At 42.0% G+C, this 72,089-nt stretch overlaps 2 protein-coding genes across 5 annotated transcripts in view; one reads left to right on the forward strand and one right to left on the reverse strand.

Annotated features, from left to right (window-relative positions):
* Positions 1-1,519: 1,519 nt before the first annotated feature.
* LOC105809044 (chromosome unknown open reading frame, human CXorf36) lies at positions 1,520-44,489 on the forward strand. The gene is made up of 5 exons (XM_012642803.1): positions 1,520-1,833; positions 9,637-9,901; positions 39,412-39,585; positions 42,608-42,896; positions 44,014-44,489. Exons 1-5 carry the CDS (start codon positions 1,637-1,639, stop codon positions 44,352-44,354), a joined length of 1,266 nt encoding a protein of 421 aa, XP_012498257.1. The 5' UTR covers positions 1,520-1,636; the 3' UTR covers positions 44,355-44,489.
* Positions 44,490-67,762: 23,273 nt separating this feature from the next.
* KDM6A (lysine (K)-specific demethylase 6A) overlaps positions 67,763-72,089 on the reverse strand; it is a 195,830-nt gene continuing 191,503 nt past the window's right edge. For all 4 annotated transcript variants that reach the window (XM_012642815.1, XM_012642813.1, XM_012642814.1 and 1 more), the window contains 2 exons: positions 70,138-70,308; positions 67,763-68,993 (listed from right to left, as the gene is read on the reverse strand). In XM_012642815.1, coding sequence (XP_012498269.1) covers positions 68,964-68,993; positions 70,138-70,308 — 201 coding nt within the window. In that variant the 3' untranslated portion in view covers positions 67,763-68,963. The remainder of the gene's footprint in view (positions 68,994-70,137; positions 70,309-72,089) is intronic.

A 72,089-nucleotide genomic window follows, 5' to 3' on the forward strand; every position in this document is an offset into this window, starting at 1 on the left:
TTGTTTTCTTTGTCTTGTTTCTGCAAACACTTTATAAAATGTTCCTCACTTGCCCCTCTTGTCCTCGTCCTCAGAGTGTTAGCCACTTGGGGTCTGGTGCTGCCCCTATTCATGAATCACTGAATATGCAAAGAAACTCTTTAAAATTTAAATGTGCCTAAGTTTTTCTTTTATCATACTTGACACCAAAAGCATGATCCACAAAAGGAAAAATTGACAAACTGGACTTCATCAAAATTTAAAACTTTTGCTCTGTGAAAGATTCTATTAAGAAGATAAAAGACAAGTTACCACCTGGGAGAAAATATTTGCAAAACACATATTCAACAAAGGACTAGGATTGAGATTATATAAAGAAATGTCAAAACTCAACAACAACAAAAAAACACAAACATGACCAGACATTTCCCCAAGGAAGATATACAGATGGCTACTAAGCACATGCTTAATCATCAGAGAACTGCCTTTACCTTGCTCTTCCCACCAGTTTAGCAAAATTCACCAATTCTCCTGAGGCCATCTCCATTCCCTTTCATGTCCCTTTTTCCCTCTCCCAGCCCCATTTTCCTGTGCACTCTCCTATAGTCTCAAACTGCCCCATTCCCCACATGCACTCCCTTGCAGGAAGTCAGGGAACCTGCCTTCCCCGATGTGGCCCTCAGAAACTCTCTCTAGTCCCAAATTAGCACTCCCATCTACTCCATGCTGTGGACCTTATTTTGGTATCTGAAGGAAGGCAAGAGGGCAGTTAAATACTACCGAGTCAGGCCAGCCACTGAGTAATGAGGCAGGGTGGTAAAGGCTAGAGGGACTTTCAGGCCTGTGAGAGGCAGATGGACACAGCTGGACGTAGGCTGAAGGCTCTTCCTGGTGCTCTGGCCATCATGCCACAAAAGCCACCAGGTGCTTTTCCCTCTCTTGTTCTCAGTTCAGCAAGAGAAGACAGACTAACCTGAGGTTTTCTATTCTCCAAGCAGCAAAAAGCCTTGGCCCTTCAAATCAGTGTTAAATGTGCTATTTAATGGCCAGCAAACTAACCTCTAGTTATTTCATAGCCATATATGGTAAGAATAGAGGACGTAGGGCTGGTTAAGGGGCAGGACAAACTACCCAGTGCAGAGGTGAAAAAAATTGATGTGTGTGTGTGTGTGTGTGTGTGTGTGTGTAATCCATAGGGACAGATACACTCAGATTTGAAACAGTGCAGGGTGGAGGCCTTCAGGATCCTTTGAAACTCCCAGGTGGAACCCAGGTCGGACACACATCCTGCATGGACCTTTCCTGCCCAGCCGGGATATCCTGTGTTTGTCAAAAGGACCACGTAGGGAAGCCCTGACCATTGTCCTTCCCAAAATCTGCCAGTGAGCCCCTCCCCAGGTTGAGGCAGCCGCCCCAGGCAGAGGAAGAGTAACTCTGGAAACAGCGTTATCAGCATCCTCCATAGACTTCCTCACCTCCTCCCCAGCCTCATTAGCCCCAAGCTCCTCAGCATCCTCAAACAGAAAGCTTGGGGGGCTGGGGTGGGGTCAGCACCCAGAAGCCAGCCCCCTCTGACAGCTTCCTCTTTGGCCAAGCCCTGCCTCTGTGCAGCCCTGAGTGGGCAGCCGAAGGCTGCAGCCGCAGCCCAGAGCCCGAGATGGAGCCCTGGCTGGCCCTGCTGCTGTGGGTCTCAGCCCTGAGCTCTTCTTTCTCCTTGCCAGCTTCTCCCCGTCCTTCTCTGGTGCCCCAAGTCAGAACCAGCTACAATTTTGGAAGGACTTTCCTCGGCCTTGATAAATGCAATGCCTGCATCGGGACATCTATTTGCAAGAAGTTCTTTAAAGAAGAAATAAGGTCAGAATCTCAATCAAATAACTCTGAGGGGCAAAATTTTGTTCCCTTCATGTGAAGATGTCCAGGAGTTTGTTGAAAAGGAATCAGGATATAATGTATGGGTGGGAGCTGAAACAATGCCATTTAATCAGAGTGGTAATGGTTCGAAGCTGGGGTGGGTAGGAGGGCAAGGTGTGAAGCCAAATCCCAGCCCTAAATGCTAAATCCAAGGCTTCCTTTTGAAGTGAAAGCTTGAAGTTTTCTTTCCTATGAATGGAGTAGCCTGGGACTGTTGAGTTTACCAAGTTCATTTCTCATAAGGGGAGGGAAATAAAATTTATAGAAAGCCTACTATATGACATACATTTTAAACCATCCTTGGAGTTAGTGATTTGCACCAATTATTCAAATAGCGAACAGAGACATAGCAAGATTAAGTGACTCTGGGGCGGGGAGGAATAGAGTAACTATGTGAGAAGTTTGTTCCACTATAGTAACCATTTGTTCCACTATATTTGTTCCACTATAGTAACCATTTCACTATACATTTATATATGTATCTTATAACATCATGTTGTATACTGTAAATATGCACAATAAAATTTATTTAAAAAGAAAAAGATTAAGTGACTTGACCAAGGTCGCCACCTAATAAGTGGCAGATCTGGGATTCAAATCAGCACAGTTTGCTCCAAAGTTTCTGAGCCAGTTTTCTGTTGTGAGATGTTGCCTTGATCAGAGGAAAACCACAGTTTTAGTGAATTGCAAGCACGTGGCTCTGAAAGAATGGTATCACACTCTGGAATTCAAGCCTATCAACACATTGTAAATGAGCCTTTATCTTGGCCAAGATCCAGGAGGTGTTGTGGTGACAGCTACTATAACTCTGATCATTACCTTCCAGGGGGTCAGGAGGAGGGGGTCTTGTTACAAATAATAGTAATAAGGCTGGGTCTGATGCAGGCCAGTGTAAAGGACCTCCAGAAACTCCAAGGAGGGAACATTAATTCCAAATGGGGACTGGGGAAGGGCTTCTCCAGGGAGAGGTATTCTGAGCAAGGCCTTAAAGAATGAGCTGAAATTTAGTAGGAGGGAAAGGCTTAAGGAAGAAGCAGCAGCTTAAGCAAAGGCCCAGAGGTGTGGGAAGAGGTGAGAGGTGCTTAGTGGCTGGAGCATGGGGTGTACATGGAGGCGTGGCAAAGGAGGTTGGAAGGATATACAGGGCAGGGAGCCTTGAATGGCATGCCAATGAATTGGGACCTTAATGTGTGGACCAGTGGTTCCCAGGCTTTCCAGTACCAAAAACCCATTATCATTTGCCCCTTCTCCTCCATCCTGCCTGAAGGACCTACCTCATGCTTGTAAGATTTGGTGACCAAACAAAAGGCATTAATTAACAGTGATTTTATTTCCAATCTGTAGTAACCAAAGACATATTTGATTATTAAACTAAATTCCTGAACAGAAATAATAAATAGAATATACCAATCAAGGCCAGGCATGGGGGCTCAGGCCTGTAATCCCTCCCACTTTGGGAGGCCAAGGCAGGAGGATTGCTTAAGGACAGGAGTTCAAGACCAGCTTGGGCAACATAGCAAGACTCCATCTCTGCAAAAAGTTTTTAAAAAATTAAGAAATTAGCCAGGCGTGGTGGTGTGCGCCTATAGTCCCAGCTACTCAGAAGGCTGAGGCAGGAGGAAAACTTGAATTCAAGGCTGCAGTGAGCTATGATCATACCACTGCACTCTGGCCTGGGCAACAGAGTGAGACCCTGTCTTAAAAACAAATTAAAAAAAAAAAAGAAAATACTAATCAAAAATGTTAAACTTCTTTTGTGAGGCCATAGATATTTTATGCAGTCCGTGGTGGACTTCTCCTTTTAACCCTTTTTAAAGGCATTTTTTAATGTTGAAAAGTTGAAAGAACACAAATTGAGGAAGCTCTATTGCAGGCAATGGTGAGGGTGCTAAGCTGGTGAGAGGCAGAAGACCTGTGTTTTTGGAAGGTCTCATGGAAAACAGTGTACAGGATGGACTGGTGGTGTTGACAGGAGCTGTGAGAACAGTGGTCATAGCCCAGGAGAGAGGTTGTAGGGAACAAATTAGGGCAGGAAGGACACAAGTCAGTTCAACTGTAGAGTCATTTTGTTGACCAACTCCATGCTAGAGGAAATAAAGATGGAGACGTTGAATGTGAACTCAAGGTTTTCCCCCTAAGAAATGGGACAAAGAGGACCGAGAACACAGGTGAAGTGGTGCTGATTCCTCAGAGAGAGGAGGCAATGAGAATACAGACATATTTTAAGGTATTTTAAAATAGGAGGGAGAAAAATGAAGGGATTCAACTGAGGAAGACCTCCAGGTTCACAACCTCTTTATTCACCAAGGGGCAATAAATGAAGTTTTTCTCACCACCCAGGTATTAGCCAAATTCAGAAAGCATTTCCCTAAATAGGTTTGCATTCCATTAGAGTTCAGGATATTACTTCATCTCCCTTAGAATTCATTTTCCATGTGTCCCTGAAAGGGAAGTATGCAGATACAAGCAGGAAAACACCAGGCAGGGCATGTTCAGGTTTACAGCTCTCTGTTGAGAATGTTCATTCTCAGTACAAGAAGCAGAGAGAGGCAATGAGTGGGTCTGGGGATGTGGACTTGTTTAGAGTCCTTTTCTCTATATTATAAATAACTTCTTTCTTTTTAGAAAAGTAGTACCTCTTTATTTTAGAATTTTCAGAAAATATTGATTAAGGGAAGCACAACATAAAAATCATATATAATTCCTCCACCTTTAGTGGATCATCCCTTAGTGGACATTTTGTTGTATATCCTTGCCGCCCCTTTTCTATGTATGGATTAAGAAAGTTTTTCAACAAAAATGTGATCATCTATGTATATTCTTTTGGAAACTTTTATTTAATAATATATCAGGAACATCTTTCCACATTATTAAATGATATTCCCCACAATTTGATTTTTAATGGCTTCATGGCACTCAATTGCATCAATCAACCACAATTTATTTAACTGATCCACCATAGTGAGACTAGGAGTTTTTATTTCACTTTTCAGTATTACAAACAGTGCTGTTAAACATCCCTGCGGCCATATTTTGTGCAGATCAGTGATTAATTCCTTATGACAGACTCCTAAAAGTGAAATTTCTGGGTCAAAAAAATTACAAATATTTAGAATATATGTGTGTGTGTGTGTGTGTGTGTGTGTGTGTGTGTGTGTATCTCCAAATGGTGACTTCTACTTATAGAGCTCTCTTCTTGAACACTCACAAATATTTAATATTATTATTTTTTTAATTTGTATTTCTTCTGAGTCGAGCCTTGTTTTATTGACCATTTGTATTTCTTCCTTGCTAAATTGTCTTTAAATTCACATCCTTTGCCTCTCTTTCTAATGGTGTGTTTGCTCATCATGTTCTTATTGATTCTCAAACATTTCTCCACTTTTAAAAATGATTACCATGACACCTTATGAGAAAGCCCATCCAAAACTCTCAGACTTTTGGCTGAAAAGCTATAGCCAGGTTTTGGTCCTTACTAAGGATTAGACAATGCTTATATCTGTTCAGCAACAAACAACAGATGGGTTTCCCAGGCCGGCTGAGTATGCTGAAGACACATGATCAGTAGATGAACGTCACCTTTCCTTCTTCCCCTTATCTTTTCTTTGGCAAGAATGCTAGGGATGAGTCAGATACTTCCTATATTCAATCTTTGCAAATTTTCCCATGCATTCCATGTTGACTTTCAAATCCTGAATGAAAAAGTTAAAGGAAGCTAGGAAAATGAGTAAGCCTGATTGACATGTTTTTCCTACTGAAAATATGCCTATATGTGAAATCCTGAGTGGCCACACCAATTGACAAGATCTACCAGGATCTGTTTGGTCAGTATTGTACATGTGTTGGGGGAGAGGGGTACATAGTGGCAGTATCTCTGATCAGAATTATTCCTAGGGGTTCCTGGGCTTTTACAGGGCAGATGCTTTACCTTACCTTCCTTACTGTACACACTTGGCCTGACATGCCCACTCCCACTCACAAAGTCTTAAAAATACTTAAACCCTTCCAACTGAGCATTGAAGGGCTCACGGTGAAATAAGTAAATCATTAGCCTTGATTTTGCCTTCCCTTCTCCCTTGCCTCTTGTCTGTCTCCTTCCCCTCAGAAAATGATAATTATTGCCTTAACTCACTTCCTCACATCAACTCAGAGGCTTTGGGAACTGCAAGGCCCAGGAGCTTATGGCAAAAGTCTACACATTCAGTCATCCATACATGTGCCAATTCGTCCACCATCCATCAACCCACTTATCCAGGCATCCTTCCATGCATTCTTCCACCCAATAGCCACTCTGTGCATCCCACCATCCAGCCTTCCATGTATCTCTCTACTCATTTATCTACCTCTACATCCAAATACCCATCCATCCATCCATCTATACATCCAACTGTAAGGTATTGAACACTTAGTTCCAAGTACTTGGTACCGAGCACTCTGCCAGGCATTGAGTTACAACATTAAAAGAGGCCCAATCCTTGCCCTGAAGTTTACTTTCTACTGGGAAGACAGAGAAAGAAGTAAATCAATGATTTACTTATACAGAGTATAAGGACTATTTTTAAAATGTCCTGCACAGGGTGTCCCACAGGAGCATGTGGGAAGGTCCCAACCGGGTGATGAAGGAGTGAAGATCAGAAGAGGTGGTACCCATCTGGGTTTTAAAGGGTTGGATAGAGATTTTCCAGACAAGAAAGAGGAAGAAAGTATCTCAGACAAAGAGATCAGCACATGACAGGTGAGCGGAGGCTCAGCAGCCTGAAAGAATGTGGCTTATCCAAGGATAGCCAGTGGTTTGTTAAGACCAAAGCAAGCTTGTAAGGACAGCAGTAGGTGATGCAGCAGGTGTTGCAGTGGGCAAAGAGAGTCGTGAACCAAGCTGTAAGCACTAAGAAGCATTAATTCTATTCTGAGAGTTTTGGGAAGACGCCGGGTGGTTAATGGTTGGGTGTAGAGCTAGGGGATGGAGAAGAGGGAAGAGAGAAAGAAATCTTTAACAAGGTATGTCTACAGACTTAATGTTTGACTAGATGCAGCATGAAAATTATTCACGGGAAGAGGGCATTTCATTCTAACTCCAAAGCTGTTCCTCTCCCCCACACTCTCCCCCTGCTCTCCATGTTGAGGGACTTAAGGGGATTGGACCACGTGGCCTTTATGCTTCCTTTCAGCTCTGAAATACTACCTGTGATCCTGTTTGTCCATCTTTCAACACAGTGAGGAACTTGGCCAACCTCACTTCAGTCATGCCAGTGATCTCAATTTACAAGGAAGATTAGAAAGCTGCCTCTATTTTGTGGTTTTCCAAATGCAAGGGTATTAACATTTTAGTGAATAAAAAGTGGGCCCATTTTCTCACTGACATTCTTCTATTCAATAAAGTAGGTAATCAATCTTGCAAGAATATACTTTTCCCATTTAATGAAATAAATGTATTACCATTTTGAATTGGGGAGAGAGAAGTGAGGCCTGTAAACTTATTTGTCTCAGTCCACATGGAAAGCCTCGAGCCATCACTGAACCTGCACAGGCATTTATTACGGGTCACCTGCCAAGGCAGTGCTGTCATCTCAGTAGTGCCTCCTCAGGAGGTGAAGACAGAAAAAAAGGACAGTGAGCTTTTCTTGCCAGGTAGGAAGTCTCTCCCCATGCTACCCCCACCAGTTGGGAAAACAGAAGCCCTGAGATCTGCCCTCCCCCACCACCAATTGTCTGCAATTCTTCAGACAAGTCACATATATGTTCTGCCTTCAGTTTCTCATCCTCAAAATAAGATGAGAAGGGGGAAGGGACAAAATAATCTTTAAGGATCCTGCCATCTATAACCCCTAATGATGTTATCAATCTGTTTCCATGAGCCAATTCATAAAATGAATAATAGAGGAATAAGCAACTGCAAAGTGGTAAAAATTGCAAGCTTTGGAGCCTTGAATGCCACTTTCTCCAATTCCTGGTCATGTGACCTTGGGCAAATGACACAACCACTCTGTGCCTCGGTTTCCTCATCTGTATGGTTAATTAACCTCATGGGTTTATTGAAAAGACTAAGTGAATCAATACATATAAAGTGTTTAGCAAGGTGACTGGCACACTTAAGGGTTTCACAAATGTGTGTTTCTATTATCATTATCTAAAAGAGCCACCTAGTTGTAAATCCTTAGTTCCAGGCCCTTTGGGAGGAGGAATGGTTGAATCTCCATGAGCAAGAGCTGCTGCAGGAAATAGGCAAATGGGCTTGCTTCTGGGCCCTGGGCCCTTCCTTATCCTCTCAGAGAGGATGATCATTTCCCATAGTTGTCCTGAAACTTCCAGCAAAATGGATTCATTTTAAGTTTACAGTTTTTGATCTTTCTAAATATATTTGTGGCAATGTCCTTGAACATAATTCTTTGTGCCTACTTATATTGCAATTTGCATGGCAGAAGTTGCTTACTGACAGTTTCTGTTGGAGCACCTTCCCAAACGTGAAAGGCCCAGAGCTCTAGGGCGTTCCTCAGGGATTCGAAGGCCTGGCCTCTCTAGCTCCCTGGACAAGTCCCATGACCTCTTTAACCCTGTAAGTTTTTGCGTTGCTTTCTTTCTTATCAAAACGGTAGAAAAAGCTTGCAGACTCATAGGGTAAAGCTATATCATAGAAGTGAGAAAACAAAACAATCTAGGGTTTGGGGCTAATCAAAATGCTAATTCTTCCAAAATGCATTATCCCAAACTCCTTATCATGGAGTTGTCCAATAATGCCCAATAATATGAACTTAAAGATTCTTATTTAAATTAAATATATAACATATCTTATACAGACTCATTTTCATTTGCAGTATGACCCTCAATTACTTAACAATAATGAAGGTAAACTTTTTCTGAGTAATTTCATACATAAATCAAAAGGAGATTTATCATTCTTCCCTGATGGAAATGTCAGCGCACAGCTGGAGCAATGAGTATGAAGAAAAGGGTAAATGTGGGGCCTAGGAAATTGGCAGATCATAATAAGCCAGTGCCTCTCCCCTGAGGAGGATTAAGGACCAAAGAGGCCATTATATAGAATTACACACCTCCTGGAGCCCAGATAGCTTCAAATTTGGTGACCACTTAGCAGCTGCTATTGTCTGAGACTTGGTTGGTACTGATAAATCTTTAGACTGAAAAAAAAATTAATGGGGCTCCTTAGGGTTGGATATGGAGGTCCAGTGGTCTCCCCAGTGCAGGCTCAAGAGCTTCTCCAAGAACTGTGATTCCAAGACCCAGCCACTGGTCAGAAGGTAGACAGTTTTGGGAACTGGTATAGGGAAAGGGAAAGATGGTGGGGTTTGCTGGCAGACGGCCTGGGCCTTGCACTTCTCCTTGGCAATGTGTTGTCTGACCTTGGGCAAGGTACTTCAGCTCTATAGCCTCAGTTTCTACCCCTGGAAGGTTGGGATGGGATATTAGGAGAATCAACAATGTCAGCATGTGTAAAGCTGCTATCTTTACACAGAGTAGAAGTTCAGAGAGCCGTGGCTAGTCCTTCTGTGCCAGTTGTGTGAATAGGATAAAGTTTGTGTCTGAGCCACACACCTCCTTCACTTTTTGTGACATCACCTCCCTACCTTGGAGGAGACAAAAATTGTCCTCTCACAAAAAGAATTCTGAGCGCCCCAGCCTAAGGAGGAGAAATGGATCAGATGGGCTGTTGTCCTCTGTCTCTCTGCCCCTGGGCTCTGCGGGCTTCCAGCTAATAGGCCAATCATAAAAGGGCTATTCTCCCAACAGGTTTGACAAGCGGCTGGCTCCCCACCTCGGACTGCCTCCTGACTACTTGCTTTCATACCCTGCAAATTACTCAGATGATTCCAAAACCTGGCGCCCTGTGGAGATCTTTCGGCTGCTCAGCAAATACCAAAATGAGATCTCAGACAGGAGAATTTGTGCCTCTGTGTCAGCCCCAAAGACCTGCAGCATTGAATATGTCCTGCGGAAAACAGGGAGGTTCCAGAAATGGCTGCAGGCCAAGCGCCTCACACCAGACCTGGTGCAGGTGAGTGTGCAGTCCTGGCAAGTCCAAAGCAACCTGCCAGGTCCATCTTGTGTCACCTACCTTGATGGGTATAGACACTGGGGCATAGGGAAAAGATCCCTGGGGTCTGGAAACTGTGGTTGAGTCCTAGATCTAGACCACTAAAAGCTGTGGCAGAATGGGGAGAAGGAGCGGAGACCCAGGAAGAACAGAGAGCTTCTGGTTCCTGTTCATCCATCCATTCAAGTTTTTTTTTTCTTTTTTGTTCTTTGGTTTTTTTTATTTATTATTCCAGGGTTTTGTGAGGGTACAAACATTATAGTTACACTTTATGTCTTTGCCTCACCCAAATGCGGGTTAAAGGCATGCCCTTCCCTCCCTTTAGTGCTCCCCGTGTCCTTTAGTTGTAGATTTGCCCCCCCATCCCCCTAATCGCTAGAGAGTATTTCTGCCATGTGATCAACCTAGTGTTGATCAGTTAGTACCAATTTGATGGCGAGTACAAATGGATCCCGTTCTTCTGCTCTTGCGGTGCCCCACTTTGGATAATGGGCTTAAGTTTAATCCAGGAAAGTATAAGAGGTGCTAGATCACTGCCGTTTCTTATGATTAATTTTCCATTGTAAACATATACCAAATTTTGATAATCCACTCATGGATTGACAGGCACTTGGGTTGTTTCCACATTCTTGCAATAGTGAATTGTGCTGCCATAAACATTCGGGTGCAGATGTTTTTATCGTAGAATGTTTTGTGCTCTTTTGGGTAGATGCCTAATAGTGCTATTGCTGGATCGAATGGTATTTCTATTTTTAGCTCTCTGAGGTATCTCCAAATTCTTTTCCACAGAGGTTGCATGAATTTGCAGTCCCACCAGCAGTGTAAAAGTGTTCCTGTCTCTCCACATCCTCACCAACATTTGTTGTTTTGTGTTTTTTTGATAGAGGCCAATCTCACCGGGGTTAGGTGATACCTCATTGTGGTTTTGATTTGCATTTCTCTAATGATTAGAGATGTTGAGCATTTTTTTATATGTTTGCTGGCCATTATTCTGTCTTCTTTTGAAAAGTTTCTGTTCATTTCCCTTGCCCATTTGTTGCTCAAGGAGCAAAACAAAACAACAGGATTTCACCCATTCAACAAGTTTTAACTGTGCTACATCCTAGAGATTCAAAGATGAATCACACACAAGTTCCATCCCCAGGAGCATATGGCTCAGTGGTGGGGACATGCAGAGCACAAATCATCACAAAGCAATATAGTTGATGTTATGATAACATTTTATATCAGGACAAGGGACAGGCTACTGACTTGGGTCCTTCACTCACTCACTGACCAGTTGACCTTGGATGTAAGCCCAAAACTTCCCCCACTCTGCTCTGACATTCTTCCTCCAAAAATGGGTTCAGAGAAGGACATCTGGATGATCTCAAACACCCTCCCAGCTCTGACATTCTTTGACTTGATATGACTCTGCTTCATTTATTTAACAAATACCAAGTGAGCACCTTCTAACACCAGGTGCCCTGCTGGGTGTCTTGATTCTCTTGTTTCTTAAATGGCAGTAAATGGTACCTGCTCTGCCTGATTCATTCACCCTAATGAGCTTATAGAGATGAAGATGCTTAGAAAAAGTCCATTGCTATAGAAATGCACAGCAGCATTCCTGTAATAAGTGGGCCCCTTTCTTCAATTTGTTGTGCTAAAACCTGTTCTGCCAATTTTATCATCCTGTGTTATAAGCAGTTAAACAAGCTTTTCTTCTTTCTGCCAAAACAGCATCCATTAACAACATCCTGGTAAGACATGGCCAAAACCATAACCATTTTCACTTTACTTTGGCCCTTCCCTAACCTATCTTTTCATTCCCACCAGAGATTTTTCCCCTCCTTATAAAAAACAGAAAAATATCAGCAGCCATTTCATAAATTCTGGATAAACCTCATTCTTCTTCAATCCGCCAAGTTCAAGGTCATTGCTGTCCTATTTTGGTACCACCTTCTTCTTCTACTGCCCTCCTTTCCAGACACCCTTTGCCCTTGGGATTCCACAGCAGGCCCAAGGCACTCTGCCACACTCTTTCCTACTCCCAGGTCTCATCCAGGTGGCACCCAAACTCCTGCTCTTTTCTTTCTAGCAAAACTCACCTATCAGACAGTGTCAAATGGATCTGTCTTCCCCAAAGGTGGCAAAAAACAAAAACCTCACCTATTTACCCAAGAGAATTGAAAACAAGTGTTCAAACAAAAACTTGAATATAGTGGTTATAACAGCATTATTCACAATATCCAAAAGGTAGAAACAACCCAAACGTCCATCAATTGATGAATGGATAAACAAAATGCATTATATCCATACAATAGAATATTATTTGACCATGAAAAGGAATGAGGTACTGATACATGCTACAACACAGATGAACCTTGAAAACATTATGCTCAGTGAAAGAAGCCAGACACGAAAGACCACATATTGTACTATTCCACTTATAGGAAATGTCCAGAATAGGCAAACCCATAGAGACAGAAAGCAGATCAGTGGCTGCCAAGGGCTGAGAGGACGGAAGAATTGGGAGTGACTGCTTAATGGGTGCAGGGTTTCTTTTCGGAGTGATAAAAAGGTTCTGGAATTAGACAGTGGTGATGGTTGCACAACCTCGTGGATGTACTATAAGCCCTGAATTGTACACTTTAAAATGGTCTAAATGGTCAATTTCATGTTATGTGAATTTTACCTGTTAACCTGTTAACATCCTGGCATACATTAAATTATTAGATCAGCTGCCCATCCCAAGGCTCTAAGAGAATGAAGTCACAGAATAGGTGAGGTTGTTTTTATGGCTTATTATTCCTTTTTAGAATTGAGGTAAAACTCACATAACATGAAACTCACCATTTAGACCATTTTAAAGTGTACAATTCAGGGCTTATAGTACATCCACGAGGTTGTGCAACCATCACCACTGTCTAATTCCAGAACCTTTTTATCACTCCGAAAAGAAATTCTGCACCCATTAAGCAGCCACTCCCAATTCTTCCCTCCTCTCAGCCCTTGGCAGCCACTGATCTGCTTTCTGTCTCCATGGGTTTGCCTATTCTGGACATTTCCTATAAATGGAATAGTACAATGTGTGGCCTTTTGCATCTGGCTTATTTCATTATGGTGTTTCACTGTTAGCCCTCCAAGAAACCATTTACATGTAAAGCCAATACTGCAATGCTTTCACTAGCCCATCCGTGACTAGCTCAGCCCTTCCTAATACATCCCAGTGTTCTTCTCTTACTAAACCCAGATGTGGCCCCAGAATTCTTCTCAATAGTGTTTGTTCCAAGCAAGCAGCCCGTCTTTGATCTCAGCTGGAATAAGAGATGAAACTTGAGTGATCGTTCATCCCAGATTTAGCTGAACAGCTCTGCCCTATTTTTCTGATAACTTGTCAGACATGAGTCCTAATTTCTTGCACAGAAATCATGATCTTTCTATATTTATATGGGAGTTTCCGGACCAGCCAGAGAGCTATTACAGGACGGGTGATAGGGAGACTTGCCTCATCCTTTAACTCATAGCAAATTGCCCAATGTCAGCTCAGCCTACCTGTCAGGCCAGCCCCAGGGATTCTCTCAGTGCGTAACTTAAGTGGGTTTTCCCTGATTTCCTCAAGAGCCACTTTCCAACAGGGATCTAGGCCAGAGCCCTGAATTGTGCTCATCTGCTCGTATGTGTGCTGGTGTGCGTTTAGGGGAAGAAAAAGAGGCCACTGGGAACTCACAGGCTTTGCTCAGAGAACTGACAAGGCAGAGATGAGAGGAGAAGAAAATCAAAGAAATAAAAGTAAACTTAAAGGAGGAGGAATCTGACTGGTTCAGGGACCTCAGAACTTTGATTGTCAGTCCTGCTTATGAATAAATAAAGCCAACTTGGATGAAAACCCCAGTAGTCATCATGAGAGGCTGATCCGGGGAGTTTGGGGCTCCTCTCCTGCAGGGCCAAATGCAGGTTTATATTAAGGACACTCTGCCTTGAACCATAGGCAGAATGCTACAGTGGGGGCTGCCAAGAAGGACAACACAACCAAGAAAGAATTAGGAAGAGGGTGAAACAATGCTGTGTGTGTGTGTGTGTGTGTGTGTATGTGTGTGTGTAGCACTTGTGTAATAAAACCATGACTTTTCTCCTCTAAAAGCTGCATTGTTCTGTTCAGAACATCCCACAGCCTAAATTACTAGCCCACAAAGAACCCCAGCCAAGAACACCGCTCAGAGTTTTTATCATAAGCTTGTTCACAAAACCACCAAGAAGGCATCCTCTGCTATTACGCCAAGCGCAAAGAGGCAACCACCCTAGGCAGCACGTGGCTAATCAGAGGAAAACACATATCCTCCACTGCGTCCCCCTCCGATCCCCTCGACTGCGATCGGATCCGCTTCTGACATTGTTCTGTTACTCCCTCAGATGGCCGCGGAGCTTTTTCTCCCACTAGATGGCTGTATAGAGTGTTCAGGCAGCTTTGTTTAAACAAGGACAGCTGGCAATTTTACTTCCTACGTCTTCATTATTTTTTTAAATTGATAGAATAAAGGAAATAAGCAAATTAACTAAAATGCACATTAATCACTTCATCAAAATATATGTTTATGTGTAACTACTGAGCAAGTGAAATTCATGTTTGCTCAAATTTAACTCAAAAATATGTAAGGGGCGTTTACAAGACCTATGCTAGCTTAGGAGGGTATAACGGTGTCAAGACAAGGTCCCTGCACTCTGGGAGATGACACTGCAGTGAGGGAGACAGACTATATTCGACTCGTTCTGATACAAGACAGGTTGTGATACAGTATTTTAATGAAGATAGAAAATTTATATTGGATTCACAGCTAGTTTTCAGGCTATAAATATTTTAATTCCTCACAGGCTGCCAGGTCAGGGGCCCTTTAAAAAAGTTGCATTCGTTTTTTCTTGTTTTTTTTTTTCAAATAACACGACTATACTGATGCTGAAAAAGAAAAATAAATGGCTGTATTGGACTCCATCTAACATTGGAGTCAAAGATGAAATGACTATTGGTGGGAAAGGAAATTTAAGCAACAAAGAGTGCCTCCCCAGTACCACATAGGACAACATTCCGCAGACATCAGTGCACATCCTCTAATGGTCTTCCGGAAGCAGAGACCCCTTCAAGGCACATCATGACTATGAGATCATGAGGCCACACTCCCTGTGACCCTTGGGAAGTAGAGTGCTGTGTTTGTTGCCCATGGGAGTTTTGGGAGCCAACTGGAGAGATATTATGGGATGGATGCAGATGTCCCCTCCCCCATACACAGCCCACTTTCTCCTTCCAATCAACAGAATTGTTGAGAGTTGAAACAACTGAGATTTTGAATCATGGAATTTGTTTAGGGTTAGAACCATTGAGACTTCATCACCTCAGCATTTGTGACAAAGGGGTTATTTGGAATGGGATGGAGACTAACCTATTAATTTCCAGGCCACCATTGTATCATATACTCATAGAAAAGGGATTAAACCTAGTCTGTTTATTCAAATGACCCCTAAGTTATTCTTGATAGAATTCATGAATGAAAAGGAGGACAGCGAAAGGCTTCCCCAGTCTTGACACAGACAAGTTGAGAAAAAGGAGGCAAGACAAGACCAGGGGAAAAGTAGACATGGGACGGGTCATCAGTGGCTCCTTCCAGATGATGCTCAATATAGAATAGAGGCAGCCCCCACCCAAAATATAACTGAAGCTTGAACAATCATCAGAACAGACCATTTGAAGCAGGCTTCACCATTACAGGGCTCTCAGCTTTCCCTGAACTTAGATGTTAGCCAACCAAGCCCCTCAAGCCATCCTTTGTTCTATGAAATTCTTCCTTCGATGTGTCACTATCTCTATTCTGATGTACTCTAGAACAGCGATCCCCAGACTTTTTGGCACCAGGGATCATTTTCATGGAAGACAATTTTTCCATGGACCGGGGAGGGGAAAGGATGGTTTCGGGATGAATCAAGTGCATTACATTTATTGTGCACTATATTTCTATTATTATTAAAGTATAATATATATTCAGGTAATTATACAGTTCACCATAGGTTGGGGACCCTGGCTCTAGAACAAATGTTTTTGGCGTAAGTGTGAATTGGCCCAGAGGCCTCTTCATTGGCTGTGCCTCTATGTATGTCCACATAATATGAAGGACAATATGTCCACACAAATATGTAATATATATCTATTTTTTAAAGTTACTTGGAAGACATCAATCAATATACTGATTGTGTTCTAAAATCTGTTTATTAGGCCATAAAACCTCTCAAATTTTTAAAAGTAGAAATATTAAAGACCATTTTCTCTAATCAAAATGGAATAACATCAGACATTAACAATAAAAAGGGGGGGGGACCTTACCAAACCAGGAATTTAAAAACATTCTCTTCTGAGCCACAGAGCAAATAACTGCAATGTAATAATATCAAGAAAATAATAATGATTAAAACTCCGTATTTCCCCAATCGATGGTTTAGCCTTTGCCAAATCACTGCTCAGAGGAAAATTGGAAATCAATCCAGGGCTGTGTTAGGCAACTGTTGATACAAGTTTGGTCATTAATGTAGAGGAATAATACAAAAAGATATAAAAGTGCATGTTAAATTGGTCCTAACTCAGGGCCACTTATAGCAGTAATAATTTTTCCAGTTGTGTTAGCTTTTCTCTCTAAGGAGAATCAAGAGTTCTACAGAAGGATGCTTTGTAAACCTTTTCTGCGGGTTAAGTAGGGAATAAGTATGTTTATTCCCAGTTTATACATGAGAACAGACCACTGAGCAATACATCAATTTGTTAAAGATCAAAATAGATTTCTGCTTATTGAAGTATACCATATGTCATAGTTTTGAGGGGTTGAAATAAATTTGAAAGCTCACCAATTCAAACTCTAAAATATTTGCAGACCTTTCAATGAGGTAAAGGGTCATCTATCCTATCCTACAGTGACAGGAAACTCACTACCTTCAGAAACAGCTTATGCTTTCTTTGGACAGAATGGATCTTTAGAAAGTTTATCTCAAATCTGTCTTGTAGCTCTCACTCATGTAAATTATTTGTATGCCTTGGAGTTATACAGATTGCACATGACATATTCCCTCCTAAATCCTGGCTTCCCCAGTCTAAACATACCCAATTCTCTATCCATTCATGAATTGATGGGCACTTAGGTTGATTCCATATCTCTGCAATTATGAATTATGCTGTGATAAATGTTCGAGTGCAGGTGATTTTTTAATAAAATGACTTTTTTTCCTTTCGGTAGATACCCAGTAGTGGGATTGCTAGATTGAATGATGGGTCTACTTTTAATTCTTTGAGAAATCTCCATACTGTTTTCCATAGGGGTTGCACTAGTTTGTGGTCCCACCAACAGTGTGTAAGTGTTCCTTTTTCTCTGTATCCATGCCAGCATCTGTTGTTTTTTAACTTTTTAATAATGGCCATTCTGACAGGGGTAAGGTGGTATCTCATTGTGGTTTTAATTTGCATTTCCCTGATAATTAGTGATGTTGAACATTTTTTCATGTTTTTGGGCCATTTGTCTATCTTCTTTTGAAAAAATTCTGTTCATATCTTTTGCCAAGTTTTTTGATAAGGTTGTTTTCTTTGTGCTGATTTGTTCGAGCTCTTTGTAGATTCTGAATATTAGTTCTCTGTTGGATATATAATTTGTGAATATTATCTCCCATTCTGTAGGTTGCCTGTTACTCTGTTGATTATTTCCTTTGCTGTGCAGAAGCTTTTTAATTTAATTAAGTCCCATTTATTTATTTTTGTTGTTGCTGTATTTTCCTTTGGAACAGCCCCAATTCTCTTTCCCATCTTGTCATTCCTCTCATTATCGAAGCACATTAAATGTTGTGTCAACTAAAACCCCTTCTGTAGCTAGATTTTAGTTTACCAGAGAAAAACCTTTTGTTTATCCCATTAAATATGATCTTCTTAGATTAAATCCATTACTCTAGCCTGTCAACGTGATTCTGATAGGTGTCATAACCATTATCTCCCAAAGTACACATCATCTTCAGTTTTGATGAACACAACCTTTATCTATGTTCTAGTCCTTAATGAAAATGTTAAACAGAACAGGGCCAGAGACAGAGGCTTCTTTCTCTATGGGCTTAATCCATTAATTGTTAGGTAAACTCAGTTAACCAATTACTAATAATTTTAATTTTCTATGCAGCCAAAATCTTGCTTCCCCATGTCCTTTATAGGGTTATCATGAGAATCACTGTTGAATGCCTCACTAAAGTTCATATAGTCTAAGTCTATTGCATTTCTCTGATTAAAAATCAAATAGCCATGGCAAAGAAAAAAAATCCAAGTTAGTCCAGAATGATTTGATTAAAGGAATCCTCAGTGACTCCTTAGTATCAATACTTCCCCTTCTGGAAGTTCACAAATCATCTTATTAATAACCTGTTTTAGAATATTTCCTATGATCCAGGATCAACGCACTAATCACTAATTTGTGAAATCCCCTCTCTTGCTCCTTTTAAATATCAGAAATGGATTTTCATGCCTTTTCTGTTCTCTGCCCATGGCTCAGCAATATTGTTTGCAAGGTCTCTGAATCTTCCAAGCTGGGAAACTCAGTAAGAACAATGAGGACTTTCTTTCTCCATTCTGGCTTTCCATTCCTGTTCATCACACTTTGCTCCACCCTTTTCAGATCAAAGTCCCAACACATGAAAAAGAAGACAATCCAACATTAGAAATGAAAATCGGGACTTCATTTTGTTATCCACCAAAATTCTTCTGATGGCCCTGTTCAACAAGTCTTTGCTTTCTTTGTACTCTGTACTTTGTAAAAATAGCTATTTTTAAAGATTTTTAATTAAAGTGTAAATTACATATATAAATACATAAATCTTAAGCCTACAGCTGGATAAATTTTCACATGTGTTCACTCATGGCCACTATCCATATCAAGATACTGAACATTTCTTGCCCCTCAGAAGTCTCCCAAAAAAAGTCCCTCTCCTAGAGTGACCAATTATTCCAGTTTGCTTGAGACTATCCTGGTTTTAGCACTGAAAAGTCCCACATTCCAGGAAACTTCTCAGTCCCAGGACAACCTGAACAGTTGTTTATCCTACCCACTTCTGAAGGTAGCCACTATCCTGATGTAAATCACCATGGATTCATTTTGCCTGTTTTTGAATTTCATTTAAATGAAATCACATAATATGTACTCAATGTTTCATGCCATTTATCCATGTTGTTGCATGAATCAGTAGTTTGTTTTCTTTTTCATTGCAGTGTAATATTCCACTGTATGATGCTATCACACTTTATGCATTCTACTGTTGATGAACATTTGGGTTATATTTAGTTTGGGCTATTGTGAATTAAAGTTGCTACAAACATTCTTGTACATGTCTATTGATGAACATAAGCACACAGAAGTGGAATTGCTAGGTCATTACATGGGTACATTCCAGCATGTACAAATGGACAGATTTAGTTGATACTGCTAAACAATTTTCCAAAGTAGTTGTACTGATTTCCTTTTATGAGCAACAAGAGAAAGAATTCCATTGTTCCATATCTTTGTCAATACTTAGTATTGTTAGTTTTTAATTTCAGTTATTTTGGTGGGTGTCTAGCTGTATCTAATTGTGTGGTTTGAATTTGCATTTTTCTGATAACTAATGATGTAGAGCCCTTTTCGTATATTTATTGGCTTCTTTGATCTCATCTTTGATAAAGTGCTGGCATTAGTTTGTCCATTTTGGGGGCTTGTCTTTCTTATTGATTTGTACAAGTTATACAAGTAATATTTATATTCTGGATACAAGTTCTTTGTCAGATATATGTATTACAAATATCTTCTCCCAGTTTGTGGCTTGCCTTTTCACATTCTTAATGGTGTCTTTTGATGAATTGGAATTCTTAATTATAATGAAGTTCCATTTATCAATATTTTATTTTATGTTCAGTGCTTTTAGTGTTCTCTTTATCCCATGGTCATGAACATATTCCCTTGCTTACTTCTAGAAGCTTTAATGTTTTATCTCTCATATATGGGTCTATATTAGATCCCAAATTAATTTTTGTGAATGATGTCCAGTAGAGGTTAAGGGTTTTTCCCCATATGAATAGCCAATTGACCAAGCACCATATTTTGGAAAAACCATTCACTGAATTCCAACAGAGTATCTGTGAGAACTCAGATGACTATATATGAATGAATCTGTTTCTGGACTCTCTGTTATATTCCATTGGTGTATTATCTTATCTACCTTTGTGCTAATACAAAACTGTATTAATTACTGTAGATATATGATAAACCTTAATATCCTGTAGTGTAAGGCTCTGAGCTTTATTCTTCTTTGATATTTACTTGGAATTCTAGCTCCTTTGCATTTCCAAATAAATTTTAGAACGATTTTGTCAGTTTCTACAAAATCTGCTATAATTTTGATGCATTAAATCTGTAGAGCAATTCGGAGAAAAGTGACATCTTAACATTATTGAGACTCCCAATCCATGAACATGGAATTGGTCTCTATTTACTTAGGTCTTCTTTAATTTATCTCAGTAATGTTTCATAGTTTTCAGCATAGCTATTTTGCACATCTTTTGTTAGATATCTTGGACATTTGAGGTTTTTTGATGCTGTCGTAAATGATATTGTTAGATACCTTGAACATTTGATATTTCTGCTGTTACTATAAGTTACAGATTTTTAAAATTTTATTTTCCTAGTCTTTGTTGCTAATATATAGAAATAAGTAGTCCCCCCCGCCTTTTCATCAGTTTCACTTTCCACAGTTTCAGTTACCCACAGTTAACCATGGTCTGAAAATAGGTGAATGCAGTACAATAAGATATTTTGAGAGAGAGAGAAACAGGCCACATTCACATAACTGTTTAACAGTATATTGTTATAATTGTTCTATTTTATTATTAGTTATTGTTGGTACTCTCTTACTGTGCCTAATTTATAAATTAAACTTTATCATAGTTATGTATGTATAGAAAAAAACACAGTATATATAGGGTCTGGTACTATCTGCAATTTCAAGCATCCACTGGGGGTCTTGAAGTGTATCCCCCTCATGGATAAGAGTATACTATGTACAAATGATTTTTGTATATTTATCCTATATGAATTAATCTTGCTAAATTCACTTATTATTTTTAATAGCTTGTCTATGGATTCTTATGAATATTCTATGTATATAATTCTGTCATGCCATCTTCAAATAATTGTAGTTTTACTCTTTTTTTCTCCTGTTAAAATATTTTATTTCTTTATCTTGCCTGACTGCACTGGATAGGACCTCCAGTACATTGGTAAAGAATAGTGGTAATAGTAGACATCCTCATTTTGTTCTCCACTTTAGAAATGAAGAATTCTGTATTTGAGACTCCTCAAGAAAGAATCCATTGGGTGACCTATCTCATGTCTAGCTTTCCCCTAGTCTTCTTTTGCCTTCGTTTTTTATTCCCAATTTATCTGCTTCAAGGGTCGGGGAGCCTTTTCCTGAATCCTTTTTACTAATGAGATCTATCAATTATAATTAATTGTCAATTTTAGCAGACATACTAGATGATCTGTTCATCCTTTTCTTTTCATAATCCTATGATATGATGGAGACCTGGAAATTAAAAGGTTAGTCTTTGTCTTATTCAAAACAATCCATTTGCCACAAATGCTGAGGTGGTGATGTTTCAGTGGTTCCAACAGCGAAAAAGATTCCATAATTTAAAGGAAAAAGATGTGGGGGCTTGCTCACACATTCTTCCTGGGAAATGAATTTGTTTTAGCACTGTAAAATTCACACTGATATATTCACAGGTATCACAGGAATGTTGGCTGTAGGTTTTCGAAAATACCTTCAATATGGTTAAGGATGTTTTCTTCTCTAGTTTATTGAGAATTTTTTCATGAATTTTATCAAATACTTTTTCTGTATGTATGGATATGACCATATATTTTCTATCCTTTATTCTACCGGTGTGGTAAATTACATTGATTTTTAAATATTAAATCAAATTCACATTCAGTTTTTAGTTAATTCTTTTTTCTCTGTGTTCTTAGTTTGGATATTTTCTATTGTTGTGGGATTTATTTTGTTTTGTTTTGTTTTAACTCACTAATCTCATGTTCTAAAGTGCCCAGTTTTCTGTTAAACCCAGTCAAGAAGTTCTCAATTTCAGATATTGTATTTTATATCTCTAAAATGTTATTTGATTTTTTATAAAGTCTAATTCTCTGTTAAAATTCTCCCTTTTTCATTCATTTTGTCTCTTTTCCTCTATTTTTTAAAAAATATTAATCATAGTTATTTTGAATTCTTTACTAACTCTAGTATGTGGATTATCTCTGGTTCTGCTTCTGCTTGTGTTGTTTTTTCTTGATTATCAGTTTGTCTTCCTTCTTCACATTTTCGGGGTAATTTCTTTTATTGTGTGCTGGATTTTAAGTATAAATAATATGTTGTAAAGGTTCTGAATTATGTTGTCTTCTTCTAAAGATTATTGAGTTTTGTTCTAGAACCCTATTAAATTGCTCACAAATCACTTAAATCCAGGGTTTCTTGTTCTCAAGACTACTGATACTTTGAGCTGGATCATTCTTTGTTGTGGGAGAGGGGACCATCTTGTGCATTGTAGGATGTTTACCAGCATCCCTGGCCTCTACCCACTAGATGCCAGTAGCATCACAATGCCTAGTTGTGACAATGAAAAAACATTTCCACATGTTATCAAATATCCCCTGGGGAGAAAAATTGCCCCCAGTTGAGAACAACTGCCTTAATTCTGTTGAGACTGGGTTTTAGACTTTGTTAGTGCAGGTATCTGTTGGTTGTGTCCTTACTCCTAGGACATGGTCTTTGCTGATAAGGCATGAACCTTACTACTAGAATGTGCACTCTCTGAGGTCCAATTGAAAGCCCAGGGTATTCACTAAGATATCTACCCAAACTCTAACCTTCATCTCTCCAGCACTATGCACCCTCTGAGATCTCTGCTCAGCAGTACAGTCTTCTGCTGTGGTCCTCTGCTAGGCCTCTAGAGTTCTACTCTGCTCACATGCAGCTTAGGAGTTGGCCAAAGACCTGAGGGAAATTTTTACACAATTATCGGGGCTCCTTCTCTATGGCTTTCTCCTTTAAAGAATCATGCCCCCCAAATCCCAGACACTTGGGCAGCCCCAAACTCTGATCTCTGTTTCCTTTACTTAGCACAATCCTGCACTGTATCTTGGAAATGCCCTCAGGGAAAAAGATAGTTTGACTATGGGGCTCACCTCACGTGCATCCTGCCTCTCCAGGTTTATTGCCCTATGTTAGCTGTAGTCCAAGACCTACAAACAGTTGTTTTATATATTTTATTTTGTCCAGGTTTTAGAGCTATTTACAGCAGAAGGGTAAGTCTGATACCAGTTATTCTCTCAAGACCAGAACTAGAAATGCTAGAATGATCTACTCTCCAGGAAAGAGAAAAAAATGATGCTATTGCATGCATAAATCCAAATCCTGAATATAGCTATTAAAGCCATCTTTCTTGCTTTTGAGAATCTTGCTATATTCCAAAAGGCTTTGGCATTTTGGATACTATTTCAAGCCTGAAGAATGTGTGGGAAACACCTGTGGCTTTCAGCCCAGCATATACCAAAGGAACTGAGGCCTTCCTTGCCTTGGCCAGAACCAAGCCTGGTATGGGAGCCAGAAGAGAATCTGATTTAAATAACACACTTACAGCAGACCAGAAAAGCACTTTATATAGAGTACATGACATTGGTTTTCTTTCTTTCTGTTTTTTGCCTCTCCAACCATACAGGGAGCTACTTGAGGGCAGGCAACGCATCTTATTCATCAATGTCTTTTCTCACACGTGTCTGACATAAGGTAAACACTTCATAAATGTTTTGGAATCAAGAAGCAAAAGAATGAATGAATTGATAGGACATCATTCACCGTTCGCTATTCACGGCTTCAAGGTGACTCTTGATCTATACCTGTGCTAACTCCTAATAGAGCCAATTGCACACGGAGTCTCTGGTCAGCTCTAGAAACCATTTGATTTCAGAGTCCCTGAAAGTCCTTTCTTTCTCCAGAAGAGAATCTTTACTGGCTTGTCTCAGGCATTAACAAACTGAAAGTCCCATAGTTCCTACTCTTAGGAATATGACTCTCGATGCCAGAAATGTCTACCCAATTTGGGTGAGGAGGGATGGTGATGCAATGATCCATTAGCAGGGATTGGTCTCTCCATAGTTATCTTGAAAAAGAGACAACTGAGGCATTTTGACCAAGGGAAGGGGGAAGAAGTAGATGCTCAAGAGGACAAAGGGTGATTCTTCCAGGGGGTTGCCTCAGAAGCTGGTCCAAGTGCTTCTGAAGATTGTGCTTCAGAAAGAAGGTGAGACACCAAAAGGAAAGGTGAGGGGCAAAGATCAATTTCCCTTTCATCACTATTTCTCTAGGGCCAGCACTATCTCTCAATAGCCTTCTGGGAAGGCTGACCTTGAATCTAGGGCCCCAACGTGGAGCTAGCTGTGCTGGAGACTTTCTGCACACCATGATGTTTTCAGATACAGCAGGTAGTCATTTACCTGTGGCATTTTCCTATTCTGGGGACAAGACAGTGAACAATATGTATGCCTGGGTAGAGGAGGGGACTCTAGAATATAAACGACTTTTTATTAACCAACAAATAGAACTACCTTCTAGCATCTTGAGATTAGTACCTTCTTTTCATCCTAAAACTATAGTCCTTCCCTCAGGGTTCTGAGTGTAAAGAAGTTTCTATGTGAAGCTATCTGGTTTCTATAAGGTCAAGAGTGCTGCAGTCATGTGTGGAAAGTCATGAGGCTCACCTCATTCTTGACGTTCATTGTTCTTGGGGCCGTCTGATCACTCTGTCCTCCCTGAGGTTCTGTCCATGGCCCAGTGATGGATAATTCATGTCCTCCCCTTTCAGTTTTATGTTTTACCTGAATACCTCAATCCCTTACAACTCAGGGGGCCGTCAGATTGCGTGAGCATATTTTCCTGTGACGGGTCTCTATTACAAACTTCCTTCCCTCTACATCGACCTCCCGGCTGTGTACAGAGAATTCTTCCAAACAAGTGCTCCTCCTACACAGCACTCGCAGCATTGCCCCATTCACTGTGAGGTGGAAAGGCGCCCCTTCCGGCCTGCTTCAAAGAGCTGTGTGACCCATGTCCTTGCGTCTCACCTTTCCTTCCTCAAATGCATTCTCAGCCTGGCCACCTGCTACCCTCCTGAAAAAACAGATTTTTCTCTTTCCAGCCTCAAAACTTTCTTTCCTTCAGTTTTTAACTTTTATTTCTTATTATCAAAGTGATATATACTCATTATAAAAATGTATAAAGTATATATATTCTTTAAAAAAAAAAACCCACAGGAAAGTAGGGGGGAAATCACATATAACCCACCACTGGGTTGTCACAGAGGCAACCACTGTTAACGCACTGATGTTTTCCCTTCTAATCTTTTTTCTGGTTATATTTACAGTGGTTTAATAATAAATTGTATATGTGATGTTGCATGTTCCTCTATGGATTACTATTATATCTCATAATATCCCCTATATCATTAAAACTCTTTATAAGCACCATTTTATCACATGGATATACCATAATTTTATTCACTATTGTTGAATGTTTATATTGTTTGATTTTTTATTATTATAAATAGTGCTCTGATGAATATCTTTTGCAAAGTCTTTCCCTGAATTTTGTATTAGGTCTTTGAGACAAATTTCCTTTTCAAAACTACCACATACTACTTTCTATGGGCCACGCATGCTTCATACACATTTATCACTGTTATCTTCACAACCCTCTAAGATATTCTTGTTCTCATTTTGCAGATGGGGAACCTGAGGCTTAGAGATATTTATATACCTTGCCCAAGGTCACCTAGATAGTAAACTTTATTGTGTTTTTTGTTTGTTTGTTTATTTATTATTATTGAGACAGGGCCTTGCTGTGCTGCTGGGTTAGATTGCCCTGATGTCATCATAGCTCACTGCAGCCTCCAAATCCTGGGCTCAAGTGATCCTCCTGCTTCAGCCTCCCAAGTAGCTGGGATTACAGGGCCAGCTAGTAAATTTTAGAGCTGGGATTTGAACACAGGCCTGTCTCCCGACTCCAGAAGTCACACCCTTAAATACTAATGCTTTGTTGCCTCCTTAATTCCCTGTAGTAGAACTACTGGGTCAAAGAGTATAAATGTTTTTACATCTATGAATACATATGGCCAAACTGAATTTAACTCCCACCAAGCAGTTTGTGAGGGTGCCCATGGCTACTTCATAAGCAATAATGTTTACCTCTAAGATTATGCACATTGCTTATGGAATAAAACCTAAATTCCTAAATATGGTATTCAAGAGCCCCACAGTTTGGTCCCAATCTACTTTTCTAGTCTTCTCCACTGATAAACCCATGCCTGTATCCCATAGGCCAGATATGGCCTTTAACTCTGCTCCTTGCCTTTGCTCAACTCTGATCCTTCGGCTTGAAACGCATTGACATTAGACCTCCACCTGCCAAATCCCACTCATTCTTCAAGGCCATGCTCATACCACCTCTTCTGTGAAGCCTGCCTGGATTCCCCTACTGCTTTCTCTTCTGTATTCCCATAGCACCTTGTTTATACCTTTTATAGCATTTATCATACCCTACCCCATATTGAACTTTGTGGTATACACATCACTCTGCCCCACAAGAGTACCAGTTCCTTGGGTGTAGGGGCCCTCTCTTATTTATCTTTGTGAGCCCAGTAGGTCTTGCTTTATATAAGGAACAATGCTTTATATAAAGTAGGCTCTTGATAAACTTTTGTTGAATAAATGACTAGCAGCAACTTCAGGGAAGAGCTGTTACAAGTTGCCTAACCCACATGCACAGTTGCAGCAGTATATTTGGGTTAGGAGAAGAGCCCCCATTTCTTTTTGGTTCTTCCTGTGATGCAGTCCCAAAGGGCCATTGAGCCTAGCAACAGACCTGGGTTTGATCTGCGAGCATCTCTTCCTCAGCTCAGGCCATTCTGGGCTTTGCAGTCTCACTCTCCTGAGCCTCTGGTGCTACTTTCTCACACCCACCCTCTAGGAAGTCGCCTGCTTTTATCTCTCCCCTGACCTCCTGCCACCACAGAAAGGACCTGGCAGATGGTACCCTGTGAAGCCATCCAGGGTGCAGGGAGTGGGGGTGGAAGAGAGGGGGGAAATAGGGGTTGGGATGGGAGATAGAAAAGAGGTTGAGGTCACCAAGAACTTCTCTCAGGTACCCAGAGGATGCATCATTGGCTCATCTCTGAGCTCTGTCTGCGCTACGTCTGTCTGCTGGAGACCCCTCACCCGTGAACCTGCCCAAAAGCTGCCTACCCAAGCCCTCACCCTATCCGGGCTTTTCTCGGGACAATAAACCTCCAGGCCCCAAATATACACTCAGGGCTGTTAGGCCCTGGTGAGATATCTCAGCCAGATCAAAGAAGAGAAAGGTCACCATGAGACATGCCAAGAAAGCCAAAGGTGACGTGGTGGCTTTGTGATGAGTCAACTTGGCCAGGCTGAACTACATTTCCCACAATTCCCATCCCCATATGCTTCTGGTTACGATGAGCCACAGAGAGATTCTATTGGGAGTTTGGGAGGGCAGAAGTGACACAGTGGTCCTTTGGTAGCTTACACACTTTGGCTCTTATCTGCTGGCTCACCTTGCTGGTGTGGAAGCAGCGGCCGGGCCTGTAACTGCTCTGACTTCGCCTGGCTCCTCCTTCAGCTTCTCTGATTTCTGGGCCAGGTTGAGCTTCATACCGAAGGACCCTGGCTTCTGCAGAACACCACACCATTAAGGTCAGGGCCAATAAGAACTGACACAGGCTTCAATCAGTCTTCATGGGCTCCACCTTGTGTTTACGGGTTAAATCTTGTCCTTGTTCTGTCCCCACTTGGTACCCGTCTTCCCTTTCCGACTGTCTGCCCTGCCGACTTCAAACTCCAGCATCAGATGGGTGGACAGCCGCCCTGCAGAAACTGCTTAGCCAGTTCCCACAGCTGTACAAGATCAAAACCCTGTAAAACTAAAAAAGGCTGGTGATTTTGCTTCTCTGCTTCCCTGACTGATACGGGTGGTACAACCTCAACAGAAGGGCTGGGGGGAAGAAGCCTGGCACTACTGCCACCCCCCAGGCAAGCATGAGGGTTCTCCTAACAATTAGAATTATGTCTGAACCTCCGGGACCACAGGACCTTTGCATGGCAGAAGGCACTGAGCTCCTACAAATGGTTCTGCAAGCTTGGATGCACAGATAAGTTGTCAGAAGCACTTGGCTTCCTGTCTTTTGATTAAAAAAAAAAAAGAAGAAAAGACAAAACCAACAGCCCATAAAAAGAAATGGCCCAGTGGAGAATTAAGACTAGCTTTAGCATACCCGAATCAAAATGACAGACCATGAAATAATGTGTTTTACTCGGTGTCAGCTGCCCTTCCTGCCCCACCTATCAGCTGAATTGCCTGCCACAATGATTGTTTTATCTGCCACAGTGAAAATCTTTCAGCAGCCCACAAATGCTTCAGCGGCAAAGCTCCAAGGGGCTTGGAATGGAGGAAGATGGAGGACAAAGCAGGAAGTGGGAGGAAAGAAAGAGAGAACCTCCAATAGGAGGGCAAAGCTAGCTACCACTTCCACCAGCCGGATCCTGAAGATGTGGGCTACCCAATGGAAGAGGGGGCCATGATCGCCACCAAGTAACCCTCTGGCTGCTGAAGGTTTGACAGCAAGGGGCACAGGTGGGCAAGGGGAAGTAGTCTTGACCAGAACTACTGCTACATAGATACTATGTGTGACACTGGGTTATTCAGCTAAGATGATCACCTACTTAACCATGACCATGCATGTCTCTCCAAAAGCAACTATTTGCTTGTATCTTAATCAGGGATCAGTAGTTGCAAGGATCAGAAACCTCCTCAGACCAAGCTAAAAAAAAAAGGAGGGTTTATTGTGCTGGAAGTATATCCATCCAGGCCTCCTGGTAAGAAGGAAGTTTTAAGGCACCTTCTTGGTCTAGCTCTGTCTCCAGGCTTGCGTTGCTTCTCACTTCTGTTCCTTTCTGAGTGTCTGCTCCATTACCTCTTGGCAGACTGGATCTCTCTGCGTCAATCATGCTCCCTGCTCCTCCAACATTACCTCGTGTTACAGTCAGTCCAGGAACTGGACTGACCACCAGCTGCCTAACTCGGCCTTTCAGGAATTGTGGGTTGGGGCAGACACCCCAAGTAAGTGTACTGCGGCACAGCAATCACTGTGTGGACAGACTTTGCTTACTAAGGATCTCCTAGGTGTCTACCCCCTACTGGTTGCTGAGGAGGTTACAGAGTTGTGATTATTCAAAGTTCCTGTCCGTGAGCACTGAACAGCTAAGAAGAGATCCAATGAGCACAGACTGCAGGAGAAGGAAGAAAATGAGGGCTGGGAGAGGAGGTGCAGCCGGAAGTGGGAGAGGAAGGCTGAGATAGAGAAAATGTCAGTGACGGATCTTCCATGGGCAGGGCAAAGGTGTGGAAGTGAGAACAAGGAGTGTTGTGGGAAGTATTAATAGCAAGTGTTATGAGCCGCCATTGTGGTGTCAGAGAGCAGTGGGTAGATGTTGTAATGGCAGGACTGGGGCCGAGGGTGGGAAGCTAAACTTCATTCTGTGGGACACTAGTTCTCAAACTTGAGGAGGCATCAGAATGCCCTGGAGGCTTTGTTAGCACACGTGCCCCAGAGGTTCTGATTCAGCAGGTTGGGGGCAGGGTCTCAGAATTTGAATTTCTAAAGAAAAGTGACTTGAGGACAGTGGGTCTTTCCACAAATGGGCCTGAAAGTGGTACACAGAGTGGACAGGGAAGGATCCAGAGTAGAGTCAGGGAGGCTTCATGGCAAAAGTAGGGCAGGGCCACACCCACATAGGCTGACGGAGAAAGAAGGGAGGGGAGAGCACATCCAAGAAGCATGGCACCTACCATAGGCCACGCGATGCCCAGGATTACTGGAGAAATGAGTGTGCATGGGATCCAGTTCCTGCACTTGAGGCACGGACCACCTGGCAGTGACAGAAAGAGAAGTCCCAACAAGAAGGCTGCAGGTTCAATGCAAGAAGGCGGTATAGCCGGGCCTGGGGCTCAGGCATGCCTAGATTCAAATCCTGGCTCTACCATTATGTACAAAACCCTGGATGTGTTGCTCAACTTTCTGGCACACAGAATCCTCATTGTGGGCTAGTGCAGTGCCTACCCTCATGGAAGTGTGAGAATTAACCAAGGCAACACATGCAACAGAGCACTGGGGCTGAAACAGAGCAAACAAGCACACAATAACATCAGCTATTGTTTTTATTATCACTATGTCAAAGGTCATAATGCACAGCAACGTATGGGTGTGTCACCAAAAAAGCCACCCTTTCTGTTGGCTCCCAAAGGGCCTCTCAGGCTGATATTTAACCTGGTAAATTCACCACAGTCCAAAATTGGGGCTTCAATAATTCCTCCACTGATTTAACAACACTGTTTCAAGTGCGAACTTTCTACCATGTGCTAGGAACTCAATGGTGAGCAAGACAGACAAAATCCCTGCTCTCTTGGAGCTCACGTTTGGCAGTCTTGCCAGCACACCCACAAAGGAGCCAACTCACACTGGCCAAGTCTGTGAGCTTCACAGAGCCAGCAAACCAAGTGGCTATTTAAAAAGCATTACTGTCACATAGAGTAAAACACACCTCTCTCTCTGCATGAAGGCAAGTGCGGTGGGTGACAACACCAAGTCAGAAGGCTGGTAGGCAGGCACTGATCTGAGAGGGGAGTTGGCAGGTGATGGTCAGTGGCCCAGCCCCCTGCTCCCGGGACACAGTGCTGGAGGCCGCGGGCTATGGCGTCCTCTTCCCCAGACCCCAAGGCCAACTTCTGACCCCTGGGTTTTCTTGCCTGAGTGGCCAGTCTCACTAACGTTTTGTGTCTGTTTGGCCTTTCCAACTGGCAGACAAAAGAATAATACTCATTCCCCAACCTTTCTCCCTGAAATTACTTCCAGAGCTTCCTGACGAGGATTTCCCAGGGTTCCCAAATATTTTTCCCACATTTGAAGACATCCCGGGTCAATCATAGTTAAGGTGTGGATGACGTTAGGCCCTCCAGAGGCAATCTTGTTTCCTAGTCCAAGACCCAACTTGTGAAATTTGGGGAGGAGGCGTGAACCATTGACCCCTCGAACTGACAATAGTACCTTGTGTTTACAAAGTGCTCCACAGTCTGTAAAGCACAGTGACATGTTTATCGTGCATTCGAGAAACATGGAACAGGTGTTTATGAAGTCCGGAAAGCAAGCCAAAGCCTGACAGTGGAGGGTGTCCTTGATGTACGCTGAAAAAATACCACCATCCTCACCTGAGAGATGATGGAACAGAGGCTCAGGAAGGAAAGGGAGCAGCCTGGGCCAACTAGGGGAGAGGTGACTAAGACAGGTCATAAATGGACATGATGCAGTACCTATATATTACAGGTCACAATGATGACAACACAAACTGATATGGGGAGTCAAAGACCAGAGAGATCAGCTATTAAGATAAAGTAGTATAACAACAGCTCCAGATAGTGTAACCTGGAAGACTAGGAGAATGGTGGAGTCACTTACACAAATGGAAAAATTAGGAAAGGGTGTTGTCTTTGGGGCAAATAATAAGAGCAAATACTTCTAGAGCCCTTCCCATGTAACAGACATTGTTCTCACAGATGTGACCCTCTCGACATCCTCATGAGGCAGGTGCCATAATTATTAGGGTAACCATGTATTCGGGTTTGCCTGAGACAGACCCAGTGTATGCCTGATGCCCTCATTTAATTACTTAAAACTACCTCTTTTACTCTCAAAAATATCCTGGTTTAGAAGATAAGTCATATGGTCCTCTCAATTATTATCCCTCGATTATGCATGAGGAAACTGAAGCATGGATGAAGGTCTTACTTTGAGTCATGCAGCTGTCAGTGACAGAGCTAGAATTTGAACCCAGGCAGCTTGACTCTAAAGGACATGATTGTAACTACTTCATCGTACTGCCTCCCAAAGGAGGTGTTGAATCCAGTTTTTCCTTTGAAGTTTGGGGTGAAGGCTGTCTGTCCATCCAGCAGAGATCCCTCCCCAGGCGGATGGAACATAAGATGGAATGAAGGGAAGCGGGCCTGGAGAGGCGACATGTAAGACATGCCAGGAGGCGCTGGTAGAGGTAGGAGAATGGATAAAGCCACATGTGTGTCTCCACGCGTTCAGGGCGGCTCTCTCTTCGTTACTCCTCTCCTGGGAATCCTCCCCAGCAACTGAAACAGAACTTTTCTCAAACCTCTGCTCCTGAGGGAACATTCTATCAGGGCTCAACCCAGAACCTCTGCAAAGTACCAAGAGTCTAAACAAACAGAAGCCCCGCTCAAGGAAAGGATGTCATCCAGAGTTAGAGAATCTGTCTTATGTAGAAACTGTAGCTCAGCAAAAGACAGGCCTTCCAGTTTAAAGGAAACATTTCATATCCCTTGCCCCCCCCTGCCAAATCTGTTTAGTTTTTTTAATTTAATGTGCTTTTAACATCTATTCAACCCTCCTGGATATGTTATCCACTCTAAGATGATCAAGGCAAACTGCAAGTTCTACACCCACTCTTGGCTTATTTGCTCTCCCTGCTCTACCCTCTGTGCCCGACTTTCCTTTAGTGACTGAGTTCAGGGATCCTGAATTGATCAGCCTAGGTGAATAGTAGCAGAAAGAAACTTCCTAACGGGGGAAGGGACTTTTCATAAACCTGCCATTTCTTACAGATTTCAAAGCAAAATTGAAATGATTTGGGGATGATCTACTTTCCAGATTCCTCTCCCTCCTCTAGGATATGTAACAGCGAGCTAAGAGGGTAAGCTTTGCCTATAAATGTGACTGAGAATGATGAGGACATTTTTGGATGTCTAAACTTCTAAAATCATCCAAATGGTTTCTCTGAAATAATCACTGTGGTGGCCAGGCACTTGTAGAAAGAAAAGTTAACACACTAAAAAGCCTTGCATTGTGCCTTCTGGATTTCAGAGGAAAAAATAATTAGAAAGAACTTTAATAAAAAGGGAAAAAAATCTACCTACTGAAGTAGGAAAATAACTGCGGAATGTTTCTCTTCATAACATAAACCAAACGTGAGTGTTCAATGTAGCTTAAAGAAATGTTCAGTAACTTTTGGTTTAATTATCCACAACCGAGATAGTTATTGCATTGTCATTGTTTTAATTATGGCACATTGATTAACTGTGATACATGATTAACCTAAGCCCCATTTCACAAGCATATTTAACAACTAAATCATGTAAAAGCTGTATAACCAGAAAGTAAACTTATAGGTTTATTAGCACTAGAACTTTCTCTTCTCCCTGGGTGCTAGGAGAGCTTGAGAACAGTAAGTTTACACAAAATCAAAGTTCATTTGTTCAAGATGTCCCTTAGCTTTCCAAATCTAGCTGCCAAGGATGACCTTCTTACTGAGAAAAGCTGACTTTTGATCTTTCTAAGAGCAGTTTGTGTTCTTTTCTTCTACACATTTATATCTATTGGAACAAATATTAAAATATGTTCAGTAGTGGTGAATCTCTGTCTTTGGAGTAATATTTGCCTTTGGAAAGCGCCGAAAGTCATGCAGAACCAAGTTGGATGTTTAATATGGGAGACAGGATATTATGGCCATATAGGGGCCCAGGATGGTGAATGCTTTAAAAAGGTTCACACATATTATCTTCCTTGCCATTCCTGTGAGATAGGAGAAAAGACACCATTGTGCCTGCCCCCTCCCCCAACACACACACTTACAGGGGTAGAAGTGAGTCTCAGTAGGCTCAGGACCTCCCTTCCTGACACACTGCCCTTCCTTTGTGCCTCAATAAAGCCACATTTCTCTGGTTGTTGGGGTTCTTGGCTGTCCTGGAGATGAGGAGCAAAGAATCAGTGAGCACACCGTCTGGCAAAGGAGTTTCTGGTAAGGTCATCCCTGGCCTAGAGGTTGGCATAGAAGCTTCCAAGACCCGAGGGACCTCTGGCATCCAGCAACCATGCATCTGGTGTGTCAGCCCCTCTCTCGTGGGCCCCTAATCACCCTGGCTCATGGCATCTCTGCTTCTTGCCATAGCACTGGCCATCCCCTCTTTCTCAGATAGGTAGCACATCTAAATCCCAAAAGAGAGTCAGAATAATTGGCTTACCTCTTCATCAACAGCCCATTGGGTAGCACCTTCTGCACCAGGCACCCTGGACTATCAAAGATGGCCTCACCCTAAGCAGGTGACCATGGGGGAGGAAGCTTCAGCTAGGAGGGAACACAGGGCATGGAAGTACCACACTGGTTGTGGAAAGCACATCTAGAATGTGGCAGTAACAATGCCAATGCTGATGACTATGATGGTGACAACGATATGTACCATTTGCTGAATGCAGAGCATGTGTCTCTCACCATGCCAAGCGTTTTGTGTGCATGTTCTGTGAGGTTTGTAAACTGAGTCTGTGCTCAAGCCCCAGAGAGATAGCTGGACAGGCAGCAGTAGAGAATTCCAACAGCATCTCCAGTTCTTCCACCATGCTAAAATGTACTATGCAGTATCATGACTTCTGGCATCTTTTGCTGGCTGAAATGACCAAAGGGGTAATCCTACTACCCTCACCCATCCCTGACCCGACATAGAAAGTCTAAAAATGGAGGCATCTAGGATTCCAGCTCTCCTTTTCTCCTTGTCACCTTGACTTGCCGCATGGGGCTAATGGCCAATTGGAGTCAACACATGGCCCTTGTACAGTCGATACCTTCCCAGGTGTAACCTGTCACTCCAGATTCTTCTTTCTGTTCAAGCCCTCCTTGCTCTCTGGAAGAGAGGCCCAAACCTTCTGAGAAGGCAGAGCTGATACAATTTGAGGGATCAGTAACCCCATCTCTCCTCCAAGCATCTATGAGTACCACCTGAGAGATTCGTTTGGTTGGTTTTGAAGGTTGTCTGGTTTTCTGGAGAACGCTTATTATGGTGTGCATACCCCCTTTTAAAAGGTAATTTGTTGGGCTTTTATTAAATGTAAACCAAAACCTTCTGGGGAAAGATGACAGCTGTCCAAGGAGTGATAGGGAAGTCATCACCATCACCAAGTGTCCTTCTTACTCTACCATCAAGAATGCATAATCATTTGTATTTGTCTCCAAAATAAAGGAAGAAGGCTGCCCAGGGACTTATTCCAAAGCTCCCAAGATGGGAATATTGAATCGCATCTCAATTCCTTATCTCCTATGTTCCCCACCTATGTTGCCCAGACTTGCCTAATAACAAGAATGATCCAGGACACCTGTCAAAATGCAGAGTCCTAGGCCCCACCGGACCTTCCTACCCACAATTCTAGGCAGGGGCCTGGGGATCTGTATTTTTATAGCATACCAAAGGCCTTGATCACCAGTCAAGTTTGGGACACTGCCATACTCTGAAACCACTGAATTTTTTTGTCTCTCTCCACATTAAATCATTTTTAATGCCTACTGCTATCAGGGTATGAAAGCAAACTTGGACACCAATAAGCAACATGATCTTAACAAACCAATTCCCTTTCCTGGTCCTTATTCTCATTTGAAAAGAGGGAGTATTTTATTAGATCACTTAATAATGCAGTCTACCATTTGCATTTGCCAGCATGGGCTATAAAAATTAATGTCACAATGTTTTCCACAAATTTTCTGAAGCCGTTTAACAATCAGTCACTTTAAATTTCCAGGAATATCAGCAGGGCCAGAGAGAACTTAAGGCTCCAAGTGTCTGTGTATGCTGAGATGATGCCTATGAAAAGGCCTGGCATAGGGCCCAGTACTTAGAACTTCCAGAAAGTGTTAGCCTCCTTCTCCTAACTGTGTCACGCCAACCACATTTGCAAATAGTAATCACTACAGAGGCTCCTGCATCAGCCTTCCACATGCAGCTCTCATGCCACCCCCCTGAATTCACCACCAGCAATGGGCTATCTTTGCACAATATTCTCCAATGGCAAATGGTCAACTCCAAAGCTTGGACTCTTTCCACCACACTGTGGTCCCCTAGATGAGGCCATCACTCAGCCTGCCCCAACCCAGATGTGGTCGCCCTGTGGTTTCCTTCTGGAGGGACCCTCAGTCTGGGCAGATTTTACCCATGGGATGGAACCTGAGAAGGAGATAGGGCAATTCTGACAAGATTACCAAAGACCCACATAACTTTTATGTTTTGGTCTGCTCTGAAGGGAAACCCCTTCTTGCTCTACTAATGGGTGAACTCTGTCCTCTAGCTTCTAGAGAGAAACAAAAGCACAGCTTTTTTACTTTGTAAGTACCTCCATCGGAGTCATGAAATCATCTGTCAAGACTTTTTAACTTCTATGCTTCCGTTCTGGTAAGAACTCTTTAAATGAGGACACTGCTGATTGCTAGTGATGTTTTTTGAGCAGACACACTCAGGGTTATGGATGAAAGCCAATTGAAGGTAAAATGACTCACTGGGGAAGTTAAGTCTCCTGTACTCAGATTTCACTAGAAGTTTCAAAGGCGAAAACAAGTCTAGATTTCAGTCTCAGTTACTGTCTGTTTCTGCAATGAACACGTGTTTTTCTCTTAGCCAGAGTATCAGGCAGGGTACTACCACAGAAACAGAACCAATAGGAGATATATATAAAATACACATCCAGATTTATTTCGAGGAATTGACTTATGCGATAGTGGAGGCTGGCAAGTCCAAAATTCCTAGGGTAGGCCAGTAGGCTGGAAATCTTCAGGCAAGAGCTAATGCTGCAGTCTGCAGGTGGAATTTCTTGTTCCTCAGAAAATTCTCATTTTTGTTCTTAAAGCCTTCAACTGATTAGATCAGGCCCATCTGGATTAATGTTATAATCTCCTTCACTTAAAGTCAACTGATTGTACATGTTAACCACATCTACAAAATGCCTCCACAACAACACCCAGATTAGTGTTTAATTGAATAACTGGGCACCATAGCCTCGCCAAGTTGGCACATAAAGCTAACCATCATGGCAACATACTCACTAAATTTTATTGACTGTTTTATAGGCTGTTAGGGATTGTGGTAGAGAAGCGTGATGACCACTGTCAGTATCGCCCTGCACTGATGGTCCCTGTAATCCCCAAAAGTGGTATATTTGGTTTTGAAATGAATAATTATTTTATTGGAAACGTGTGGCTTCCCAATTCTGTTCATCATTGGCCAACATAATTGTGGGCTTGCACTTGGCCAGCACACGCCAAACAGAAGTAGACAAAGCCTACTTAAAATGACTTCAACGTTCCTCTTCTCTGTCCATTCTTAGTAGCGATACTCTAGCTTTAAGGATAGGTCCTAACGTACCTGTAGTTTCCAGCATATTCTCTTTCATCTCAAAGGGTTTTGCATATACTCTTCCCTCTGCATAAAATACTCTTCCACCTTCTTTACAAGTTCAGCCACCCAGGCTTCAGGCCTCAGCTTAGATCAAGACTTCTCAATCCTGCTGCCAACAAAGATTTGAAGACTTCGCTATCTTTCGAGAAGTCTTTTTAGGGTCCCATAAAAATGTTTTGATTTCTTTTAAAATAAGAAGGAAAAAAATGAAACTTTAAGCCCAAGAAAATGTTTGACTATATAATATTAACATATGTATCTTTATACCAATGCAATTGTGAAATATGATTTTTAATATTTTTCATGGAGGAAGGGACCCATGAAGGCAAGGGTACCAAGAGCCCACAGAAGTTATAATGTGGCCCGGAGGGCTCCGATAGCTCACTGCAATAGTTCTTCCTGCACCACATCATAACTGCTGGGCACTTGATGTTCTCTTCCAGCCGACAAGTCAGGGCCTGTTTTGTTCCCCTCTGTGTCCACAATACAGTCTTAACAGAGTCTGGTCCTCAGTAGATGCTCTGCAAACATTGGTGGGTGAATGAATGAATGAATGAGTGCCCTGATGTCAGTTAAGTGCAGGGTTACATGATGTGATCCTCTCATCCCCAACAAAGATAAGGGTGCAGGTCCTGCCTGGCTCCATCTACCTTTAACCCGGTGTACTGTCTTGGTTCCAATACCAGGTATATGTGACTTGGGGCAACTCACTTAATCTCTCTAAATCTCAGTATTGCCATCTGTAAAATGGAGCAATAATAAGTTCTTGTGAGGAGTAAATGAATGAATATACTGCCCGGGAGGGGCTTAGAAACAGTTCCTGTTGTATAGTAAGCAGTCAGTAATTATTATGTATAATTATTGCTGTTGTTACAGCCAATTAGTGTCCTTCCTCTCCCAGAGGTATTTTCATTTAAGAACTGGCTCTTGGAGAAGAGAAGAAATTACTTACCCCCTGTCCTGTCCCCTGCCCCCCAACAATCACCTCTAATGGTGGAATTTCAGGGTGTGTAGGATGAGACTAACAGAAGCAAAGAGACCTTCTCTGGGTAGCTTACTGGAATGGGGGCGGGGCAAGACCTATTACAGGGCAAAGTGCGTGTTTATTAGAGTGTAACCCACTGGGTTCAAATCCTGAATCAAACCCTTCCGACTATTACCTATGCTCTGCAAACTTCCAATTCCTTAGTTGCAAAATGAGGCTCCTAATAGCACCTACCTCCTCGGGTGCCTGGGAGGATGAAATGAGCTATTGAGTAGGAATTGTGAATTCACATGTATTAACTTATTTGATCCTCATGATCTTTCAGGTGCTATTACTGTCCCCCTCACTTTAGACTGGAACCAGAGGTACAGAGAGACTTAGTAACTTGTCTGAAGTCACACAGCTGGTAGTTGTGTTGGCTGGGTTGAATGCTGGCAGACTGGCCCCAGGGCCCTGTACTTACCTACGTTTCTTTTTACTAGGAGATTCGTTGTCTTCTTGGTTCAGCATGAGGAGAAAGGTGTAGGGGAGGGCTGGAAAGTCGTGGAAAACAAGCCTAGGTCCGTCTCTCTGAGTTTTATCCCAAGAACAAAGCGGCACAAATAAAGATGCTCGCGTGTAGCGTCACGGTTGTGGCGATGTCATAGTGAAATGGTGGAAGGAATAGAAAGGGCCGATCGCAGGGGATGAATTCGGCCGGGGGTGAGCACTCTTCCCAAGGGCAGGGTGGGGTGCCACGGTGGGTGGAGAAGGACCGCCAGCTGGAGGTTGGGCGAGGAGGGTCCACCTTCCCTCCCTCCCTCCTCCTCCCGCCACCTGCCCAGTGTCCCCCTGCCTTGCCAGTCCCTTCCTCGGCTCTCAGGGCTCCTGTGCCCCTTCCCGCCCCAAGGATCTCTCCTCCCCCGCCTGCGCAGCGCCACTTCCCCGCCACCCCCTCACCCCACCTGGCCCCCCAACCCCAAGGTCTCTCCCACCAGCAGGGCCTGCCCCTGCTCCCCCACTGCCCCCCACGAGCACTCAGCACCCTTTCTCCTCCCGCCTTTCTCCCACCTGCCCGCAGGGCCTGCCCAGCCCCCTCCTGCGCTGCCCCTCGCAGCGACTCCTGGATCGCGTGGTCCGGCGCTACGCCGAGGTGGCCGACGCCGGCAGCATCTTCATGGACCACTTCACCGACCGCGACAAGCTGCGTCTGCTCTACACGCTGGCTGTCAACGCGCACCCCATCCTCCTCCAGGTGCGCAGCGGCCGCGGCAAGCCTGCCAGGCTGGGGGGCAATCTCGGACTCCCAGGGGCTGGCTCTGGGTTGAGCTCTCTCCCTCCCTTTACTGCACACCTTGGGGCCACCAGCCCGTGGTAGGACCTTTGTGGCATTCAGAAAATATTTGTTGGTGGTGGCTCATGACTATAATCCCAGTGTCTCTGGAGGCTGAGGCAGGAGGATCGCTTGAGGCCAGGAGTTCAAGGCAAACCTGGGCAACATATTGAGAAATCCTGTCTGTAAAATAAATTTTAAAAAAAATGGCAAACGTCTCTAGTCCCAGTGACTTAGGAGGCTGAGGTGGGAGGATCACTTGAGCCCAGGAGTTCAAGGCTGCAGTGAGCTATGATCGGGCCACTGCACACCAGTCTGGGTGACAGAGCAAGACCCCCTCTCTAAAAAGAAAGAAAAAGGAAGGAAGGAAGGAAGGAAGGAAGGAAGGAAGGAAGGAAGGAAGGAGAAAAATATTTGTTGGTTTCTGCAATGTTGAAGGAGCTGTGACCGCTGTAGAGGAAAGAGGTGTAGGAGCGCACAGCAGGAGGTGGGTAGTTGGGGACAGTAGCCACCTTCACTGCTTGAGGCAGCCCTGAAGGGCTTCGTGAAGGAGGGCAGCTTTGCCCTGTGCCTCAAAGATCAGTAAGGTTTGAGCAAGCTCAGGAGGTGGGAAAATAGCCAAAGAATGACCCACCCAGAGATATGCCCTGCAGCCATGCTTGGAAAGGAGAGAAAAATAGAAGTAACTGAAATGTCCAGCAACAGGGGAATGGGCAAATATTAATAAATGAGGATGCATTAGGGCCTGGGTCAACGAGACAGGTATGGTGGCCCCTGCTTTCATGCAGCTTCCAGTCCAATGGGAAACCAACATCTGTGGAACAGGGGAAGCCCAATCACTCCGATTGCCCCTTGAGCCAAGGGTCAGAACACAGACGAGACTTAATGGATGCAAAAGGAAGTATAAAGTGAGAGGGATTTGTAGGGAAAGAAGGAAGAGTAGAGAAAGGAGGAGGAAGAAGAGGGAGAAGAGGAGAAGAGAAGGAAGAGGAAGGGGAGAAGGTGCAGGTGGAGGAGAAAGAAGCCATAGCAAAGACGGTTAATAAATATTGGCCAAAGAGATGACAGCTGAATACGTAATAACAGCTCTCATTTACCTGGCACCTGCCACGTGCCAGGCATTGCATTGAGTGTTTGACATCATTACCTCATTTAATGCTCACAGCAACCCCCTGGGAATATTATTATTGTCCCCCTTTCCAGATGAGGTTAAGTGGGGCTCTGAGAGGTGAAGTGACTTGGCCAAACTCACTTAGCCAGTGTCGGCGATGGAACGCAAACCCAGAGCTGTCTGCCTCAGAGGCCGTGCTCTTCCTGCTAAAACCTGCCTAGTGACATTGGCATTTGAAATACTAGACGAGGAAGAATCGCTTGTTGTCCTGCACTCTCCGAGCAGACCCTGGCTACTCCAGGGCCTGGCTCCTTAGAGGCGTGGGTTGAGACCATGCGGCTGAGACCCTCCACTCAACCCTGGGCTCTTCCCAGGAAGATCATGGCGTGGAACCCAGGAATGGCTGCGTGGCCACACAGTAGGCCTGGGACCTCCCTCCACAGCACATCGTGGGAAATGTCCCATCTGGGCAGGGGAAACTCCAAGAGCTAATGAGCATGGGTTCTTCACAGTGTGGTGGGGGGGATAAAAAGGGCAGAAGACCTCGGAAAACCATCAGAGAGGGAGATGGCTTTGTTTTTTAAAGAAGAAAAACAAGGAATAAAATGCTGAATATGTATAGTTTCTGTTATTTTCCCCATAGAAACACCATTCTAGATACAGCTGCTTCAATCAATAGTCAAGAAAAGGCCAACCAAGCTTCCCTCCTCCTTTTTCATCTCACAAATCACAAGTTTGGTGCTCTTACAAGGAGACAGAGGAGACAGGCCCAGACTGTGTTTCCCTAGGCTGTCTGGAAGGTTCCAGTCAGTTGGGGAACATCTGTATGATGTACGTAGTTACCCCAGCCAGGCAGATTCACCCAGGGCTGGCAGGAGAAAGACTTAGGGCCAGTATAGTGGTTCTGAAAACTTGAGTCACCCAAGAGCCACCTTCATGATTTTTGCCCTATCCCAGAACCAGGTACCTGTACTGTTATTTTTTAAAATATTTTTCTTTAAATCAGCCTTAAGTTGACCCTCTGTTATTTTTCCTATAGCTTCTTTCTAAGCAGTGATAGCTGTGAAATCTAAAAGATGAGTTGTAGTTTTTCAACTACACAACTCTTAAAATAAACATATTTCCCCAAATCCTGGATACCATCTAAAATTGTGGCAAGTTCATTCTCATGCCCCACTTGGAGGAACTCTGTTGAAATACAGTCTACTGCAGAGAAATGAGAACAGCCTCCTTTTCTGAATCCTTCCATCAAGAATGGAATAAAAGCCTAGGCGCGGTGGCTCACACCTGTAATCCTAGCACTCTGGGAGGCCGAGGCAGGCGGATAGTTTGAGCTCAGGAGTTCGAGACCAGCCTCAGCAAGAGCGAGACCCCATCTCTACTAAAAATAGAAAGAAATCAGCTGGACAACTAAAAAAATACAGAAAAAATTAGCCGGGCATGGTGGCACATGCCTGTAGTCCCAGCTACTCGGGAGGCTGAGGCAGGAGGATCGCTTGAGCCCAGGGTTTGAGGTTGCTTGAGCTAGGCTGACGCCACGGCACTCTAGTCCAGGCAACAGAGTGAGACTCTGTCTCAAAAAAAAAAATAATAAAATGAAATAAAAAAGTGGGTAGGGGCCAGGGTATTGCCATGTTCCAAGAGGCATAAAAAAGGTTGAGAGACACTTTGCTGACACGTTTTGAGCCCCAGGACACCTGTGTAAGGGTGATCTTTCTGTGCTTGCAATGAGAGATGGAGAGAGAAAAAGAGAGAGAGAGAGAGAGAGAGAGCGCTGTCACCATGAGATTTTTCTCTCTGATCCTCTAATGCCTCCTCCTTCTGGCTTGGCAGATCTTCCCTGGGGCCGAGGGATGGCCACTGCCCAAGTACCTGGGCTCCTGTGGCAGATTCCTCGTCAGCACCAGCACCAGACCGCTGCAGGAATTCTACAGTGCACCCCCAGACCAGGCAGCCGACCTCGCCTACCAGCTCCTTGGTGTCCTGGAGTCTCTGAGGAGCAACGATTTGAACTATTTCTTCTATTTCACCTATATCGAGGCAGACATGTTTGGCATCTTTAACAATGGGCATCTGTTCATCCGGGATGCCAGCACACTGGGCGTCATCGACAAGCAGGAAGGTACCCAGCGTGGGCCTGGCTGAGCAGCTGTCAGAGGGGAAGTCAGGGTGACAGGAGCTAGGGAGGGGTGGCTGGGGGTCACACTGTTGTGTCTTTCCCATCTCCACGCATCCAGTGTGAGCAACTCAAGTTCAGGGAATGTTAAATGTCATGTAAAATGTCCCTCACCCTCATTTGAATTTCTGCTCCATCTCCCAAGCAAAGTGGACTTGGCCTTGTCCACGAGGGACATTGCTATTGTCCTATCCGGTCTGTGTGGCTCAGGGACCCGCCCTGCTTCTCCTAACGCACACACAAAACTCCCGGGTCCATCCCCGTCTCAGAGCCTTTCTCATCAGATGCTTTTAGCCTTTATCTAAAGCCTACATTGGTACATTTTACAATCCATTTTGGCACATTTGCTTTTTATAAAGTTTTCAAATTCTAAAGTATAGAACCGAATGAGGTGGATGAGTGAATCATGTTTCTCACTATGTGCAAATGCTCATCCAGAGTTCTAGAACCCTTTGAACACCCCAATCTCTAACAGTGACTAAATTTTCTTAGCCCAAGGAGGGGACAAAGGATTTTCTTTTCCGATTTCTGAGTTTGTTTATATGAGAGGGCCTACAAAGATAGACAAATTAAACCACACTTACTCATTTCCTCATTTGTCCTTATTAAGAAGACTCAAATTAGAAGAAATGAGGCTGATTGCAGAATATTCAGGATATGTATTATAAATCACTAAAGGTCAGTCCCAATAGAACCCTTTGAATGAATATTCGGAATTACCTGTTTTTTCTCCTGCCTTTGTATTTTAAAAGAGCAAATGAAACCAGGCCTAATAATTACCTGAGTTCCCTAATTCAATAGTAATGAGGGACTTACAATTATAAGCCCAACTTCTGCTAGGGATAAGTGGGTTTTCCATGCCTAGGCCTCAGCCTATTATGGCAGAGAGAGTTCCTCCCATGTGGTTCTCAGAAGAAGCCACTGTGTCCCTGAGCTCTAAATCTCCTGGTGACAGGGAAATGCTAAGAGACTAAACCACTTTGCCCAGCAATTCTAATTAGTGGTGCCCTCCCCCAAGGAGCACAGATTGTAGGGTATGTAATATTTCCCATTTCTCTTCTAGGCAGCCAAGCAGCCACCAGGGCAGGAGAGAATAAAGACATTTTTAGCTGCCTGGTTTCTGGCTGCCAGGCCCAGCTGCCCTCCTGCGACACCGTCCCTGAGAAGCAGAGCCTGGTACTGGTGTGTCAGCAGTTGCTGCCTCGACTTCTCCAGAAGAGGTTCCCCTCCCCAGTGCAAGAGGAGATAGACTCAGCTCTTGCTCAGTGTGGGCAGGGTGCCCACCCAGACTCCGAAGTCCTCGGGGCTGCCAGCCGGCTGAAGGACATCCTGAGGCCCCTGAGAACCTGTGACCCCAGATTTGCCTACCGCTACCCAGACTGCAAATATAATGATAAGTTCTGAGGGGCCGGAGCCCAGCTGGGCTCAGGGGACAACACGCTTGGCCCTCCATTCCCCTGGTTGGGTTGCTGCAAGGTTGAAAGCAGCAGCTCCGTTTTAAACCTGAGGAGAAATGCACATTCATTTCCCAGGACTAAGCAACACTCACGCTGCCAGAGGGGGGTTGTGTGATACAGTGTGATTGTCCCCCGCCCCCCGCCACAGGCTGGGACGTCCTGGCAGAGCCCAGGGATGGGCATCAGAAGACCAGGGTGTGGATACTCACTTGATGTCTTCGAGCCTCAGTTTCCTCTATTCTGTACCAGATCTTGCGAGTGCGAAAGACGACAGAGCTGTGAGGGCCCTGGGACACGTGCTCAGCATCCCTAGCCCAGGTGGTTACAAAGTGTGTTGTTCCAGAAGCGCGCACAGGCAGGGCGAATGAGAAAGCCATACGGGTCAGGGGAGCTGATGAGGAGGGGGGGCTCCTGGCCACTAGCACTTTCAGACTCGGACAGAGGGCTCCTTCCTGCTCCCTGTGTGCCACGGGGTGGGGAGACACGTGCCTCCCAGGGACATGCCTGCCACGGCCCGCTTCTGGGCCGCGCACGGGGCGCCTGGGGCACCTCGCGGCGCGGGGAGGAGCCTGGGTGAGAAGAGCGGGGGCCGGGAGGACCGTCACGTCAGGCTACAACGCTGAGCCCCAGTGAAGGGGAGAAGGCCGGGAGGAAGCTCGCTAGGCAGCTGGCCACGAAATCGAAGAAAGGTTCGACGAGGCTGTCAGGGTGTCCTTGAGGCAAAAGCGGCCATGAGCGGAGCCCTGTGCCTCCCACGAATGGACCCCCTTAGCGTCTCTGCTGCACTTAGTCACCGGCAGGCGCGGCCTGTGGGAAGCGTGGCTTGGGCCCCACCACAAAGACAGATTTCAGAGCACAGCAGCTGGGGCCCTAGTCAGCCCCTCTCCCTAGAGCAGGGGGTCTGTGCCAGGAGAACATTCTCGTTGTAGCCACAGCTGGGCACCAGGGCCAGCTCTCTCCACACTGGAGACTCTTAAGGAGTCCAAGAATTTTCATTCACACTGGCTTTACAGGTCATTACATAAATATCTTTTTAAAGGTCAGCCAATAGAACATACCTTACTCACTAGTTCGTTAGTTGGCTTTACACCTTTTAAATGTTTAGCCACACAGTACGTGGGCTTCCATGTACACTCTTGCCCCGGCCCCTGAAACATTCGGGGGGGCTCTTCTGGGCCTGTGCCCAGCCTCTCTGGCAGCCTCTCTACCCCCAGGGACTTCTCGGTCTACCTCCTCTTTTCTACCTCTGAGTTCTCACCTTTAAGGTCAGAAGACTTGGCTGAACAGGCCTTGTTATGCAGATGGAGAAACTGAGGCCCAGGGAGGAGGAGTTATTTGCTGGGATGGTTCCAGAACTCCCACTACCAGTCCATTCTCCTCTTGCCTTCCCCTTCAGCTTCTGCCTTTCACCCTATACTACCCAATTCTGGTTTCTTCACTCACAATTAAAAATGGACCCCAAAAAGCCTTATTTTGTAGTATACCAGGCTGCCCTTTGGGTTTGCCTTTTGACTGCTGGGGGTGCTGCCCCGGGGCCACCATGACAGTGAGGATGATGACAGGCCAAACTTGTCGAAGAGCAGCCTTGGGCCGCCTGAGAATTTTTGAAATGACTGCCTTGTAGCTTGGTGTGGAGAGTGAAGACTGACCACCCTTCCCACCTGCACGGTCATGGTCCCTCCCCTGCTGGCCCGACCGCAACGAGGCCTCCTGGCCAGAGCCCAGGAAAGAGGCTGCAGCCACCAGATCCTCCAGAGTTCCACAGAGGAGGAAGAGTTTCCACAGAGACCCTCTGAAGCACGAGCCCGGCCCCAGTGTTTTTCCACTGTGAAATGCTTCCGCGTGATGAGTGGCTTCGAGTGAGGGCCCTAGGGTGTCCACAAGTGGGCCAGCGTGTGGCCTAAGGTAACCCCCTAACTCCTTTAGCATATGTCTGCCCACCTGCACAGGTGCGGGGCGGGCACTTACCCCTTATCTCCTCCAAACTAGTCGCCTGAGACTCTGAGGAACGTTCCTTCAAAACCATCATGTAACTCCTGGAGCTGCTGAGTCCAGGCAGGAAATGCAGCCCCGGTCCCCTCCCAAATCAGCAGAAAGAGATCTTGTGCCCTAAGCCACTTGAGTGCACCCTGAGGGGGGCTGTTGGGAGATTTGTTTTTAGTACAAATTATAGTAAGACTGTGTGTGTGTGTGTGCAGCTGTGTTCACATCCGCAGTGTAGGCCAAGAGCTAAAGAAGGCAGGGCGGATGTTAGCAGGGTCTACATATGCTTAAGAATGGACTAGAAATAGTTCCCCGGCTAGTGGCTTTTCCAGGTTTAGGAGGTCACAGAGTCCTTTTTCTCACACACTTTCATGACAGAGCAGATGTGTTGTTCTTGTCAATATGCCTGAAGACCATGGGCCCCACTCAGGTGCTGCCTTCAGCGGACATCTGCCCCCCTCCCCCTAGCCATCTGCTGACGCTCTCTCCCACTCCCTCCCTGTGGTGGGCACAGAGCTGAGTTGCCCAGATCTCCCTTCAAGGAACAACTCTCCCCATGGCGGGAGTGTAGTTGGCAGGCAGCCTCAGCTGTCAGCCCCTTCAGGCTCTGCCTCAGTCACACAGAGTGGCTTTACTTTAGGTCACACCTTTCCTAGAGTATATCTATATCCAGTGACTAGGCATGGGGCCGTGTGAAGGCCCAGTCATTTTGGCCTACTGAGCGACAACTCTGATAGGCAACTCTCCTTCCAGAATTCTCCACCGAGCTGGTCAAGACCCGGTTGGGCCTGCATTACAGTCTAACTTCCCTCTGCCTATCCTGCTTCCTCTGCATTCTTTCTACAGATGTTGAGCTCTATTAAACATTTTGCCCCCTGTAGTGGGCTGAATGGTGGCCCCCAGAAAGATATGTCCATGTACCAATCCCCAGAACTATTTCCTTAAATGTGACTATTTCCTTAAATGGCAAAAGATGTGATTAGGGATCTTGAGAGAAGGGGATCATCCTGGATTATCCAGGTGGCCCTAAATGCCATCACATGTATCCTTATAAGAGAGAGGCAGAGGGAGTTTTAAGATAGAAGAAGAGCAGATGATGTGAAGACAGCAGAGAATCGGGTGATGCGGCCACAAGCCAAGGAACTCCAGCAGCCATAGAAGCTGTAAAAGGCAAGGAATGGATTCTCCTGCAGAACCTCTAGAGGGGGTGAGGCCCTGCCCAAACTTTGCCTTCAGCCCAGTGAAACGGACTTCAGATTTCTGGCCTCCAGAACTGTGAGAGAATAAAAGTCTGTTGTTTTGAGCCACCCACTTTGTAGTAATTTGTTATAGCACCCATAGGAAACTAATACACACCCCAAAGTCCATCATAGTATCTGCTTCCAGAGAACCCAACCCACAACACTCTCCAGCTCCAGTCTATTGTGATCAATTCAAAAGCAAGACCCCAACATGAGGGGGTGTGTGATGTGTCCATATCTAGGGCTGAGGGTTTCATTTCTCCATTTAGAAAGTTCCATGCCTCGTTTAAGCCCCTGGCTGAGTCCTACCTTGACCCAAAGCTTTTCCTGACAGCCCAGCTTCCAGGGATCCCTTTCTAAATCCTGTCTCTGAACTCCTGGAACATGGGTCTGTGCCACGTTTGAGACTAATCCCCAGGGTATGCCAGAGAGATCTGTGTCCCACCCTCCCATCCAGCTAGGAGCTCCCTGAGGATGACAGTGATATGGGGTGCTTTGTGTCCCCCATAGCAACTGGCACAGAGCTGGGCACAGAGCAGATGCCAGGAAAATGTTCTTGCTGAGGATAATGACCATGTTCCCCAGCCCGCTTTGCTTGCTTGTTGTTCATGCACCATACTGGTCACACATGGGACAGAGCCACTGCCTCAGGAACAGTGCCTTCCCCTCAACAGCCAGGAGACAGGGGAGTCAACATACAAGTGACTTCAGACAGAATAAAATCACTGTTGTGCGTTCTCAGTCCCCTAGAATTTTGGAGGTGTTACAGTATTTTCCTGAGTTGTATCAGCCACTGCCTTTTAGCTTGCAGGACGAGTACGTAATTCATGGGACCCAGGGATAAATGAAAACGTGAGATCCCCTGTTCAAAGACTCTTAAGAACACATTCTACTAAGTGAGGTATCCCAAGAATGGAAAGACAAGCACCACATGTACTCACCATCAAATTGGTATTAACTGATCGACACATAAGTGCACATATAAGAATAACATCTATTGGATGTTGGGCAGGGGGGAGGAGGGAGAAGGGGACGGGTATATGCATACACAAAGAGTGCAATGTGCACCACCCAAAGGATGGACATATTTGAAGCTCGGACTTGGGGGGGAAGGGGGGCAAGGGCAACATACATAACCTCAACATCTGTACCCCCATAATATGCTGAAATAAAAAAAAAAAAAAGAACTGCAAGACGAGTCAGCAGAGCATTAACTAAGCTCAGGCCCTCTGCGACTGTGCAGGTTGCAGGCCCATGAAGCTGGCCCTGGGTGCCTGTAAATACTAATTCTACTTACTCTTGGCATAGAGTGTTCTCGGCAATTGCTGGGGTCTCATTTGACCACCACACCCAAGGGGAATAGGTGTGGGACCTGGGGCAGTATATAAAATATTCAACAATTGCCATGGCAGAAAAAGAAAATGACCTATGAGAACAGACTCCACCAGCTACAGCTATCAGGAGGGCCAAACCACAGCCCTGCAGGCAAGTTCTTCTTTTCAAATGAGGAAACTGGCTTAAGTGATTTGCACAAAGTAACAATTTTTAGGTCTCCTGCTTTCCCAGTCCTCCCCTGTAGCATCTGACTTCTGCCTATAAGTGATTCCATAAGCCTGAATATTTCTTGTAGAGTTAAAATTAATACTTTGTTGAATTTGTGTTCTATTTTGGAAAGATCTAGAGCTCCGGAATCAGACAGACCTGGTATCAAATCATGACTCTGCTGGTTTCTGTGTAACCTTGGGCAGGTTACTTAACCTTTCCTTATCCATAAAAGGGGGAGAAAAATGACCCTTGTGCGGTCATTGTCCTATGTAAATAACACGATGTCCCTCAAAGATCCCAACACACACGGGCATTCTATATTTGAAGGCAAATGTAGACAGAGAGCAGAGGGTCTCTCGGCAGAAAGGGTTCCTTGCACAGCCAAGGTGAGCACAGCAGCCTCTTGGGAGGGACGCTGATCCCTGCCCCAAGTCTCCACTCCAGCCCAGAGGAGCAACTAGGGTGGTTCAAGCTGCAAGACAGTCTGACTGGGGCCATTTTTCTTCCCTCTCCCACCCAGGCCCTAGGTGGATCAAAAGGCACTGGGGCCCTCCACCAGGCTCAGAAGGGAATCCTCCTCAAGGGGGTAATGCTGGGAGCCTGAAGAAGCCTGTCCACACTCAGTATATGAAGAGAAATGAGGACTGCACCTTGGCTCATTGACAGCTGCATCCTCACTGCCGGTTCATGGTGACGTGGCTTTTCTACACACTTCAGGCCCGTCACTCACATACGTTGGCACAGCTGAGCTCACATGCACACAAGGATACTCTCTGGTCTGTCTCCCACTCTTTATTGCTGAAAGCAGTGGAGGGCTGTCGGGGAGGGGGCGGATCAACACACAGGCAGGGGGCCCCTACGTTTGCAGATACAATGACTGTCCACAAGGCAACTTAGTGGAATCCACCTGCAAAGGTGGGCGAGGCAACCTGTGCCCACCCATGAGAGCTCTTTGTAAAAGAAGATAAGAAAACAGGAGCACTCCTGCCCCATTCAGGTGACCAGGACTGAGTCCTGGACTGTGACTCTAGAGGCAGCATGGCATGGCAGAGGGAGCAACAGTTCTGGAAGCAGACATGTCTGCCTTCAGATCCTGCACCAGCCCCTCTGGCAAAAGTCAGTACATCAAAGTTATGCATTGCAGCAATGATATTCACTGCAATTGAGTAATGAATAGGCAAATAATTTGCAATGAATAAGCAAAGCCATTCATTGTAACTGCAAAATATTGGAAACAACCTAAATGCCCATACATAGGAGAGTGGTCAAATAAATTACAGTCTATCCACACAATGGGGTGCCACGCAGCTGTACAAATGAATGAGGAAGAGCTCTATGAGCTGATATGGAATGATTTGCAGGAATACCGTGATAAGTGAGGGAGAAAAAGCAAAGAACAAAAGTGTATTTATAGGATGCTACTTTTCATGTAAGAAAGAAGATATAAGAAAACATTTATGTATCTGATCATTTGGAATGCTCTGCTTGGATGCTGTTGGGAGATGGGGGTAATTCTATGATTGCATATCTCAATAAATCCTATCTGTAACACAGCAGGGATGAAGCATGTCTAAAGCTCTAACTAGTAGAGCAGCAGCAGTAACTCACATTCTCATAGTAACCAGGATGGGGGATGTTTGGTCATTTTTGTTTGAACAATGTTCATGTTGTTGTTTGTGCTCAGACATGAGGACAGAGTGGCCTTGTTTTGTCCTGATCCATCTTGGTCACAGAGTGGCCTTGTTTGATGTTGGTGTTTTGAGAAATTATTTATGTTCAAAGAGAACATGAAGGCCAAGCTATGAAGGCCACGCCAGCTGTCGTGGGCTGCTTTTGTCCTTCTGAGTGAGACAACTGGTGAAATTCGAATAAGGCCAATGGATTAGTAAATAGCATTTCATCGGTGTTAATTTCTTAGTTTTGATAATGTACTATGGTTATGTAAGACATCAACATGAGGGAAAGTTGGGTGAGGGTATAGAGGAACTCTGCATACTGTTTTGGAACTTTTCTGTGAGTCTAAAATTATTCCAAAATAAAAAGTTAAAAAACAAAAACAAAACCAACTCAGTGCATGAAGTAGGAATTAGTTTGGCACTGGTGAAGAGGTTTGCTTACATACTGGGGCTGTGCTGTACAAAACAAAATACATATCTCAAAAAACTAAAGTATTACCTGTGTAACAATATGGTCCCAACTACTAGAAATACAAGGAAACCAAGTTGGATTAAAAGGAAGATTCAAGTCTCCCATTTGAGGTTTACTCTACGGTGATGTTCATTGTGTAGAACCATCCCTACATGGTTTTCATTGTTACTGTTCTTTCTCTCCCTCTCTTTTATTTAATTTGTCCAAGCGAATGTGCCCATACTAGAACCAGGGCTGCCCCTGCCACACTGGAAGGCAGCAGAGACCTGGGCCTTTCACATGCTCACTTCCGATCCCTTCCCTTCTACACACAGACCACAGGCCATTTTAGCTGAATCCACGTTTCTCTCTCCTGCCCGTATCTGGAGCTTCTGTCTGCAAAATCATTCTTTAATGGGAATTGTGCCAAAAGCAAGTTAGTATTCTCCTTGTCAAAATGACAAATATTTTAATATTTCTTTTTTTTAGAATGATCCCACCCAAGGCCAGCAAACATTCAGGAAAAGAGGCAAGTCATGGAAACTTGGTGAGAACATAATCCTATTGAAAAGCAATTTGGCAGAGTTCATCAAGAGCCTCAAAAAGGATGGCACACTCTACCCAGTAATTCCGCTTCTGGGATGCTGTCCAAAGGAAGTAATCAAGAATGCAGAGAGAGATTTATGCACAGACTGCCTGTTAAAAATCACGGATTGAACACTTGTAACCCCTACTAAAACAAGGGAGAGTAAGTGGAATATTTAATAGGCATAAACTATAAGACAGAGGAAAATGAAAGAGGAGAAAAAATAGAAGCACAATTTTGAGAGCTGGAAAGCAAATAACTTAGCAGGACCAAAAAAAAAAAAAAAAACCCTGAATCCTAAACTGACAGCAAAGAATGCTGAGAACCAACCCAATTTACACCACAAAATCTCTCAAAAGGTTGAGGAATTGGTGGCATGAGATCCCTCAGGAAGTGAGGGAAAGAGGAGACCGAAATATGGCTGAGGCTTACAAGGCTGTTTTAAGAATCAATTGGATCCACGTGGATCTCCCTACTCTTCACAGCCAGGTAATGGCCCTCTAAGACCAACAAAAGATTGGAGGCTCCTTCCCTAGAGAGAGTCAATCAAAGGGTTTTCAGGGACAGCATACAGAGATCAGGGTGGCAGGTCACACTGAAAACCAGGGGATCGAGGGCTCGTGTGCACAGTGGCTGTGAGGTCCCTGCCCTTACCTACACCGGTAGCGTGGCCCTCACCTCCAGGCAAGACAATGGCCCCAAAGACCCGACATCAGAAGCCCCTCAGCCACCTCCACCCAGCCAGGTCCCCACAGTGAAGGTCACAGCTGGCAAACCTCACTGGCTGTCCAGAGCACCCAGTCATCTTTTTAGCTCCTCACTCTCTTTATTTTCTGGGATTTTTCCTAACATTATTTTGAAATAATTTCAGGCCTTTCAGAAAAGTGCAAAGAAAAGTACAAATCCATATCCCCAATTGCTGGCTTCTTTCCCGTGTTTGCTTTATCATTTCTCCCTCCCTCTCCACCTCTCTCTGCCTCCCTGTATCATGCTCTCCCTCCTGCCCCACCCCCACTTTTTTCTAAGCCATTTTAGAGAAGTTACAGATGTGCCCCTAAGTACTTCAGTGTATATATATATCCTAAAAACAAAATAAAGGCTTAGATAAGCACAATATCATGATCAAAACCAGGAGATTAACATTGATACAACACTATTATCTAATTATAACCTGTTAAAAGAAGACCTTCAGATAAATTAAATTTCATAGTTTAATTGAGCAAAGAACGATTTGTGAATCAGGCAGCCCCCAGAACAAGAATAGGTTCAGAGTGACTCCAGGACTGCCACATGGTTAGATAACATTTATGGACAGAAAAAGGAAAGCAAGTACAGAAACAGCTGGATTGGTTACAGTTTAGCGTTTGCCTTTGCCTTATTTGAACACGGCCTGAAGAGTTGTCCACCTGTGATTGGCTGAAACTTGGCTGCTGTGATTGGCTGAGACTCAGGTACTTGTTACAAAAGTAGGTTACAGTGTGTTTATACATCCAGTTAGGTTACAGTTCACTAGGTATGGAGAAACCTTTAGGCTGAACTTAAAATATGTAAGGAGGTGGCTTTAGACTAAATTTGACAAGGCCTTATTTATTAACAAATTTAGCCAATTTCCCAATAATGTCTTTCATAGAATTTTTTTTCCTGGCCCAGGATCCAACACAGGGCCACATATTACATTTAGTTGTTGTGTCTCTCTAGTCTCCTTTAATCTGGAGATTAATTTCTCAGCCCGTGTATGTGTGTGTGTGTGTGTGTGTGTGTGTGTGTGTGTGTGTGTGTGTGTGTGTGTGCGCGCGCGCGCGCGCGCACAGATGTCTGTGTTTCATCACTTTGACATTTTCGAAGTGGAAAGGCCAATTATTTTGTAGAACGTCTCTCAATTTGGGTTTGTCTGACATTGCCTCATGATTCAGTTTAGGTTATTCATTTTGGGTAGGAATGCCTCAGAAGCGATGCTGTGCTCTCTTCAGTGCATCCTCTCAGAAGAGATATCAGGTCAATTTGTCTCATTATTGGCGATGTTCACTTGGTTAAGGTGAGGTCTACTAGTTTTCTCCACTATAAAATTAACACATAACTGAAGAGGAAATACTTTGAGACTATGTAACTATCCTGTATTCATCCAGCTTCCACCCACTCATTTCAGCATCATTGATGATTCTTGTCTGAATCAATTATTATTATTATGGTCGCCAAGTGGTGAGTCCTCCCCTCCCCTCCCCTTCCCTTTCCTTCCCACCCCTTCCCACTTTGCATAGGTTGGAATGCAGCGGCTATTCACAGGCTCAAGCATAGAGCACTATGGCTTCAAGTGATCCTCCTGCCTCAGCCTCCTGAGTATCTGGGACTATAGTCATGAGACACTGTGCCTGGCTCAACAAATGGTGATTTTCTGATTTTCTTATTCTTTCTTCATTTATTATTAATAGTTGACCTTTTACTGTAAAAAAGAACTTTCCCTTTCCCCCTATTTATTAATACATTTATTTAAGTATAGACTAGTGGATTCTTTTATTTTATTCAATGGGTTGTAATATATGTTATTATCATTTATTTTGATGCTCCAAATATTTCCAGGTTTGGCCAGTGAGAAAACTCCCAAGAAGCAGAGCAAACAGTCTAAAAGTGAAAGAAAAAAATTAATTACAGAATTAGTTCAGGAGGTCCAATATCCTAATAATAGCAGTGTGAAAGAGAACACACACACACAATGACAGACACAGACACGTACATAAACACAAATGTCACACAGTGACATAGGCACAAAGACACATACAGATCAAAGACACATAGAGACACAAACACAGACACACACAAAGGAGCAAAACAAATCTTCATCTTCTATAGTGGAGATTCAGTAGATAATGCCTACAAACAGGAAAAATCAAGAAGTTTCAATTTCAACTTGTTATTTAGAAAAGTGGCAGTAAGTAAGCAAAAGAATTAGCTAAAAGATGTCTTTGTGGCAGGACAAATGGAAGGGGAGAGATGGGGGCAGCTGAGTTTTGTAACAAACCCTGCAAGAGCTATATAACTCTGTTGACTATATATAACTTTGCTAAAACTTAAAAAAATGCAACACTAAAACTTTTTCAAATAAACGAAACAGGAGATTTATGCATTGAAATTATAATCGCACCATTATTTTAAGTAATTTGGGTGGTACTCACATAATTATACATGCAACTAAATTCAAATACAGCTTATGGAGAAGTTATTAATATAATTCCACGAGAAAATGCTTATGATCCAATGCAAAGTGAAACTAACGGGTCACAACATGTTCCATATGTGTTGAGTGTTTTTGGTTTTTGTTTCTTGTGCTTGGCTTTTTTTTTAAATAAAGTTTTGCATAAAAATAAGACTAGAAGATACCAAAAGATTAATTAACAGTGGTTGGATTTAAATCATGCAGCTTTGTATTCTTTAAAAATCATTTTTACTTTTCTGTCTTCAACAAGTATTCTTTTGGAACTTTAAGATACATTTTTAATAACATTACTACATGTTTATTATAGAAAAAATATTAACATGGTCTAAGAAGAAAATAAAAGTCATCCAGATGTATTGCTTTTAGTATAGGGAAAAAAGCTGACATTTTTTAAGTGTGGGAATTTCTCCCTTGTGCATGCCCATCAGCTTGGGAGCAGCTATGCCCAAGACAGTTTGGCCAACTGAGACTTGACCAAGGCTCCTGAGCCTTAGCTTTGACTTTGAGACAGACTTCATCTAAGGCACCAAGATTACTATTCTTTTTAACTGAGATAAAACCTGGTAGAATAGGTTTGCATGACTTCCTGATGGCTGGCTGTGGAAAAAAAAAAATCTGAATCGGTTTTGATGTTTATTTTCAAGTTAAGTCCCAGGAACTAAAAACGCAAAGTTTCAAAGGATTTCAGAAACTGGGTGACTAACGATGAAAGTTGGAAAAAACAATTTTCACATTGACCATTTCTTTTTTTTTAATTAATATTGTTTCAGTCCTAAATCTGCAGCCTGCTTTCCCTGGGTTTCCATTTGATAGTGTACTGATCCTTAGAGTGATGATTTTTGTGGGAAATCAGAGTTTATATTACCTTCATATACTCATAGAAAAGAAGGCGGCAAGACTGATAGTACTTACCCATAACTAATTTTTGTCCAGGTTGCACACGCACAATTTTTTGTTACTGTTACACTAAGAGTAATTGTCCACCCAGATGTCCAAAATAGAACTTTTCATGGATAGATGCTTGAAAAATATGTATTGAATGCATGAAATGGGAGAGAAGGAGGGAAAGGAGGGGGGCAGAGATCCAACTTGCCACCATACTGTTAGGACAACAGGAGGAATCAAACAGAAACAGGGACAACTCCAGGCTCAGTAAAGGGAAGAAATGGCCTCTGCTCTTGAACATGCAGCTCAATGTAGACGGAACAACCACATAATGCAACAGTGTTGGTGAAAGCTAGGAATGTGGAGAGATGGAGGAAGGGGGAGGGGAGAAAGATCAGGAGCTGTGTTCAAAATAATTTCTTCCTCATCTATGGTTTAGAAAATCAGAAGAGCCAAGCCCTCTGAGAATAGGACACTGCACCCAACACAAAACTCAGCTGTGGCTTTGGGAGACACTCTGGCCCTTCATTAAAGCAGTCTCAGCCTCCAACTACAATTTCTTTCCCTTTTTTTAAGTTGCCATTTTTCTTTCCTGTTTGGCAGCAAATCTGTGGGATTAATGCCCACTCTGTTGCGCTCTGGAAACTGTTTCAGCCGGCTCTGTGATGCTCCTGAAGCAGCTGCCAAAAAGTTAAGAGGCCGAAATGGGGTTGGCAAAAGCTCATGTAATTTTTACAAAATTATCTGTCTTTCCAGAAAGTCTATGTGATGACAGTTTCTGGAGGCTGAGGAGCCTGTGGCCCAGTAGAGCCAATCCCTGTCCCAAGATCAAGTCAAGCCTCCCTCCCCTGCAGCCTTGGGCCGACTCTGCAGCAGGCACCAGTGGGAAGCAGCCAAGCAGGGCCTCTGGGCCCAGAACACTGGCTCCATTCACAGGGGTGCCACGCTGCAGCTGCCTGCCTCCCCTCTGCAGAGGATATGCCTGCGTGGCAGATCCTGCTAGCTTTGTTTTGTGCTTTGTTGGGTTTATCAATGGCTTTATTTCCCACCTCCTACCCTTGTTCTTTCTTTTCTTCTCCTTCTTTTAGTTGAGGTATAACTTAGACACCATAAAAGGCACACATCTTCAGTGTATACTTTGATGAATTTTTCATACACACACACACATAGAGCCATGTGAGCACTATCAAGATATAGAAAGCTTCCATTCCTCAAGAAATGTCTTCCATGCAAACTTCCCAATCAGTACCATGCCTCCTCCCATCTGCAACAAAGGTAACCATAATTCTGGATTCACTCATCACAGATTAGTTTTGCCTGTTCTTGAACATCACATAAGTAAAATCGTACAGTATGTACTCATTTGGATCTAGCTTCTTTCACTTAGGATGTTTTTGAGGTTTGTCCATGTTGTGTGTATCTGTACTTCATTCCTTTTTATTGCTGAGTAGAGCTGCATTGTATGGAGATATCATATATTGTTTATCCATTCGTCCATTGAGGGACATATGGGTTGTTGCCAGTTTGGAGCAATTATGAGTAAAGTTGTTATGAATGTTCTTGTACAGGTCTCTGTGTGACTTATGCACACCCCTGTTTTACTTCATCTGGGGATAACCGAAGCAGTTAAGTCTGAGTCCAAGGCTCTTCATCAAGAGCAACAGGACACTGAGGGGACGACCTCATCTCCAGAGGCCCAGCTGACAGATTTAGAACATTAAAGAAGTTGCCCTAATTTGTCCCAAGCAACATTAAAGAAGTTGCCCCAATTTGTGTTGTCATGTGAGAAGACTCTGGAAGGCTGTTTTGGTCCTGTCTTCCCTGAGTCCATCAGACCGTCCCTCTTCTTTCCCCTCCTACCTTTGGAGCTGCCACAACGCAGCCTGATGTGGGGTAGAGAAGAAATCCTCTCTTTTTTTAAAATAAGACGTAACCTTCCTAAGTGTTTACATACCTACCTATAGAGCCCCCAGATACATGAAGCAAAATCCAAAATCCAATCCAATTGAAAGAAAAAATTGACAAGTCCACATTTATACTTGGAGACATAAACACTTCTCTCTCTGTAATCAGTAGAGCATGTAGTCAAAATCTGCAAAGATATATAAGATCTCAACAGTACTGTCAACCAACTTGGCATAATTGATATTTATAGAACACTCCACCCAATCATAGCAGAATAGGCATTAGAAAGGTATTCAATGGGAAACTAAGAGGCTTAGAACACAGTGAAGAAGGATACTCACTCATTTATCCATACATGTTGAGCATCACCACTTGAACATTCACAATGCATTGGTAGACATTCTGGGGACAATCCACTTTTGGATTCTGGATTCCTCCAATTTAACCCCACTTTGAAAAGAGACTTTCTTCATTGATCACCAGACAGCCCTAACTCTTTTTTTAAAAACTAAAACCATTTATTACAATAGAAAATAGGGAAATGATACATTTTTTAGTTTCATGTTTGCATTAAAGCAAAAAACGTGTACATAAGACTGGAATCACTATCCTAATAGAAATTCATGAAAGCCATGTGTTATCTATGATTAAAAATTGAAAAATAAAAGCCATATACACAAAGGGTCTTAAGATATCTTTTGTGTTACATTGGTTTTATGAACTGTTTTTTACCCTCAGCTTTATTGAAGTGTAACTGACAAAAACTGTATACATTTATGGTATACAATGTGATGTTTTGATATATGTATACATTATGAAATGATCACTACAATCAAGCTAATTAACATATCCATCACTTCACATAGTTTGTGTGTATGTGTCTGTGTGTGTGCGTGTGGGAGGGGAGAGGGGAACACCTAAGGTCTACTCTCTTAGCAGATTTCAAGTATACAATATAGTCATCATGCTGCACATTAAATCTCCAGAACTTATTCATCTTGCCTAACTTAAACTTTGTACCCTCTGAACAACATCTCCCTCATGACTGTCCCCTAAATTAACATCAGTCTGAAGTTTTACAAATAAACCTGATTGATAGAAATTGAGGTTGTCAATATTAGGTTTGAAATATACAAGTGTAAATATGTAGCATTGTAGGGAGGTACTAACCAATACAACCAAACAAAATAATATTCAACAAACTTAAAAAATTAAGGGTAGATAGTTCTATATTTAAAAACAAAGACTTCTGCTTCCAGCAAACATGGAGTAGCTGAACTGATTTTCCCTCTTGCCTTAAACAAGTGAAAAACTGGACAAAACATATAAAGCAAGTTCATAAGACAGTGATCACTGAGAAAAGGAAAAGAATGAAGTGAGCCCTACAATTGCTCCAGCTTATTGCTTGGAGAGAGTTTTTAGGCTGCAGCCCAGAGAGAGAGAGAGAAACTAAACAGAGCCCAGTGGTTTCCCTGAGTTGAAGAGACAGAGTTGAGAATTCAAGGAAGCCAAAACAGCTAAAATTTCACAGAGCAGAGTACTACAGTAGATAGATATGTGCAGAACAATAGCTCTGGAAATTTGCCCTGAATTCCTTTGAAGTCTTCAACTAAAAGGATCAGCAGGGGTGTGGAGAAACTATTTGGGACCAGGATGAGATATAGGAGAGAGAAGAGCCACCCCAAAAGATTAGAGGCTTCCCTCTAATCCCCGGAGCTAACTTAGCCAACAGTTTCTGTTCCCCGTAACTGAACTGGAAAAACCTCATAAATAACATAGTATCAGGTAGAGTTCTCCGAATGGTTCTACTGCAGTAGTGGGACAAAATCAGAACTAGATTGAACACTGCTCCGGTCTCACCTTAACAAAGCTTAAAAGCAAGACCTGAAAGATTCAAACTGTTTCCAAGTAACTTAACTGCATCCTAGAACAAGCCCAAGAATATTTATAGAAATAAAACAATATCCAGAACCCAACAAAATAAAATTTGTACTATCTGGCATTAAATAAAGTTATTAGGCATGCAAAGAAGTAGGAAAATACGATCCATAATGAGAAAAATCATTCAAAATAAGCCCAGAAGGGATATAGATGATAGAATGAGTAGACAAGGACTTTGAAAGAGTTATTAGACTATATTGTGTATGTTCAAGAAGGGAGAGGAATGCAGGAGACACAGAAGATATTAAGAAGATCCAAACCAAATTTATAGAGATAAAAATTATGATGCCTGAGATGTAAAAAAATACAGTGGATGGGATTAAGAGCAAATTAGACACTGTGGAAGTAAAGTTTAGTGACATTGAAGACAGGATTCAAGACATGCAAAATATATTGTCTTTCTACAATGGAATTAAAGTAGAACCCAATAAGAAAAATATCTTGAAAATCTCCAAACATTTGGAAGCTAAATAACATACTTCTAAATAATGCGTGCATGAAAAAAGAAATCAAAAGGGGAAATTATAAAGTATTTTGAAATAAATAAAGATGAAAAGACATCATATCCAAATTTGTGGAAGGCGGCACATGAAGGAAAAGATTAACTCAGTAGGCATACATCATTATAGAGAAACTTAAAAAACATGCTTGGTAAAAGAAGTTAAACACAAAAAAGTACATTTTGCATGCTTCCATTTTTATGAGGATTAAGAAAAGCAAAATTAATCTATGAGTATAGAAATCAGAAAAGCAGTTGTCTCAGGGGGTAGAGGAGGAAGGGGATAGAATGGAAAAGGATACATGGGAACTTTCTAGGGTGATGGCAATGCATTGTTCTTGATTGGGGTACAGATTACACAAGTGTATACATTTGTAAAACCTCATCAAACTGTACACTTAAGATCTGTTCAGATTACTGTATGTAACCATACCTCAAAAAAATAAGTTTAAAAAACAGGCAAATAGTCCTTAAATATATTTTTTAAATGTTCAACCTTAGTCATAAGAGAAATGCAAATTAAAACTAAGATTTCATTTTCATCTACCATATTTGCAAAAATCCAAATGTTCCACAGTATAGTCTGTTGTCAAGACCATGGGAGAACAGTCATGTTCACACATTGCTGGGGTACAACAACAGACATCTGTTAAGAGCAATATTAAGCAAAACTATATCTGCACTTAGCTTTTGGCCCAGCAATCAAACTTCTAGGACTTTACGTGGACGACATACCTCCACAAAGGCAAAATAACATGTGCATAAGGTCACCGTGACGTGATTTGAAAGAGCAAAAGATTGGAAACACCGCAAATGTCTACCATTAGGAAATGGTACATGCATACAACAATGGAGCACCAATGAATTGCTATGTGATGATTTTTAGGATATATTCAATAAAAAAAATCAAGGTGTCAAATAATGTATACAGCATGCTATATCTTGTGTAAAAAAAGAGGAATAAGACTATATGTATAAATTTACTTTTACAAAAAGGAAATGGAAATATGAGCTAATGAATGGTGGGTGGAGCCAATTTGAAGGTGAAAGGGCAAGTCTTCTCTGAAAGTACCTTTTATTATAGTCTTGCATTTTGAACCACATGTCATATATTTTGAGAATAAAGTTAAATCAAAAGAAAAAAGCAAACCATAAAGTACAAAATAGAAAAAATAACCTAATTATATATCAAATTAGTAACATAACCACACAGACACAAGGAAATTATAAGTAACTTTTGAACACAGTGTTTCAACCTTAGTGGTATATAGTCTTAACTCTCAAACAATTGCAGAGAAATCTCAAACATCTGTAGGTTTTTGACTGGTAATAATACCGGGTATTATAATTTTTAAAACTTTTATATTTATTGTAGGATAAAACAAATAAATATATCAATGTTATTAGAAAACAAGACTTTGCATGTAAGAGGGGAAAAATATAAAAGGTAAAATCCTGTACATTAAGTGTGAATTAAAAATATCAATATGAACTCAATTTTTTAAAAATAACTGTCTACAAAAAAGGCTTAAAAACGATACCACAGTAACAATACACATGGCACCCAGATCTTAGTTTCTAAATATCTTTTTAAACTAAAAAAAAAAAAAAAAAAAAAAAAATGAGGTCTTTTGAGAAATGAGTGGTCCCAAGGCTGAGGTGGAAAAAATACAAGGTGAGAAAGTGAGCCTGGGACACCTTGTGCTAGAAAGTAAGAAGAGCTGATAGACTTATGAGAAGTATGTCAGAAGGACACAGAAGCCAGCTTGAGACAATTTCAGCATGAAAAAAGTGTAATGACTGTAATTGATTGTAAAACTTTGAAAAATCCATTAGTCCACAGTAATATTCAGAGAAAAAAAAGAAAAATAACAGACCCTCTTCTATAGAGAAGAGTACCAGCTAACACAGCCAGAATAACAGAATTAGAAAATTAGCATTTTCAACCCCCAATTCAGTCAAAAATGATCAACGGGTTAAAATATTAAGTAAAATGTTGTTGAGGATAAGATATTTGCATGGTGCCAAGGAATCACCCCCACAAATAACTTACTCAGAAAGTGAAAAATGCACATTTTTGGTAGAAATATCTGGCAGTCACTGCCTTAACCAAATGATCAAACAGCATCACAAAGAGTGAGACAATGTGACAATGTGCCTCCTACTGGACACACTATCAGGTATACAACACCATTGATGGTAAGCATCTCCTAAGTTAAATGACGCCGTGAGGAAACAATCAGACAAATACTGAATGCAGGACAGTCTGTAAAAGACAATATACTGGACTCTTAAATCAATGTCATAAAAAACAAGGAAAGGCTGGCGCGGTGGCTCACGCCTGTAATCCTAGCAGTCTGGGAGGCCAAGGCGGGCGGATTGTTTGAGCTCAGGAGTTCGAGACCAGCCTGAGCAAGAGCGAGACCCCGTCTCTACTAAAAAATAGAAAATTAGCTGGACAACTAAAAAAAAATATATATAAATTAGCCGGGCATGGTGGTGCATGCCTGTAGTCCCAGCTACTTGGGAGGCTGAGGCAGTAGGATCGCTTGAGCCCAGGAGTTTGAGGTTGCTGTGAGCTAGGCTGACGCCACGGCACTCTAGCCCGGGCAACAGAGCCAGACTCTGTCTCAAAAAAAAAAAAAACAAAAAACAAAAAAACAAGGAAAGGGGGACAGTGGAGATGAAATAGAAATAAAAACAAAATACAATGCATCAGTCTTGATTGGATCTTGGCTCAACAACAAGAAAAAAGGCCAAACAGAAAGACATTTTTGAGGACAACTGAGGAAATTTTAATTTGAACTGGGTATTAGATGATACTGGAACTATTCTTAGATACGTAATGACATTTTTTAGATTTTGTACTTTTATGAAATGCATTGTTGAATATTCAGGGACAAAACATCATGAAATCTGCAACTAACTTTTAAATGGCTCAACAATAATAAATAAAAATGTGTCTATGTGAAAGAGAAAGCAAATATGAAAGCAGCCATAAACAAATGAGTACATACGGTATATGAAGTTCAAAAAGGTTGAAAGTAATTTATGGTATTAGAGGCCAGGATGACAGTTACCTTTGGGGAGGGTGTAGTAACAGGGAAGATGAACAAGGGGGCTCATGGGAGGCTGGTCATGTTCTATTTCTTTACATGGCTGGTGGTTAATGTGGGTGTTGGCTTTGTAATAACTCATCAAGCTGTACTCTTATGATTTGTGCACTTCGTGCATGTTATACTTTAATACAAAGTTTATAAAATTATAATAAAAAGCTTCAACAAAATTTAAGTATTCTATTATGTCATGATTATTTAATGGGAATAACTGAAGAGTTGAATTGGGAGGGAAGAGGGGATAAAAGGCAAGAACAAGAAATGAGAGGGAGTGAGCTAGACAGAGGCAGAAGCAAGCTTAAAAGCAAGTTGCAGAGTGCTGGCATGCTTGGCTTTTCCAGGTTAGCTAGCAGATTACCTACTGTTCACATGCAGCTCTTCAATGGGCCCTTATTCATGAAACTTTAAGCAGCTGACCTTTTCTGGAGGAGCAGATGGAGAGTCTTAGAGAAGAATTCTAATTCATGAATTACAACCTCCATTTGATTTAGAATGATTTTTGAAAGGGTAATTTGCAGGCTGACCAGTATTTTTAAACTATCTAGGTTTGTACACATAAGTTGTATTTTCAAATCTTTGGTAGTTTTTTTTTCCTAAAACTTCTGATGCATCAGTATGTCATGCAGTTTCGAATTTGCCCCTCAAATGTTTTCAGTACCTCAACCCAGAAAATCTTGTTGACTATAGATCATGGATTTGGGTACTGATTTCTATTTATTAGACAAAGATTCCTCTCCACATGCAGTCATCTCAAAAGTTGCATCTGGGTACATTTAATGAAAGATAATGGCATTTAAATCATTATATCTAGTTTTCTAAAGATAACATTATCTAGTTTCACTCTGTCAAATGTATTATTCTACCACCGATAGTGAGCTAAAGTTAATGGTTAACTACAATTAACTATACAAGCCTACAAAATCAGTACACTTTCTCTTTTGTCCCTTCTTTTTAATAGATGTTCTAGCCAGGCATTTTTGAGTCAGTGTGGTTTAGAGTATTGCTTTGTGTTCCTCATACCTTCAATCTATTTGAAGTCATCACTCACACACACACACACACACACACACACACACACACACACACTTATAATTAATTTAAATGCATTAGGATAGTCCTTATGTTCATTAGAATCTTCCTGTCAGTTCATATTAAAACATGTTTAATCACTTGGAAGTAAACCACTCGACACTGAGCGGTTTCAAGGCCCTGAGAAAACAGTGACTACATCTTTTTTTCAAATTGACACTTAAAAATCATACTTTGAATGTTAAATCAGATTCCTATCTTAAACTAGACTGGTGTTAGTCAGACCAAGAGTTTAGAAAAATGCACATTAATAACCTTTACATCAAGAATATTCTATTCATTTTCTTCTCACATTTTTTCAAGTTGGATTATTTGATTTTAGGATGAGAAAAACTCAGCAGATATCACTGTCTTAACAGGAATTTCCATTTCCTGTTATTTCCACTTTCTAACTCATTGTATGCATCTTAACCCTGATAATTCCCACCTGTTTCAACCACAATTGTGGGTCCTACTGCACTTAAACTCATGAGTCCTTTCCATTCTAAGAGTGCAAAAATCTTCGAGTATGATGTTGGGAGGAGGTAAATACTACTCCCCAAATGCTTCTTCCAAAGATAACTTAAACACTATGTCACACATCCAAGCGTGTCCAGAACAGTCTCATTTTCTGGTTATTGCCCAGTTCAATTATTAATAATGCCCTCTTTCAATCTCAAAGGTGTCCTGGTTTGGACTATAAAAGATCTGGTCAGCCTAATTATAGGTTTATCAAATTTAAAGACATCTTGATCCTGTTAAAGAAATATTCAAAATGAAAAGTTTCTTTTAAACATGAATGTGTTCCTAAGTTTCATGGAAGACAATTTTTCCACAGATGGTGGTGGGGAGAGCAGAACTCTGCAGCCGCTCCCTAACAGGCCATGGACCGGTATCTTAGAGGATATTTGGTCCACTTCTCTCCTCATTTGGTTAAGACAGTTCCTGTATGATCTTACTGTCTTTAAGCACCGCCTCAAGCGACAGATACATGCTTCGGGTCCAGGCCACTCCCTATTCCAGACCAGCATATCCAACTGCTACTTTTTAAACAAATTAGATGCCCTTCAGGCTTCTTCTGTATTTTCTATTCTGCTTAGAAGCACACTCACCCATCTGGAAGACATCTAATGAGTCTGCAGACTTTTGTCTTCCAAATCTTTGCTCTTACTTCTATCTACAGAATGTCCAAAATTCAAGCCCGAATCATCTCTTCCTTGAATTTCTGTGCTTTAGAAATATTCTGGCAGCAATATAGAGGATAGATGGGATGTGTTAAAACACATAGGAAGACTAGTAAAAATTCCAATGCTGTTCTTTTGTTTAAATCCAGTGTATGGTTTCATATCAACTACAGGATAAAGTCTAGATATCTCCCACCGCACAGGAGGTTTTCCAACATTAAAGTCCTTCCTACCTCTCCAGCTGTCTTTTAACACACCTTCAACCCCTTCGGCCAAACTACTTGAAGTTTCCAAACCCTGTTCCGTAAGGTGTGATGATGTAACCCCTGCTGAAATGCAAGGCCCGATACTACTCACCCTTCTTGTTACCTCCTCTAGGTTTTGCATGATATATTTACATGAATCTTCCATCTTAGATGTGTGTATGGAAGGTAGAAGGTAGGGATCACATCTTGTTCACAGTTTCTAGGAGGTGCTAAATAAATGATGATTGGATGAAAATCCACATGACAATAACTTAAAAATTTTGTAGCCAGGTTCCCTCTAAGAAGCAGACACTTAAGTTGAACTCATGATAATATGCGATCTTAAATTTCAGTTGACCAATTACTAGTATTTTGAAGGCCCTGTCAATTTACTACTTTGGAAAAGTGACTTAGATTTTATTTCAATAAGCAGAAGCCAACATTTTTTTATGGATTTTACTTACTAAGTTGAATTGCTATACTGATGGTATTAATAGTTAAGAGTTCCTATTTAACTTGTAACAATGAGAAAAGAATATGATTTAGTTCCCATTTTCTGAATCAACACCTTTTTTAAAATGCATTTTGTGTTTCTCTAAACAATGTGCGTGCTACGACGCAAACTTGTTTCATGATTAAGGCACTTGGATAGAGTGTGCCTTAACAGGACTTACCTATACAAACGGTAAAAGGAAAAAAAATAAATTGATGAAAAGAAAGCAGTTTACATAGAACATACTTCAGAGTAATGTTCATGTGTTTGATTTCTACTCCCCAAAGACTAAGCTCCCAAACAATTATTATTCTTGACATATAATCCAAATATGAATTACACTAAATTTCTCTTAAACATCAGATAATGTATTAATCTTGGCAATAAACTACCTTAAAATGATAAAAAATAAGACTCTGTGTCAGAAAGATAAACTAGAACAGCTTAAGACATTTAGGTATATAGCTTTAGCATTCTTACAATCTTTGCTTCTTGATGGTTGGCTTGCAATTTTTGTTTACAAAAATGTTTGTCTTATTTTATTCTCAATGACCTCGGGCTAGGAGATTTTACAAGAAAACCACTTAAAAATATTAGTGGTTAAACATCCTGAGCAGCACTTAGACAAGTACTCTTGCTCCATAACTAAAATAGATCTGAAATTATTTCCTTCTGAAATTATAAATAAGAGATGATTGCTTCCAGTATTCAATATTTATCAAATTATTAACTAATTGAATAAAACATCTCCATGCGTTCAGCTTTCAAACTGTTTCTAGGAGGTCAACATACTCAAAACTGTCTGAAAGAGTACTTGATTAATGCAATCAGCACAGCATTTCACCAGATAGGATATAGACTCCCTTAAGTCATATATATAAAACTTGATGTATAGCATTCTCTATGCTTCTTCACTAATGCTTCCTGGAAAATTCGTAGGAAGAATACGATAAAATCAGAGTATGTGCTAAATGCTCCAGAAAATGGAGGTAACAAATGCAAGGTGCCATTATTATTAAATGAAATACTATCATTAATTAGCAGTGATTTGTGAATGCTAATATAGCTTGCTATATAATACTAGTGATATGGAATTTGCAGCACCCCATCTCCCAAATCATGTCATGCAAGCAGGAAAGTATGATATTTCAAAATTGCCTAACATTAAAAAATAAGTCTCTTAATTTATTTGCATTCTAAAATAGAGCCTTTCATCCTGAATCCCTTTTTCCACATATAATGCCACTAAGTGATGTACAGGATTTGTCAAGCCCATGTAACATTCCCTTTAAAATCTTAAGTTCAATTACTATTTGTTTTCTACTATTATACTACTTTTTGGCAGCAATTGTTTATTGGTCTGTCATTGCAGTAATTGCAACTTAACAATAAACCAGTCTGACATTTTAGGTCTTGAGGATACATACCATATATATTTCTTTAAAAATAATCATACTTTTGTAAGCAATACTTTACAGTAGACACCTCAAAAATCTACCATAGATGTGAAACTTAAAACGAGAAAAATTTAAGTTCTAAATCTTTATACATATATATCCAGATTTCTATATATATTATATATACATACATAAGTATATATAAAATATATATAATCAGATTTGAAAAATGAACAAAAACTGGGCACTGTACATAAAGTCTTTAAAACTCAAACAATAGAAAACTCTTTAAACATTAAACAATTTTAATAAAAGTTTCTGTACAATGCTAAGCAGTTTTATTTACACATAGAAAATGTAATAGGAGTAGTGTTTGAAATTACAGAACTCCTTAAAATTTCAATGGCAGGTAAATCTGGAAAAAATAACAGCATTCCATTCACAAATATTTTCAAGCAATAAATATGTATTTATAAATAGTGTAAATTTACATCAAGATTAGAAACAAAAATCACAAATCTGAAGTTTATTCCTTAGTCTATGTGCAATCCATTATCTTTGTGACTTGGCTGTTAATTTTTTTAATGTTTTATTTAGGAACCAAAAGTATAACCATCATGGTTTCAAAACAAGACAGAAAAACATAAAAGCAGTAAAAAAGTTTCTTACCTAATTTTTCACATTAAAAAAAAGTTGACCAAAGAAAAGACTTAAAATTGCTAACTACCTTACAAAGAAATGACCAGCTAGGCTAGTATTTTTTTCCAAGGAAAATTCTGAAGGGGGAAAAGATAGATGAAAATAAATTCATCAGCCCAGAAATAGAGAAATATAAAAGAGGTTGTCTTCAAGTCAGTAGTCTGTATGATGTTGCCAGTTTTGTCAGATATATACAAAACATGGAAATTATTATTTTTTTTTCTGAAGAACAGCTGATTAGCTTTGTGAGAGTCCTGGAGTAGGAGCAGTACTCTCCCCCGTCCAGTTGGTTGACACTCCGCACTTGGAAGGTTGCATAGACACAGTTTTCAGCCAGCAGCCTTACGAGATAGCTACAAAAACCAGTGGTACAGAACTGGGTTACTTCCTGAATAGCAGAAAAGGTCTCATTTAATGTCCATGGAACAACATCAAGATGAGGCGGATGGTAATGGAGGAGCCTGAAAGAAAGTAAGGTAGGTTATTTTGATATACAAATTATTAATAGTGTTCCCTAGCTCATGGCTACACACACAGCCTGCTTACGAAGTTAGGGGAAATAACTCTCAAGAAAGTTCAACAGACTCCTAAACAGCACAGAGGTATGATCTCCTTTATATCTCCCACCTGGCCAATTTTCCTAAGAGTCTAAGATCATTACACCCTACTCAGTTATAGCTGCAATCTTCTGTACCACTTCACCAATTAGTCAAAAACTCTTGGAATGTTCTTAAGTTCAGTATTTTTTTTAGATTGCTTTAAAAAAAGGCTTTTGGAAAAATAATTTAACAAATCAATTACAATTTCACTAGTGACTGCTTTCAGATCCTATCTCAGCTAGATAATATATTTTGTTCAACATATTTCAGATAATTTTCTTCTTCTTGAAGCAATATTGAAGACCATTCAAGTGAAAATATCAGGCACTAAATTTCAAAAAGTCAGTTTCTGATCACAAATGTGTGAGAGAAAAGTACCGGAGAAATCAACAATTCATAAATTATGTCTGTGTTTCTATTCATAAAGCTATTGATCTGCTAGAGTAAAATGTTTCCCCCTAAGTATCTGCTGTTAAAAACTGTGTGCAATTTGTAAGTGTAGTTGAATTTCATAAGGTTATATAACGTACCAGGAAGTTAAGCTCCATCAAATATTCCCATGAAGTTAATACTTCTGGCAAGGACAAAATTTTAAACAAATACAATTAGCTCTAAAAGCAGAAGTATATTTAAAAGCACACTTACTGATTCATTTTGTGGGCACTAATAACCTATGTACACAAACATTTTATCAACTGAGATCAAATGACATAAAAGATACGACAGTGTTCTATCTAAAGCAAAAGAAGACTTTAAAATGTAATTGTAACATTATTTAGGCTGGTCTCACCCAGGAAGAAAAGCGAAAATTATATATGCCAATTTCATAGGAATAAATACTTGGAAGTAAAGGAGGGGGGGAATGATATGAATATACCCTCATGCAGTATCTAATGAGCCAAAGGAAAATTTAAATATTTCATTACCTCCTATTTATCAGCTGGCAGAGCAAACACTACTGCTTCAAACCCAGCTAACTATGTACTCACATGTTGATTTCACTTACTAATGTAAATTGGTCATAGACTTGCATCAGGTCCTCCATTTTGTACTGTTCTAGCACCACAAAATTTTCCAGGTTTCCACTAGTTTTTCGTGCACAATCTTGGCAATGTACTATGTAGGTCTTTCGAGAATTACTCTCATTAGTGACAAAAAGCAGATCAAAAACCTCCACCTGTTTTATACAAGAAAAAAATGCATTCAATAAGGATGGTGGTATTTATTGTATTGCTTTAGTATAATCATGGAATTCCACTTGAATTGTGGAATTGTGGACGGTGATCTCTAGTTAAGAGTAACTACTAAGAAAAACACAGCTGTGTTTGAGAATCTTTAATAGACCAGGTTTATTCTGCACCAAACCCAAATATATGGTGGTAATGCATATTTAGGGGGGTTACATAAGGGAATGACATACTCATGACAACCACTGGCAAAGCCTAATTTGAAAGTTTGATGAAGGTCAGCCTATTTTTATTTTAAATTCAAAACATTATACAATCAGATGCAAGTGATCATTATTTTCCTTTTACTTCTCCATGATAGTCCTCATCACAGTGTACTGTGTATGGATGTTTGTCTTCCCCCACAGACTGAGCTCCTCAAAGATAAAGATTGTGTTTTACTAATCTTTTCATTGCCAGAGCGTGTCATAGTGCCTACTGCTCAGCCAAACCTTAAAACACACTGGTGGAATGAACTGGATTATTTACAGATGAAGAAACTGACAGGTAAGTGACAGTGTTATGTTAAGGAGTAAGAGTATAAATAAAAAATGTATTCATGAGCATAGCGTGATTTTACAAATAATACTTCTATCTTATATAGAAAGATTGATGAGTTGCTGAGGTTCAGGCAGAATAAGGAATAACACCTAACTGGAATCTATCTGATCTCCTAATGACTTACTTTGGCCAGGTGATACAACATTAAAAAAGTCAACAGATTCAATCATTTCAAATAAAGGTCAATGTCAGAATTACAGAATTTCAAGGTTTGGAATAATACTATCAATATCCACATCTTTGGCTTATCCTTGAATTTCTTCAATGACAGAAAACTCTCATGATTTCGTGTCTTCTTTGAACACTTAGTTAAAATGCCAGAGTTCACTACGTTTTCCATGAGCAACAAGAACCTGGTGATCTAAGCCAGAAAATTTTTGAGCATTCTTCAACTTGGCCCTTACTTCTGCTGTTTAATGAGTTGTCTTGCTCATTTTATCCTTTAATTTTTTTTGTTTTGTTTTGTTTTTGAGACAGGGTCTCGTTCTGTTGCCTGGGCTACAGTGCAGTGGCGTCATCCATAGCTTGCTGCAACCTCAAACTTCAGGGCTCAAGCGATCCTCCTGCCTCAGCCTTCCCAGTAGCTGGGACTATAGCTGTGCACACCACACCTGGTTAATTTTTCTGCTTTTTTTGGAGATAGCCTGGGTCTCGTTAGATTGCCCATGCTGGTCTCAAATTCCTGGGCTCAAGTGATCCTCCTGCCTTGGCCTCCCAAAGTGCTAGGATTACAGGTGTGAGCCACTGCACCTGGCCCTTTAAGTATTTTTGAATTCTTCCCCCTCTTTAATATTCCCACTGCCAGGTGCTAGTCTAGCCCTTGAGACAACAATGCTTACTTAAGACTACAATAGGTTATACTCTCTATCCTCTCCAACCACGTTTCTCTCTGAAACACATGTATTAGTCACCTGCTCAAAACTTTTTGATGGCTTCAATGACTTCTGAGTATCAAATTCCTTAAAACCATTCAAGATGCACTGCAAGCTACATACCACCTAGACTTATGAGTAAAATTTGCACAGTCTGTGTTCCAGTCACACTGGAACACATTCATCATTTTCTGAAACCATTCCATTTTCCTACTCTCATATTTTTCCTACAGACCACCTCCAATTCTCACCATTTTTTAGTCTGATGAAATCATACTCATCTTTCAAGAATGGACTCA

Source organism: Propithecus coquereli, unplaced genomic scaffold (genome assembly GCF_000956105.1).
Source record: "Propithecus coquereli isolate 6110/MARCELLA unplaced genomic scaffold, Pcoq_1.0 Scaffold188, whole genome shotgun sequence".
NCBI classification, from domain to species: Eukaryota; Metazoa; Chordata; class Mammalia; order Primates; family Indriidae; genus Propithecus; species Propithecus coquereli.

Coding starts and splice junctions, on each gene's coding strand:
- LOC105809044 (XM_012642803.1), top strand. CDS start 1,637: ATGGAGCCCTGGCTGGCCCTGCTGCTGTGGGTCTCAGCCCTGAGCTCT. Junction 39,586..42,607: donor CGCACCCCATCCTCCTCCAG/GTGCGCAGCGGC, acceptor CTGGCTTGGCAG/ATCTTCCCTGGGGCCGAGGG. Junction 42,897..44,013: donor CGTCATCGACAAGCAGGAAG/GTACCCAGCGTG, acceptor TTTCTCTTCTAG/GCAGCCAAGCAGCCACCAGG.